Source organism: Nicotiana sylvestris, chromosome 6 (genome assembly GCF_000393655.2).
Source record: "Nicotiana sylvestris chromosome 6, ASM39365v2, whole genome shotgun sequence".
NCBI lineage: Eukaryota > Viridiplantae > Streptophyta > Magnoliopsida > Solanales > Solanaceae > Nicotiana > Nicotiana sylvestris.
In genome coordinates, this window is record NC_091062.1 from 115,621,715 (window position 1) to 115,693,803 (window position 72,089).

At 39.7% G+C, this 72,089-nt stretch overlaps 2 protein-coding genes across 2 annotated transcripts; both read left to right on the forward strand.

The window, feature by feature from the left end:
- The first annotated feature begins 4,434 nt into the window (after positions 1–4,434).
- Positions 4,435–8,052, forward strand: LOC104216296 (protein NRT1/ PTR FAMILY 2.7-like). Its single transcript, XM_009766322.2, has 4 exons — positions 4,435–4,534; positions 5,209–5,426; positions 6,065–6,591; positions 7,045–8,052. Exons 1-4 carry the CDS (start codon positions 4,465–4,467, stop codon positions 7,880–7,882), a joined length of 1,653 nt encoding a protein of 550 aa, XP_009764624.1. The 5' UTR covers positions 4,435–4,464; the 3' UTR covers positions 7,883–8,052.
- Positions 8,053–30,969: 22,917 nt separating this feature from the next.
- On the forward strand, positions 30,970–31,416 carry LOC138871146 (uncharacterized). The gene has a single exon (XM_070149006.1). The coding sequence runs from the start codon at positions 30,970–30,972 to the stop codon at positions 31,414–31,416; it is 447 nt and encodes a 148-aa protein (XP_070005107.1).
- The last annotated feature ends 40,673 nt before the right edge of the window (positions 31,417–72,089 follow it).

A 72,089-nucleotide genomic window follows, 5' to 3' on the forward strand; every position in this document is an offset into this window, starting at 1 on the left:
TTATTGGTTATTGTTAAGCGCATAAAATAACTAGAATGCGCCTATTATTTATAGGCAAAATTTCACACAAAACGCAGTATTATACTGCGCTATACATATTAAATTTTTCTGAGACGAAACAGCTTTTGCACAGACGGTTCAGCTTTTTTTAGATCGACAAGACAACACGCAAAATGTAGTATTGTATCGCGCTATACATATTAAATTTTTCTGAGACGAAATAGCTTTTGCGCAGTCGGTTCAGCTTTTTTCAGATCAACAAGACAACACGCAAAACGTAGTATTATACCGTGCTATATATATTAAATTTTTTTGAGGCGAAATAGCTTTTGCGCAGTCGGTTCAGCTTTTTTAAGATCGACAAGACAACACACAAAACGCAGTATTGTACCCCGCTATACATATTAAATTTTTCCTATTGGTTATTATCCTTTATTTTCTTGTACGTTGCTTTAGTTATTTTCTTCGATTCCCTTTTTAAGATAGCGGCCATTTTATGAAGGAAATTTTTAAGAAGGACAATAAAAGATGTCTTGATTTTAAAGATTTTTTTTAATTTTAAGATTGGTCTTCTTTACTAACACCAATAAGTTGAATGTTTGAACTACCGTATTATCATCCCAATTCAAAAGGTCATATTAAAAAATAAGATATAACAAGATTGTGGAACATAATTTTATTTGATAGATATTGCAACATACACAAGTACATGCACTTATTACAAAAAATAATACGAAAACAAAAGACTAGGTGTATCCTTGATAGTTGGGTACATTTGACGAACTTGCACCAGGAGCTGGATTACCACAGCCACCGACACCAGCTAATGGACATTTACGATGGTCGTGTCCTGTTTGCGAGCATATGCCACATTTACGCACATAAACGGTGTCACCAATATCCATTTGGTTCCGTATACGCGTTCTCTTTTGCACTTGCAGCTTGCGAAAATAGTCCTCGTTACATAACATTTTAAAAGGTTCCGGCGGCCAATAATGCTCAGCACCTAGTGGCTGCAACTGCCCATTATACGTGTCTACGTATGCAGCAACACTATATTGCCTATTGATATAGTTGGTTGCCCCAAAACCAACTTGTTGAAAGCACTTCAAGGCATGTGCGCACGACATGTGGTAGATGGTCCATTTCCCACATGAAAAAAACCTTCTGGCTTCATTCACCGTCTGTATATTATTCCCACGGTGTCCGCGGATAATGGTCTTAACTTCAAAAACACCCCGGTCATGATCGTATTGTAAAAATGAATGCCAATGTGCTCGCCTCTTGTACTTCTCAAATCTTCTCATCGGTATTGGCATAAATTGAACACCCATGTCCATCAATACAGATGTAGCTCTATGCATTTCAACAAACCTCTCCGCAATCTGTTTGAATGTCATCCGGACTATGGTAGTGACCGGAAATCCACGTGCAGACTTCAACAAGCCGTTGAATGACTCCGACACAATTGTAGTAAGGTCTCCCCATTGTCTGCCACCATCAGCATGTAATGTCCACATGTGAAACTCATGCCCCATCAGTCAAGAATAGGCTCGTGGATCTAACTGCCAGATTGCTTCCATGCGCCTCGTGAACTTGCACTGCTGGTGCCCAGCTGCAGCCATCCACATTAAATCATGCAAGGCCTTATCGTGATATTTCTTCTAGAAATTGGCCTTTAGGTGCCTCACACAGTAACGGTGGTATGGATAGCATTCCTGCCATTCAGGCAAATGCCGTACAGAACTTAAAATACTACCATGTCGATAAGATATTAGACAAATACCTAAACGTTGTTTGATAACATACTTCTTCAAGTGGTTCAAAAAAAGTGTCCCCGTCTCTTCACTTTCATTGGCACAAATGGTAAAAGCTAGTGGAAATATTTGTCCGTTGACATCTACTGCAACTGCAATCAAAAGATTAATATCATACTTTCCATAGACATGAGTACCGTCGATGGAAATTACAGGATGACAATGCACAAAACCATCAATTGCTGGTTTAAATGACCAGAACACATAGTTGAAAATATATTCGGATCTGTCCGGACTCCGCTCACGCCTCTATTCAACAACAGTCCTGGGGTTAAAGTGTTGCAGTGCGGCCATGTACCTGGGCATAGATGAAAATGACTTATCCCAGTCACCATAAATAATTTCAAAGGCATGTTTGCGCCCGAGATATGCCTTTCTTTGGGTTATAGTACACCCATACTCCAGGTGGACGACTGTAATACACTCTTTAATCTTGAACCTAATAGACACTTCTAAGTATGGAATCAAGACAAGAGAAAAAAGTCTACATACAGGTTGAAGTGATTTTCATTGAATGTGTCCATTTCACATCTGTGGGTGCTAATATATTTACCCACTTTCTACAACCTTGATTTGTTCTTGCTGGCATGCAACATCCAGTGACAACCCATAAAGTCTCAACGACATATAGCCTTGTATACCTCCGTAGTTGACTCCCTTACCCTCATCTCACGACACTCTCTTACGTTGTAGATTTTTACAGCCCTGAATAGGCGAGCTTTATCGGGGAAATACATGCCCTTTGCCAGCACCGCTGGTCTAGACTCATCCCACATTGCTGACCGAAATTTGTCAGCATCCCTTGTGAGGACATCCACGTCCGGCATACTTGGCAAATTATCAAGGTAGGGAATATTCCGCTCATGAAATGGCACGTGGGACTCGTACACTCTTGGTCTAACGGGAGGTGGAGGAGCATGCTCCCTCGTCAGCTCAGGTTCGACATTCATTTCCTCTTCATCATCACCCTCATCAGGGAAGGGTGTGTCATCTCCAGACTCATCGACATTATTGTCATAATCACTATCATCTTCCTGACTCTGCGCATCTGCCAAATCACGAGTCAATACGTCGTCTATAAGCAACTGTGTGAGGTTAGTAACATCAAGTTGCTCATTTTTACTGCACAAAAAGAATAAAATGATAAGCTACTCAACTAGATAAATACTTTATTTATAGCTATATCACTTTACTTACAAGTCGTACTGTGTTGATGTTCCATGATAGACATTTTCTTGTTGGTAATGACTCCCTGATGGACCACCGTGGTCCAACACGCCAGAACTATGCATATTCCAACTAGGAGCGGGGTCATAACTTGTAAAATTCATATCCGGACGGTACCCCCTATGAAAAATATGAGTTTTAATACAATTCCAATTCAAACATAAAATAAACATTGCTAAAGCAAAGAAATTGAAGTTTACCAGTCGTCTTGTGGATTATATAAAGTCAAAAAATTATTTTCTCGCTGCTCATTCGCCGGTGGTGACAAGTTTAAATCAAGGCAAGCTCTTTCATCAGAAATCTGTCCGGCAAAAACTGCTCTAGGATAACCACCCGATGACTGGGGGTTATCCATATTATGCACACCCTCATTATTGGGAACGTCTTCAACCTTGACGTACATTTCCAACAATTTTATTACAATAAATTCCCTGTATTCATCCGGAATCCGCAAAAAATCACTAAGAGTTTCATCATCTTCGATGTTAAACTCAGAATAATAAGCAAACCCCTGCGGAGTCATAGAATACGGAAATCTACTGTTTACTTTAATGTTCACCGAACGTTTCCTCACACTCATTTTTTTATATAACGACGATACCAATTTATCGTACTCCATTATAAGTGGCAATTTAACATGACACTGTGGAGGTGAACTATACCTCACAGAGTTATTCTCCATTACAACCTCACTCCCCCCCCCCAATATAATGAACCCTTATTTTTTGCTCTTCAAACATTGTAAAAAAATTCTTGATAACAAGAAGAGAAGTATGAATGGAAGTTTGAAGGATGTTTTGAATGGATTTTCATAAAATCCTAACGCCTTTAAATAAGGCAAGTCCTAGCTTGGGGTGCAGAATTTTTTTATATATAAAACACAGTATAATACCACGCTTTATGTATTTGAATTATTGTTATGTCAGTTATCCGCAGAACACTTATTGGTGGGCCCAAAAAAGAAGTAAAACGCAGTATAACACTGTGTTTTACATTAAAAATTGAATTATTTATGTCAGTTACCTCAGAACAATTGGTGGGCCCAATAATGAAGTAAAATGCAGTATAATATTACGTTTTACATTAAAACGTAGTATTATACTGTGTTTTAGGTTAACGGCTAAAATTCTGTTAACATAAAACGCAGTATAATATTGCCTTTTAGGTATAAATGTAACTTTTTTTTTATAGCTGTAAAAACGTAATTAGAGTTCAAAAACTTAGCGATTTTGGTTTCTCACTCGAGCCTCTTTGTACCGGAACATCAAACATCATCATTACATTTTCTTTTTATGAAACTTCTCTATCCAAGTCCTCCCCCCCCCCCCTCCCCCCCAAACAAAAGGTCCATGTTTACAGATTTTTGAGGTGACATATATTGGTGCTCTCCCAAAAGTTTGAACTTATCATTTGTTCAGCTATGGAAGCTCCAGCAGAGGCACATTACTTGTCAAGAACTGGAGGCTGGATCACCTTCCCCTTCATCATAGGTCTCTCTCTCTCTTCACGAACAACTATACCAGCATTTCATGTTTATATCAATTCTCATGTCCAGGTAGAGGTGATATAATTTAATAAATGAGTGTAATATGTATATGACCCCCAAGGGATATAGCGGGATGAATGAGATCTCTTCATCTCAACAATAGGTCTTGGGTTCGACCTCTGTCAAATGGTTCTGCATACCAGATGGTTGAATGAAAAAAGAGCATAAATAAATTGATATGTGAATTGCTTTTGCCGGAGTTTTGCTAGATAATGCACAAATATAGCTGATTCCTCACATACTCAAGATTACTGGAAAATACTGAAGGAACATGATAATGACTGGTCAACTTGGTTTGTTAGTCTTCCAATAGCAAATCCAGACAGATCATACATCTTTAGCCTTTTAATTGAGTCATTTCTTTTTTCTTCCCCACTTATTCTGTTTTGTTCATCAGAGAGGGAGCCATTAATCAAATAGCTGAATTACAAATAAATCGTATTTTTATTTCGTTTGAGGGAGTGATCCATCCATTTGAATGGTGTAATATAAGGATTTAACATGTTATAGTAAGTTATCTGCCTAAAATTCTTTTTATAATATCAGTGTATTAGCTTAATTAAATGATCGTACTAATATGATATTCAACTTGACTTTTGAATTCCATGATAAAAACAGCGACCTCAGTAGGCTTGACCCTAACATTTGCGGGTTGGCAAAGCAACCTTATAGTATATCTGATAGAGGAATTTGAAGTGGAGAGCATCGATGCTGCTCAAATATCAAATCTGGTTAATGGTGCTGGAAGTTTGATTCCCGTCCTTGCTGCTATTATTGCCGACTCATTTCTTGGTTGCTTCTCTACCATTTGGATTTCATCCATCATCTCATTACTGGTACGTACCACTATTTTGTCGGTAGCTACTACCATGTTGTTGTTTGACCTGGTTAAGTTGGTTGATGCATTAGAATCTATATTATAACGGGTGTAATAACTGCATCTTTTTCAACTATCACCCCTTACAGCTCCAATTACAATTAGATATTTAAATGAAGAAAAAAACGAGAATTCAGAAAAAGATGTTACTGTAATTTGGGTAAGCTTATTGCTGGTCAAATAATATTATACACACTTTTTTGGTTGATTTTTACATTTGGTAAATTAACACACTTATTAGTCAAATGATTATTATAAGGCAAATCATCCAAAATATATAAGTTGGTAACTTCTAACTTCTAAATTTTTAACTTATAAGTACTTTTGGTTGAACTAGAATTTTTACTATTTTATCCTAATACTCTTTTGAATTCTCAAAACACTCTTCCCACAACAAAACTTCAAACTTCCTCTCCATCTCATTTTTGCTAGGTTTTTTCTTTTATGTATTTAAATTATTTTATTGCACTTGATGCTTATCATCTAATTTTAATCAGTTAAGTCAAACATACTCTTGAAGGGTGTATAAATAAATGAAAAGACATATATTAATGAACGTTTTACCATTTTACGCATTCTTAAGATTTCTATTTGCAGGGCACAATATTTTTAGCTTTAACAGCGACACTTGATTCTTTGAGGCCTAAACCCTGTGATGTTGACTCAACCTCATGTAGACCTAAACCAAGAGTTCAATATGTAGTACTATATGCAGCCATAATTCTAGCAACTTTAGGGAGTGGTGGTACCCGATCAACCCTTTCAACGATGGGAGCCGACCAACTAGATAAGCCAAAGGATCAGGGGATTTTCTTCAACTGGTTCTTCTTCTTTTGGTATGCTGCTTCTGTAGTAGCATCAACAGCTATAGTCTACGTTGAAGATAATATGAGTTGGAAAGTGGGATTTTTCATTTGTGTAGCTACCAACGTTCTTGCTTCAGTCATTTTCCTAATAGGAAGCAGATTTTACACAAACTCTAAGCCAGGAGGTAGCCCGTTCACCAGTTTGGCTCGCGTTGTGGTTGCAAGTATTAGGAAAAGAAAAGTGCCACTCCCATCGACTGGTGAGTATTTCTACCATGGATGGGAGTGTCACCCTGTTGCGCCCTCGAAAATCTGCAGGTAATTTTGTAACATTTCGCTCTATCTCACTTACTTTCTTTGGTGTTTACTGTGTCTTCACTTAGAGCTTGGGACATCCACCGGATCTAGACTAGACGCAGCAGATTCGGCAGAACTTAATGCATGTAGCTAAGACTATTTGTGTTCGTGGAAAAAATTGACACATAAAAAAGAAGAAGAGAATTACTCGTACTCCTATGCTCTTCAACGCTTATGCTTTATTTGCAACAATAGTATTTTCTATATTATCTCAGTGGCAAGTAAATTGTACTTATTAGAGAATACAATTGTTCCTCATAGGTGATAAGAGTTTCTAAAGGGGTTTAAATGGTCCTGAGCTACTCCATTCATTAATTGCATTAAGGGGGGTTCAACATATAGTCTATGGATGCATATGCCAGGCACATGTGCACTTACTTTCATATAGAATTGAACTTGCTCATGATGCTGCAGGTTCTTAAACCGTGCAGCCATAAAAAGTGAAGGTGACATTAAATCAGATGGCTGTACAGCTAAGCCATGGAGACTTTGTTCAGTACAAGAAGTCGAAGATTTTAAATCCTTAATTAGAATTGTACCACTATGGTCAAGTAGTTTCTTTCTTGGAACATCAATTGGCGTACAAGCAAGTTTGACAGTACTTCAAGCCTTGGCAATGGACCGTCACGTAGGGCCCCATTTCCAAATCCCAGCTGGTTCCATACTCGTCTTTGTCCTGATCTCTACTGCTATATTCCTCGCTCTGTTAGACAAGTTTCTCTTTCCTGCATGGAAGAAGTTGACCGGCAAATCCCTGACTCCTCTCCAGAGAATTGGGCTTGGGCACGTGCTCAATGCTCTGGGGATGGGTATCTCGGCCTTAGTGGAGTCAAAGAGGCTAAAGGTAGCAAAATCCAACAACGGTGATCAAGGTTCTAATATTGTGCCTATGTCAGTGTTATGGCTAGTACCCCAGTTAGCCATTGTTGGCATTGCAGAGGCATTCCATTATCCTGGTCAAGTAGCACTATACTACCAAGAGTTTCCAACAACATTAAAGAACATGTCAACCGCTATGATTTCGGTGCTCGTTGGTATAGCATTTTACTTGGCTACTGCTCTAATTGATGTTGTTAGAAAGACAACTACATGGTTACCAGGTAACATAAATAAGGGAAGGCTGGACAATGTGTATTGGGTATTGGTTGTAGGGGGAGTATTGAACTTTGGTTACTATGTAGCATGTGCTTGGTTTTACAAGTATCAACATCTGAAGGAAGTGGATCATAGTTGTACTCCTGATGATGAGTGATCCCAGGGTGAAAAAAGATAAAACAAAGGATCATGATGTTTGACATTGAAGTACCATCACGACAGTTGCTATATAGTTTGTTATTCTGGATAATCTGTTGCCCGACTAGACAATTCATATAAAATGAGACAAAGGAATTACCTAAACTATAGCAGCATGACTCAACAAAATGTAAGTGAAGGTGACAGAAAAATGACATACCTCCGGGAGCTAAGGTCAGAGCTACTACGAGGACAATGTTTCTGCCATCAAAACCTGAAATTTTAACGGTCAACAATCGTACAAAACACTATCTTCCAGAATAAATAAACTTCCAGTGTCCATATTTACTAAATAATTCTTTCTGATGAAACACTCTCGTCAACTTATCATCATTAACTACTTTGGATAAACATTCTCAGAGTAAATCAACTACCAGTACTTTAGAACTCAGCAGAAACCACTTTTGAGTTACTTTCCTAACTCAAGCCATCTCCACACAGATGGAACTGAAGCCCTTTTTTATCTTCCAGAAACACATTCTTTGGGTTATCTAATTAACTTGTCGCTATATTTGCCTCCTCTGCAATGCATTTCTATAATATAGGAAGCTCCCCCTTTTGTAAAACCTGGAAATAGAACCAAAAGACATAAAATATGTCCAACCTGCTTCAGTAGGAATAAATATAATGTTGTTAAGTTCCTACTAATTTACTTTACTCATCATAATAATGTGCATCTGTTATAGGTAATTAAGATAAGAGCAAAAAGTAAATCACATACATGGGAGCATGTAAGTAATCACTATAGCCGAGCTGAAATAAGAAAAAAAGATGATTCAGATTTAGTAGAACACAACCAACAGATCAATAACATCTGCAACCACAGATTTCACTACCAAAATATATTGTTAGCTCCGGCTTTTTATCAAGGAACTGGGATGCGATCCTAACAACCCATTTAACACCAACTATCTATAGTTGAATCAAATTTAATGCGTCTTCCGTTTTGCAGAGACAATATCTAAAACCAAACTGAAATAAGAAAAGACAGGAAATCATTCAGATTTTTTTCCGAAACGGTAAGAAGTGTATGGGTCAAAATCTGACCAGACAATAATCTGTGTGGGAAGGGACGGTGAAAGAATACCTGAAATTGTCGTATCCATACCACACTGTAACGACACGTACCTGGGCGTGTATTTAGGATATCTGAGGCGAATTGGATATCGTGGCATTTCAAGGGGTCGGCCCATAACATAGTCAAATGACTTAAATACTATGGGTAAAGACCGTTGAGTAAGGGAGACGATCTAGTATATGAAATAAGGGAAAAGAAGAAGAAAGGGGAGTGGAACAAATGAAAAGACAGAGATTACCCAAAAAGAGGAAGGATCATCTTCTCTCTCCATCAAAGAGAAAGAAGCAAGGAAGCTCAGATCTTCAACATAGATCGTTAGTCTCATCACCCCCAATGCATGGGGTTCTGCCTTATTAAAGATCGGTGACCTTTTTCATCCATGTATTCCTCATTGATTGTTAAACATTATGGAAACTGTCATTTTCTTCTTATATAAGGTGATTCTATAAATATTACAGTTAAATCTTTTGTGTGATATGCTTGCTTACTCTCATCTTCTATCTTAGATCTAGGCTAAAGTCTTCTTATTTAATTAGTTTAGCAAAAAGCTCAATACTTTTTGGTCAAACAATTTGGCGCCGTCTGTGGGAATTTCTTAGCCAAATTTTTAGTTTCCTCTAGATATAAAGCCAGCCAAAGTGTCATCTCCCGGGTGTCATAACCTCACCGTCTCAGTATAAACACCAACTTGAAAAAAGTGGTGGACAAGCTTTTGAAATAACCAAACCAATCAGGATCAGATCTTTGCATGAAATCGAAATTATGTCTAATATCTATCCAAAATTTGCGTCTCGCCATAGCGATAGGTTTGGAACGTCGTACGAGTACCCAAGGCGGGATTACGGCCACTGCGCACTTATCACGTCTGCAATCCTATTCGCCATACTAACGTTACATATCGATCTATACCTCCACCTCTTAGAAAAAAACGATAGCCTACTGTGTGATTCTTTGAAACAACCGGCTCATCCTACCTTATTTTTGTATCCGTGTGCACAGTGGGTAATTTATGTACGGAGTATAACTAATGTTTCCCTATTTTTATGTGCATCGGACGGGATCGGACCGGGGCCCGAGCTCGAGATTCCAACGGGCAAAGTATGTTTAGCCTATAAGAGGCCTAGATGCGGTTAGGCGAAACCAAACGCGAGGCTACAGAATCTGAAACCGCCATTAGAGTACGAGATAAAGCAATTCGTCCTACAACGCTTTGCCTCCTTCACCGACTCATCATGTAAAGGTAACAGGCAATTTCATTTGAGCTTAACTTATCATTTTCCTTTTTTGGATCAGGATAGGAACACGGGCACTCGCACAGGCGCGCGAACGAGGAACAAACACCGTCGGACACATCAGGATAACACTCTGTACCATACCACCACGCAGGCGACGGTCGAGCGAGACCCTCCACGCCATGCCATAGTACAAATAACGGACAAATGGCCCAGAACGAGCCGGTATTTAAGAAAGTTTCCATGACCTGGGACTGGGCGGTTGTTGATACACAATTTTTCCCCAAAATATTTAAAAATTGCATATATACCTTCAAAATCATGCATTAATAGCAATTGGTATTTTTCTATAATTTCCCTCTATTTTTATTAATTTATCCAGCATTTTATTCCCAATAAATAATTACAAAATAGCATTACAAACTATTTCAAAAGCATCTCTTGATCTAACTTATTATTTATGGTCCTATTTAAACCAAATCATTCTATAATTAGCCAAATTGGCACCTTTTGGCTATAATTTCAATAACTTTGCAATTATAGCCCAATCATATTTTTGACCGGAAATTAATCATTTGTATTGTATAATACTAAGCAATCATTTTAAACTATTTTCTATGCATGAAATTCATTTTGTACAATTATCAGCTATTTTTATAAATTATTTTATTCAATTTAATTGGGTATTTAACAAATAGCCCCATTTTATTTCAATTATAATCTGATTAAACCAACCCCAAAACCCCAATCGAATCAGCCCAAAACCCAAGCCCAAACCTAAATCCTACCCGACAAAATTCCACCCAAATCGTGGCCGTTGATCGTTTTTGATCAACGGTCCAGGTTAATTCCTTCCTTAGTTAACCTAAAAGACTATCCCCCAACCCTCATTTCTCTCATTCTATTATGACTCTCCGCCATCTCACCCTCTTATTCTCTCTCGAGCCCTCTGCTAAATCTAAGCTTTTACTCGCCGATTGTTGAGTCGCCGGCACCACTGGTGGTTCCACCACCACCCTTAGCCTCCATGGCTCCCCCCATGCCAGATTATTGCTACCCTAAGGCCTTCAAGGGACCAGCAGTCAACTCACATCTAGGGTATGTGCTCACCGTTCTCAGGCCACCTTGGCCTGACCAAGTAAGATCTTTCTATTTTCCGGCTAGATCTATGGTTTCTAAGCCGGAATCTCTCCATTGTTGGGTTATCTCTCTCTGAAACCCTAACTCATCTCTTGACTCTTCAGATCTACTATAGATATGAGTACATTTTGAGTTATTTTCGTTGTTTTCCATGATAAACTCTCTGATTTTTCAAATCGCCTCTTCGTCTTCAAAACTAGGGTTTCTTCACCCCCTTTTCAAAATGACTTTTCCTCTGATTTTCAGTATTATTCTATAATTTTTACTATGTTTAAATGGTTTATTTAAGTTTTCTTTTATCTGATTCATTATGTTGAAAGCCCCTAATTTTTTGGCTTTAGTCTTGGATTCTGAGTTTGTCTTTACTGTTAGTTCATTTGATTTATCTGTATGTTTGATTCTCATAAATATGCTGTGATTAATTAGAGTATTTCTATGATTTTCATCCCAGTAATATCTTATTAAGGTTTCTGATTTGGTTCTTCCTATTTGTACTCCGTTTATTAGTTTATTCATGGAAGTCTATACTATTTCTTTTAATATTAGTACTATTTTCCAATTCTTGAATCCTTGATTTACTGTGTTGATACTCTTATACCGATTTCCGACTATTTTTCCTATTTTTCATAACCCTTAAATTATTTTTTACCTTATTATGTGATTGACTGTATTATTAATTGATTTCTACTGTTATTTCCTTAATTAGACCCTTATGTATCTATCCCTAATTACATATTCTGTACCTATGTTGTTTGAATTCTTTCCTTATCTGTTACTTGCTTTCTATCATTGGTAAATTACTCCCTTAATTAAAGGGTACTTGGCTGATTCTCGTTCTTAATTGATTCTGTAGTTCTATAATTGCTGAACAATTGATTCTTTCCTTATTTTACCTAGCTTTCAAACTATTATATATAGACTTTCTTCTCTTTTCATTACAGACACGAACACATTGGTTAAAAACTCTCTCTCACACACTCAAAACTTCTTGCTCTTTTTCTGTGATTACTTACAACTATTCTAAGTTAGCCGGCAGCAAGCCAAGGCTAACTATTGTGCTCTCCTATTCTTCACTTTGTGTTTATTGTCTCTTTACTGGTATGTCCTGATTTCAATTCAAGTTCCAAAACCAATATGTTTCATTTACTACTTCAGCTTATCATGTTTCTGTTTTGTTTCTATCTATGGTTCTGTTGTTGAATGTGTAATTGACATGTTTACATTAGGGCATCATCGAGCATGCTAGTTCTACTTCTCTAGTAGTCTGTTTCAATATGACTCTATCCTACTTTGAATACTTGTCTGCTTATTGTCCAGTTTTTATATGCACTTACTTTGCAAACTGATCTGTCCCTTTAGATGTATTATTCTATGATTGTTTCTGAAATCCATACTGTGTTGGTATCACTAGCTATTCCCTAACCCCATAAACCCTCACAAGGACTGCTATGCTGCTATAACTATGTGTTTACCTACATGACCTATGTGTCCCCAAATCCTTCAACCCCTGTTTGTGGTTGCTGAACCTGCCTTGGTTCTATGTTCTCTGGTTGTGTATGAACCTATTTGGGGTGCTTTGTTTGGACTGTTGCTTATTACTCTACTCTCTTTCAAAACTGTCTCTGTTGTCTTTTTACAAAACTATTTAAAACAAGCCCATTTTCAAACTGTGTCCTTGTTTAAATCTTTTCAAGCACCTTCACATCTACTCTTAGGTTCTAAGTTCTGCCCCTCTAATGTGTGACTGCTTAAGGATCCCTATGAGATCCCTCTAAACTCTGATACATTAGAGTTGGCCCTTCCACACTGCACTTACTAAACTATGACTATGAAATCTGGGTGTGAGCACTGCCAGGGATCCCTTGAGGTCCTTAGGGAACTCTGACACACCCGGATTATATGAAAGGCTGTGAGGCAATCTGGAATTGAAAATTTTGGAAATCTGGCCTATTTGTAGGCTCCCGATAAAGTAATTTCTTATTTTTCTTAACTACTTATGTAATCCATTCGATATTGGCCTGTAATAATTTGTAAACGAATATGGGGGTTGGATAGTGAAAATGGGAGGGTAGCTATACATGTTATCAATATCAATGGGTAGAAAATATGTTTTAGGTTTATATTCTCCTGTATATGCATTAGAACTCATGTTTAGGACCAATACATACAAAGCATATCATTTATTAGAAACCATGCTCCTAGGTTTCATGTATACTGTTTTCAGCATCTCATTTTGACGTCCTTATTATCACTTAAAAATCCTGTTTCTAGGATAAACGACAACTTTTAAATAAGCTGTTACTTATGCAATCATGTTATGACCTGTTGTGCATTTAGAAATCCTGCTTTAGGAACCCTGCATATAAATCATTCTATATTTATACGTGCATCTTAGATATCAGGCTTTAGGATCTCATTCGTACTTGCTCAGTCACACCTAGTGTAAACTACTGATTATGGAAGATGTAAAAACAACTTCACATTTGATTAAAATAAACTGGTAATAATCCCTGCATTTTATAACACTAAGAACAATATGCTTTTACGTAAAATAACTCCTTCATTATCTTATTGGTTCTAGTAACAATTGTGCATTATTCTACGCCTAGGCAAGCCTTAGGTAATCCAATTTCTTGTAAAGCTAGAAACTGCCCCATTGTGTGTACTGCTTAATTATTAACAGGCTTAAAAATTAGTAGGCAAACTGATTAGGGCCCCTACTTCTGAGTTATAAAATAAATCTGCATGCTTCCTGTGTTCTGATACTCACCGAGACATCATGTCTTAGGGCCCTATTTAATAATATTTCCCTTATTTGTGTTTGAGTCGTGCTGTTTCATGCCTTATCTGTGGAGGTAAAACTGAGCCTCTTAGTTGATCCTTCCTGTTCTTATTTGCTAAGAGTCCTATGTGTTCTTGCTTGCCGCCTTAGTATTTTCTCCTTTAAACCTTAGGGGTCTGTCTAGAACTGCCTGTAGGTAGAGGTCCTAAATTCTTCCAGGACCATTAAGAAAGGACGGGTAATAGAATGCATGGGGTCGTTAAACAACACTCGCTTTAGTAACCACTAAGGGGTGGGGAATGGGTAGATATTGATATGATGACTACACGCTAATATCATGTGTAGCACCTCGTTGAGGAGTGTTTACCAGAAATTGTGTGGGGTGATCCTGTAAGCTAACCAACCTAGGACCCCTCCTTTCTCAAATTCCTTATGTTTAAAACTTTCTTTTATGTATACAACTTGTTCTAATCCCTTGTCTTATTATCTGAGTCATACAAGGTCCAACATGCTTTATTTGCAATTATTTGTTTCAACTACTTATTTGTTAAAGGACTAATTCACAAGCATAAGTTCGGCCGGGACCCACAGTTGTGAACCGAGAGGGGTACCTAACATCTTTCCCTCAAGGTTATTTCGAGCCCTTACCCTAAATCTCTGGTAATGCAAACCAATCCAAGAGTTAACCGCTCTGGGTGCCCTAACGTACCATAATCCGTTAGGTGGCAACTCTTCAAATACCCAATTCCCAAAAGGAAATGAGTTATTACCCCCATAAAAGTTGAAACCCGTAACTTTCTTCCCCGTAAAAAGGGAGGAAAAAAGGGGACGCGACAACATGGCGACTCTACTGGGGACATCTTTAGGCTCTTACCATAACGAACTTAACTTTTGTGAATTAGTCCAAGCATGTTTTATCACATACCTTTTCCCCTTATTTGAATTTAACTACCTATTTTAAGCATTTATGTTCTTTTATTCATGAAACTGACTTGTCTCTTTGTTTTTTTTCTTGTAACTGTCTTTCAAGTATTCAAATACTGTATTTATTTTTCCTGCGTGCAAATACTTGACTACATATTATTAATTGCTGCATAACTCATGCTCAACATCATATTCCACTCGTGCGTATCAAATCCTATAGCAACGCTTTAATGAGTGGTTGCACTCTTCCAATTTACTACCCTTAGATTCGGAAAAGCTTATTTGTGGTAAAACCAGTCGATCAGAGGTGCAATCGATGGTTCTGTGCCTTTACTCTCAAGTTGTCCGCTTGAGGGTAGCAGTCGAAAACCCTATAGTAGCCTTACTCTAGTTAAAATTGTGCATGCATCATGGTCAAACCTAGTCGGATCAATATGCTATCCATATAATGATCCTTTAAGATAAGCCTTATCCAAAAGTCCATCGGATTTTCTATAATCCCAACGGACACAACCACATTCTGTGCATTAATTTGGAGAACTAAATGCGATATGCTGATCGTAAATGTATAAATAATCGAGTCTGGTGGGGATAAGGCCTAACCCTTTTGTTTTGCAGAAAATGAGGCACGGGTTCCCCAAATTCGGTATGGTTAGCAACATTCCACCATTGCTACTAGATTGGTGGGAGGACCTTTCCTCAAGTGACAAGAAACATGTGAGAAAGTACCTTGGTAACTTGCCTTCCTTGCTAGATATTGAGCCAAACAACAAGTTGATCGAGGCTGCCATTTTATTCTGGGATAGTGAAAGGGTTATATTTCGTTTCAATGACATAGAAATGACACCGTTTCTAGAAGAAATTGGAGGGCTTACGGGATTGACTTGAGATAGTCCCGGGTTATTGGTACCACAAAACTGTACTGGCAAGGGATTTTTAAAAATGATGGGGCTGAAGAAGAATGTCGACCTAGTGTGCTTGAAGGAGTCTTACATACCTGTCGAATACCTATATGAGAGGTATGGCCATAGCAAGTCTTTCCGTACCTACTATGATGAGATCTCTCTAACTTCTCTGGGTCGCATCCACTGTAGAGTGTTCGTATTCATTGTATGCTTCCTGGGTCTGATAGTGTTCCCAATGAAAATGGAAGAATCAACACTAGGTTGGTGATGGTCGCCAAGACTTTGATGGAAGAGATTAATGGACATACATATACTATAGTTCCCATGATCTTAGCTGACATCTATAGGGCTCTGGAGCGCTGTCAAAGAGGGGTCAAGCATTTCGAGGGTTGTAACTTGATGCTGCAGTTGTGGTTGTTGGAATATTTCCAAAAGGGTCACTGTCGCCAAGAATTTCCGTGAAGGGCTTGGAACGACCATATTGCCTTCCATCACCCCAATCGGATGACTTACATTCAAGACAGGTTTGCTCAGCTAGAAACTGCTAAAGAATGGGTAGGGTTGATCGAGGAATAGGTGCAATAGATGATTGAATGGTTCCCAACAAACGAATTCATTATCAGATACAGGGATGCTCCGCATTTGTTGTTGATCGGATTGAGAGGGATATACCCATATGTCCCTATCTGAGTTATGAGGCAAACAGGCAGGAAATAGGCTATACCAAGGGTTTTCAAGATGAGTCATTTCAGGGCAGACTTTTAGGACGACGACGTCCCTTACAAGTGCCAAGCTCAGCATATGTGGCACTATAAAATCATTGTAGAGAAGAACACCATTGAGACAGACAAGTATCATATAGGGTGCAAGCCTCTCTACCCGGCATGGTTAGAGGACAATCTGAAAGGAATGGTTACACCAGAGGCTGGTCGAGGGAATAGAATCATAGATGAGGAAGCTGAAGCTTATGTCAAATACAACAGGCTGCGCAAGAGGGTCCACGACTCTGTGAATGAGCACCGGGAAATACATAAGAGGAATGTGAGGTTGATCGAGGAATGGAAAGAAATGGCAGTCACTTCCAACGGGAAACTGGAATATCTGGAGCGAGGAATAGTGGAGCTGGAAGGTAAAGTCATAAAAAGGATTGAAAATTGCTAGAACGATGAAGGAGCTGAAGGAGGACATCTGGGAAGAGCCTACTTGCTGTTGGGGATGCGCGAGTTAGGGGATCTATATGATGGAGTCTAGAAGATCGAATGTGGGAAAGGTCCTTCTGGGAGCAAATAGGCTAGATTTATTTGCTTTTCCTAAAAATATAATAAGGCCGAGTGCCAGTAGTGACTTATTTTCTTATCTTAGTGTCGTTTTGGGATTCGTCTATTTTTATATTATGAAATGAAGCATTTATTGGCATTAAAAGTTTTCCAAATTTATTTGTCGCTAGGCCTACCTCGGGCACAACGAAGTTCCCAAAGTAGGACACGAATTTACACTTCCACAATATGTGTTTAAATACTACAAACATTTCAGGATCCTCACTGACTTGTTATCTTTTTTGTTTTTCCTTATTTTTATAATTTCCATCCCCTTCGGTTGGTTCACTCATACTGGCCTCGTCAGCATACCACACCAAATCTAGAGGCCCTCCACCTCCTCCTCCTCCAAGCAACACAAAAGGCAGAGGAAAAGCAAAAATGGACAACCTAAGTGGAATCCGAAAGGAGAATGTTGAGAACGCAAAAACCTCAGATGGTCGTAGTACTCCGGCCCTAAATGACCTAGTTTTGAGATTGGAACAAAAGATACTGGAACTACAAGGAGAATTTGAGTAGGTTCGCAACTTGGCAAACCTGTCACTCACCCTCAATGTCCCCGACATCCACTAACAAAACACAAAGAACCCAGTACCTCCTTAGAACACACAAAACCAAAATCCTCCCGCACCAAATCAATATACAACTCCACCCCAAAATATCAATCCACTACCAATACCAACTCCGCCACAACATCACCATCAACCAATTAAGTACCCACCAACCACCACTTACCACACTCCCCAAAACATACCATAACCCATCCCCGACCCCCAAAACTCCACCAATGACCATCATTACACCCAAGTCCCTGACACCCATCAAATCAACCCTATATATGTGGAAACTGTACCTCACTCTACCCAACCAATCTCCTATACACTGGAATCCTCTAAGAAGGACCTGCTCATTAAAACGATGGCTGAAGAACTCAAGAAGTTAACAAGTTGAGTTCAAGGTGTTGAAGGCGACAGAGGAATAGAAGGTTTAAACTATGAAGACCTGTGGATACAACCAGATGTGGAACTGCCTGAGGGGTACAAACCTCCCATGTTCGTGATGTTCGGCGGCACAGGTGATCCTAGGGATCATCTAAGGACATATTGTGACAATCTTGTCGGGGTCGGGAAAGATGAAGAAATCCGAATGAAGCTCTTTATGATGAGTCTTACTGGGGATGCTTTGTCCTGGTATATCAGCCAAGATCCCAAGAAATGGTCCAATTGGGTAAGTATGGCGTTCATGGACCGCTTCAGGTTCAACACAGAGAATGCACCAGATGTTTTCTACATTCAGAATCTTAAGAAGAAACCTAATGAGACTTTTCGTGAGTATGCCACTCGTTGGAGGTCGGAAGCGGCCAAGGTCAGGCCATCTTTGGACGAAGAACAGATGAACAAATTATTCATTAGAGAACAAGATCCACAATATTATGAAAGGTTGATGGTTATCGAGAATCACAAAATCTCTAACATCATCAAACTTGGGAAAGAATCGAATAAGGAATCAAAAGCGGGATGGTAACGAACTTCGAGGCACTGCAAGACACAAATAAGGCACTACAATCAGGTGGCATATCGAAGAAGAGAGATGTTGGGGAAATAATGGTGGCCTAGGGTCCAAAATCTCCAATTGTCTATCAAACCCCTCCACCCACATATCAAACACTTCCACCCACATATCAAACACCTCCGCCCACATACCAAGTATCACCGCCTACATATCAACCCTTGTCTCCCAGATACTCTTAAATAGCCATTGTCCATCACACCTATAACTCCCAAATATCGCATTTCCAATCACCTCCTGTGAGCACGTGATTTTTGTTTTACACGACAATCGCTCCAAAAGAATTAAAAAATAATAACAAATGGTCCTGCTGTACGAATTGGATTTTTACATGGCACTTTGTTAATTATTTATGATTTTTGCCCATTTTTATTAAAACAAAATACAAAAAATGTGTGTGTCATGTGCTGTTTGAACCGAAATCCGGTTGTTAAATAAAAAAATCATAAATATGCATCTTTGTTCCGTGATTGTTGTTTTGTTCGATCTTGCCTGCTTTAAATATTTTGATATATGTGTGCAAATAATTGTATTAAGTGTTTATGAAATTTTATTTTTATTTACTTAGGTTTTGTTTTAAAAAAAATAAAATAAAAAAAATATATATAAAAATAATAAAAAGAGATGCAGAATTGGGTTTAAAAATCGGTTGGGCCTACTCTTATTTTTAATTCAAAGCCCAAAACAACCCAACCCAAAACCCCATGTAAACCTGGTCCAGACCAGCTGGCCTCAGGGGGCGTTCCAAACGACACCGTTCTGATCTGGTCTGATCTGCGCCGTTGATCCCAGATTGATCAACGGCCAAGATCTCTCACCCCGAACCCACTAACAGACCCGACCCATCTCACCCGGACCGACCCCAACCCTTTACACTTGAAACGACACCGTTTCCCGTTAGCTGAAGGATCCTGGCCCTTCATCGTGTCTCATCCAACGGCCAGGATCCATCTATCCACTAACTATATAAGCCTATAACCATTACCCTACGCCCCATCCAAAGACCCCCCCTTTACCTTTCATCGTCTTCACAGAAGCCCGGAACCCTAGAGCCGCCCCTGTATCCTTCACCATGAAACCCGGCGGCATGAACGCCGGTGACCCTACCCTTAACACCATAGAACCCCCTTGCCATCCGGAACACGGATCTGTTAACCACTTAACTCGAATCCCTTCCCACCTTCTCGAATCTTCGTTTGAAGATTCGAGTCGGAACATGACTTACACCGTTTAACCCCAGTTTCACACCAGACACTCCCCAGACCCCCTCGTGACCAAACCATGCTTGGTTTGGTCCGAATCTGATCAGGGAAGCATGAATCCCAGATCTGATTTTTGGAACCTTAGGGTTCCTTGTCACTGGTCCATATCCGTTTAAGTCAAAGAGATTAAGGTCTAATGGACCTTAATCGAAGTGTTTCTCATCTGAGAAACACTCTGATTAAAGTCCGTTCAGCCTTAAGAAAGGTCTGTTCGAGTCCAAGCTAGGGTCTTTTGATTTTTCGGTGTTTAAGGTGAGTTTTGCTTTCTTTTCTTTATTTGTTTTAGTCCATGTGATTGATTAAAGGTTTGTTCATGTTTTGTTTTAATTTGTGTCTTTGAATTTTTTTTATCTACTATTGCCTGTCCACCTTGCCTGAACCTCTGTGTTTGATTGAGTCTTTCTTCTACTTGTTACTGATAATGTGTATATGTGTATGTGCTGTGCGAATAATTGAGCTTCAAACTTTGACTGATCAACTGATTCCTCGAGTACAACTTTGTTTAGTCAGTACAATTCAAATCATGTGTCGATACTGTTAAATGTCTGATTTCTGGCTACGATTGTGCATGTTATGATTAATATAGTCGAGTCAACATGTGTCGTCAATTAGTTTCAACTGCCTGAACAATAACAAATCGATTTGCTTCTGGACACATTTGTTTGAATCAATTAGGAACTGAGTTTGTTTACTTATAGTTGTTAATTTGGATCAGAAATGTAAAAAGAATGTTTGTTTAAGTTCTGAATTGGAGGGCATGTGCACTTGTGCACAACATGTGCATTTGTGCACCACAGGTGCATTTGGGCACAGCCTGTGTCCTGCATAAGGGCTTTTGAATAAAATAATTGACAGCACATGCTGTCAGATATATTTTGTTGTCCATTACCCTGCTTTAGTTTAAGAAGTATTAAACCTCTTTCAAAAAGAGTAAATCTGCCAGGGAATGTGATGGGGTTCTAATACTTAAATAGCTAAGTGGAACTGAAAAGAAGATAGCACATGAGAGGGGTATCTGATTAGTCTATCAGGCTGTAAAAGGGGTGATGTTAAGGCTTATAAAAGGGAGGCACATTGAGAGATATAAGAGGACAGACAGACACACATAGGAGGGAGATCTGATAAGAGGGGTGGGAAGATATACACACACACACAGATAGATAGAGGGAGAAATAAGAAGGAGGAGAACAGTTTTCTTGAGAGTTGAGTTCTGAAAAACAGAAAACTGGAAAAGAATTCTTTTGATATCCCAAATAGATTTCAAGACTGAAAAATGGACATTGAATTTTGAAAAAAAAAGAGATAGTGAGAGGGACAAAATACAGAAAATCAGAAACTGGTTTTCTTCCTGCTTTTGTTCAATTCTCAGTCTGCTCAACCTGTTCAGTCAGTTCTCTTTTCTTTCAAGTATTAGCTAAAGTGTGTTAGTCTGGTTTGCATTGGTTGATTCTCTTGGAATTGGATTGTCTGGATATCTGTTTCTATACTACTGGTCATTGTTGTCATTCTGCCATTTTTTTTTCATCGGCTCTGGTTGCCTTTTGCACTGGGATTTTGTTCGATTTGTCCTGCTGCTATTTATCTGTTACTGCTGCTGTTTTGTTTACACTGCTGCTCAACTGACTCCCCTGCTTTCTTCATTGTAAGCATCTCCTCAGGTACACATTTCGAATCTGTCTGATGTTGCAATGAAAGTTGAATCGAAAGATCTGAAGGAGTTATAATCATCTGTTGCATTGCTTACGAATTTTTTATATAATTGTTGTTAAGATGTGTAAGTTTCTAGTCTGTTAGCCTAATAGAGATACATTAGTAAGGTTGTACTTAATTAAAGTTTATGCCAATCTGAAACTGCGACATTTGACTCATTTAGTAGTATACAAGATGTAAATACAATTCATGAAATGTGCAGCTATTTAATACGATTGTTAACTTAAACTCGCTCTTTCAGCATGCTTTGAATATGTAATGGAAAATGGCCGTTTAAATCTAGCTAAAGATAATACAGTTTCAGATTCTCGAGTTTCAGCTTCATTAGGCAGTTTATAGGATGAGTTTCAAATATCATTAGTCGCATCTTCTAATAAGTGGTTTTAATTAATCTTGTCTAAATAAGTTAAAGTTAAGGAGCTCTTGTAGTAGTCGTAGCATTTCATCAATCTTGTATATAATTCTTCTATCAAATTAAAAGCATGTTTCATGAGGTACAACGTTTCTTCACTCTGTAAATAATTAATCAGACGATTAACCAAAATCTGGATTTGGCCAAAGCATATAATTGAATTAGCATGCATCTTTTCTTCTATTTTTAGAGACAAACACATTAGAAATGTAGTCTCTTTAGGATGTTCCTTCTAAAATAATGAGACGAGCCTCGCCAAATAAAAATGTAAATTGCGGGGCCCTCAATAATTAACCATAATAAATATTTAGAATTCAGGACATGCCGTTTAGTGAATTTCATGGCCTTCCTCAAAATAATAACGCGTTTAGACTTTTTAGGCACGGTTTAAGTAAATTATATTCTTAAATTCGGGTGCACATTGATGTGACCCAAATCCAAATCTCAACGGAGTCAAAATGTGTCGACGACCACGGGTGCATTGATTGTGACGTGGTTCGAGATGCATTTTTACGACGTTGCAATTCTATAAAAAATAAAAGATAATAATAAAAGCGGTTTTAAACTTAATAAAAGCACATAAGTCACAACATGTATTTAAATCCGATATTTAGCCATTATAACAATTTAAGCGACCATGCTAGAACCACGGGATTCGAGGGTGCCTAACACCTTCCCTCGGGTCAACAGAATTCCTTACTTAGAATTTCTGGTTCGCAGACTTCATTTGGAAAAGTCGAAAATTTCCTCGATTTGGGATTCAAGATAAACCGGTGACTTGGGACACCAAAAGCCAAACCTTTCCCAAGTGGCGACTCTGAATTAAATAAATAATCCCATTTCGAATATTGTCACTTAAATTGGAAAAACTCCCTCGCGCATTTAACCCTTCGGGGCGGGCGCGCAAAAAGGAGGTGTGACAGCTCTAGCGACTCTGCTGGGGATTGTGAAACCCAGAACCACTTGTTCAGGGTTCAAGAATTCGAGCTTAGAATAATTGTTATATTTGGCTTTATTATCTGATCTTTATTACATGTTTTTGCATAACGTGCTAAATGTTGTCTTTTACCGCTTTGATATTATCTGAACTGTATATAAACTGTGCCGAAACCCTTCTCTTCTTACCTCCGGGGAGAAGCTCGCTGGTCGAGACTCCCTATTCTGTTAGTGTCAATACCTGAAATAAGAAAGAGGTCGGACAAGTTACAAAGCCGGACGATCTCGCGGGTCCCCGGTACGTAGCCCCCTCCTCGACTCGAGTTGTCCGCTCGGGTACACAGTCTAGAACAAATACCCAGGTTACGAACCTAGAATAACTTGACTTCATGCCGGATCCCTAGTAGGAACGCTTATTTGCATCATGTTGCATTTGACTTAGGGGACTCAACACAGGGGTTGGGTCCGTCTAGGACTAACAACCTGAAATGAAAAGACCATCTTGTTGCATCCTATTTGTTTCCGTGCATTTATTTTGTCTCGGACATGCATGCTGCCTGACTTTGGAGTATTTGAAAAATATAAACAAAAAAAAATAATAAAAAATAACAGTGTATAAGGCTAATTTTCTACTTTGAAAAATAGCAATGCCCAATTACTGTCAAAACTCTACCGAAATTTTGCGATAATAAAAGGGGAAAATGTTTTATTTACTAAGAAAAAGAAAAACAAAAAGATAGAAAAATAGTCTTTTATTTTTGGGAAGTTGTTTGTTGAAAAATAAAAGGAAAGAATTTTGTTCTAAATTAATTCGGTTAATTTAACCGAACTACGCGGGTCTGATTCTCACCGGATGTGAGATACGTAGGCAAACCTCATCGGTTCCGGCCCCAATTTTCAAAAATCCAAAAAAAAATATATTTCCCTTTAGTTCTTTCTTTATAAATTTTTCCTTAGAAAATACGAAAAAAAGGAAATAAAAAATAATATAGAAGTTTTCTTTAAACTCAAATAAAAAATAGTCTCCTTCTTTCTGAAGTCTTTCATGTGAAATAATGTAATAAGAATTAAAAATCAGCAATAAAAAATCCAAAAAAATACTCTTTGCTTTTTAGTCTCTCTTTTGTAAAATGTTTTAAAAAAAATATTTGAAAAATTGAATTTCAAAATAATAGGATTTTTCTTTAGAAGTGCTTTTGTAAATAAATAAAACTCAGAATTTCACATCATTTTCTTAAAAGTCCCTCTTTCAAAATTTAAGGGGCAACATCATATACATTCTTTCTTCCGTAGAAAAGGTAAAACAAACGAAAAAAAATCAACCAAACATATTTTCTTTTTTAATAAATTTCCAGAATTCAAGTCAAAAGCAAATAATTTTTTTTAGAAGTCTTTCTTTAAAAAATAAAACAAAAATCAAAATAAACAAAATTTTCTTCCTTCTTTTAAAGCATTTCTTTACAAAAATTCCAAAAAAAAAAATTGAATAAGTAAATAAACAAAGAATAGTCAAATCTTTTGAGCCCTATTGCTAAATGAGCACTTGTTTCTTTATTTTTATACTTGAACTACGTAATGATCTGATTCACGTAGGCATCGTGATACGTAGGCAATCCTCATCGGATCCGGTCGCATTTCTTTTACTGCAAAATAAAAAAAACATAATAAAAAAAAAAGAAAAAAAAGGGGAAAAACTAATAAAAGGAAAAATGACGGAAGGACGCATGCTCTCGTAGCAAACATGTAGTAATCCACTTAACTGTATAGGTGTATCATGCCCAACGTGAGATTGACTATCTGTTATTTGCTGCAAATTAACCGTGCGTTTGTCGTTGAGTACTCCAGGGTTTTTGAAAAGACGGTTGGTTTGGTGAAAGTCTGGCCTCGCACTCATACTTCACAAGGTCAAGGAGAAGTGTTCAACTACCTGTTGTTAGGACCAGAAGCAGTACTCACACTTACTTCACCAGGTCAAAAGGAAGTGTGGAAATGTCTTCAGAAATTCCATTGCAAACAATCCCTGTTTCCGAGGAGAGCTCGATCTCAGCCGTCCTCACACCTGAATCCGCAACTGCGGAGGAAAATAGAATCCTACGGCTCCGCATGTTGGAAATGCTGGACGACTGGAATAATGGGAAAGAGCCGCCAAGTGTCGTCCCCGGATTCCCTGAATTATTCTCCAGGTCAAGTGGGACTTCTAATGTCCCCATAAATTATCCTGCTACCCCATTCGGGTACCCAGCCACCTCAGCCTTCTCTGCTGGATCGCCTTCTGACCCTCATCCCCGAATGTCAGCCACCGATGCAAGCATGAACATCTTTACTGCATCGCCTTGCCCGATTACGGCACAGCCTGCCACGTACAAGCCAAGCTTTGACTCATCCTCTTTTACATTCCAAGCACCATCGTTCTCAATGGAACCAACTAGATTCGCTACCAGCACTAATCCTCTACCGCCTCAGTGCGAGCTTGCACCCGGGCAGGATCAGAACCCCAGAATTGCAGAACAAAATGAGATTGCCAAGAGAATGAGAAGCCTTGAACAAAGTTTGAAAAATATGCAAGGATTGAGCGGACAGAAGAGCGTCTCTTACGCCGACCTATGCATGTTCCCTCACGTGCACCTGCCAGCAGGTTTCAAGACCCCAAAGTTCGAGAAATACGATGGGCACGGTGACCCCATTGCACATCTTAAGAAATACTGCAATCAATTACGGGGAGCCGGCGGAAAAGAAGAACTGCTAATGGCATATTTTGGAGAAAGTTTGGTAGGAGTCGCTTCGGAATGGTATATGGACCAGGACATATCTCGCTGGCATATATGGGATGATCTTGCCAGAGACTTCGTAGGGCAGTTTCAATATAATATTGACATCGCACCAGACAGAAATGCCTTGTCAAACTTAAAGAAGAAACCCTCGGAAAGTTTCAGAGAATACGCCATCAAATGGCGCGAGCAAGCGTCAAGGGTAAAACCTTCCATGGACGAGATAGAGATGGTCACTACTTTTCTCCAGGCTCAAGAGTCCGACTATTTCCAAAACATGATGTCGGCCATGGGAAAGCCTTTCGCAGAAGCGATTAAGATTGGAGAGATGGTGGAGAACGGTTTGAAAACGGGAAGAATTTTGAGTCAGGCAGCCATAAGGGCAACCTCCCAAGCCGTCCAAAGCGGGTCTGGAGGAATGGCAAGAGGGAAGAAAAAAGAGGAAACATCCATGGCGGTATCAGAGGCGGGAGAATATCATAATCCCGGGCTTTGTTCTTCGGAAAGAACCTCGCAACATTATTTCCCCCACCAAAATGCGACCTACGCTCCTCAGTCCTACCTGGTCATGAGCACCCAGCCTTATATCCAGCGGTCACAACCAGTCAATCGGGGGCAGGCCCCACATCCTAGGAATCAGCCTCCTCACCGAAACCACTACAATCCTCGACCTCCTCAGAATAATTTCCGTCCTCGGGAACCACCCAGGAGACCCAACTACACACCAATCGGTGAACCCTATTCCGCCCTATTCCCTAAGCTTGTCCAAATGAATTTGTTGCAGCCCATACCTCGAAACGGGAAGAACCCGGGATCACCATCATATCAGCGGGGTGTCAGATGTGCATACCATTCAGGGGTAGAAGGGCACGACACCAACGACTGTTGGACATTGAAACAAGCTGTAGAGAATCTGTTAGACCAAGGGAAGATTGTGTTGAGAGACGAGGATATCCCAAATGTGACCAATAATCCGCTGCCCGCCCACAACAACGGGCCGATAGTTGGGATGATTTGTGAAGACGAGGAAGTTGATCCGGCACTTAAAGCCATAATTGCTATTGCTGATACAGAAAAGGGACCCAGGGTAACTCCAGAGCAAGAAAAAGGAATGAGCGATGTATTCAAGCAGGCCTCCATGGTATGGGGGACGATCAAACCACCTTGGCCGAACGAGCCAGTGTTTGTCGGACGCATACCACAGGAGCCAAAATACAACAAAGAGGGAGATGATAAGGTGTCCCCGCTCGACGAGAGTGAGGAAATATGTGAGGCGACAAAGGAAAAGCTATGCGAAATACACATGGTCCAACCAGGAGAGGGCACTAGCACCGTTGAAGTATCGTACATGGGACCAAGCACCAAGCTTCAAAACTAGAAGGCTACGCCATTCTTGATCAAACGGAAGTCCTAATGAACCTGTCTTGCCACTTTCTCTGCATCACGAGTTACCCCAGAGGGTGACTCAGATGTTTTTCTTCAGTTTTATGTTTTTAATTTCCTGAATGTCAACCTTTTCCTTATCTTCCCCAAAATGCCAAGAAATGAAATCATGCTTGATTACTCACTTTCTTCTTCTATGTTTTCTTTTGTGTTCTCTTCAATTCTGATAAATGCAGCTTTAAATAACATGACATGTTTGCGGACTTCATGCCCGGATCACGAGAACTCCGATCAGACTTCAAATAATGAGTCAAAATTTGAGATATAAAGAATTTGAAAAGTAGGAACAACTAAAGAAAATTGGTTCATGGTTTGGAAAATGTCCGTCACTAAAGCAGAGTTTGAGAGCAGTAAATGGGCTTAGACCCGTACAGAATGATAACCTTAATAACTGCGGTTTGTCACGAGCAATTGTACCAAGAAAGAAGGGTCCATACGTCATTGAAAAACGTTACCAAATGGAGCATTTGTATCTGGGCGACGTCGAAAGAAACGACGTCAGCCTTGCTTGGAAGACAGGTGCAGTGATATGTCTAAATCACTCTGGCGAAATCTTTGCACAGTTTGAGATGACGAAGGCTTTCATTCTCGCTACCCAAACACTATTAACCCTTTGCAAACCCATTTGAGCTGGTTACTCTTCTTGGATTACCCTCTTTGGAACCTGAAAATATTATTGAAAAAAAAATGAAAAAAAGGAAGAAGAAAGAATTGGAAAAATAAGAAAATATATAAACAAAAAAAAATCCAAAAACAAAGTTATGAACTACGTCTGACTTGATTCCGAAAGGATACGTAGGCAACCTCTCCTTAGGGGTTCAGTCACACCAAAACAAAAATCCAAAGTCCCCCAAAAGTGAAACTGGGGCAGAAATTATAACGATTCAGCAATAATCCCACCCAAAAGGTTCCAAAGTTGTAGTTCAATCCAAATTCTTTTCACCCCAAACCTTTTTCAAGTCCTTCTGATCAATAAGCAAAGCATTTCAAAATAGGAAGATGGAATTATTTGGGTCCGATACAACAAAATGAGGAGAATAAAGATGAGAGAGTCTTGTCGGTGAAAACCTTTGGGCACCGTGAGGCGACGCGAGAAGAGAAATTGAAAATGAGAGAGCTTGTTTAGTAAAAACTCGCAAAGAGTACTAGCAGGCGAAAGTATGAAGAGAAATGAGAGAGGTCGACTAGCGAAAACCCGCAAAGGGCGTTGTCGGCCAAAAAGATGATTCCCCCTCAGAAAGTCCTGGCAAGGTTCCCGGGTTTTGAAAAAAAAAAATCTGTTTTGATTCATGAGGAAATGCAAGTTCTCGGAGGTCGGGCATCCAGTCCAAAAGGCATGTCATGTCAGTTTGAAACTGGCATACACTCCAGATAAGTCCTTCTTTTCTCCCCGAAAGGGGCGTTTCTCTTTAAACTCATATGTTCTCCTTTACATAGTTTTCTTTGAGTTCTTTTTGATCTAACTCTTAATTCCGTAATAATCGCAAAGAAAGGTGGCAGGACCGTTTTTTTTACAGGGCTCCGTTTGGCAAGAGTCAAATAAAATGTACGACCTCAGTGGCGCGTCAGTCCCATCCCGACTGGCCATGGTAGTTGATTTTCTTCCAAAACCGACAAATCTCCACAGGGTATCCCTTGTTACAAGTCCCCACGGAGTCTCCCCTTGTACAATTCCCCAAAGAGGTCCACCCCAGCACATCCCCGGCAAGTCTGCTACAATAAAAAAAAAAAAAATTCCCACAGAGTTCGCATTGGACAAATGCCCACGGAGATTCCCTTGTACAAATCCCCACAGAGTCTCCATAATAAAATCCCCACCGGAAATCCCCAAGCAAAACGGGACGGAAAAAAAAAAACCAAAGCCTTACGAGGCAAATCATCACAAAATCTGCAAACGCAAGTCTGAGTAGTCCAAAGGGTTTCGCATGTAGATCCAATCAATGGCAGATTTTCTCCACAAGAATTAGGCCAAGACAAAGCAATTGGAACAGTCAAGGCCCCCAAACCAACCGCCGTTTTCAAACTAACAATTTTTCTTTGTTTAGGAAAATTGAGACAGGTGCGACACAAAACAGCTGTGCAAGAAGCAGGTGTAGCCCAAAAGAGATAAAGCGCGCAAGCATTGAAACAACCTTGCAGCGGAAAACGACCAAAGGTAAGTTTCCCATAATATTTTCGTGCATTTTGATAAAAAAAAATGATTCGATGGTGGCGTAGGACCTCATTCCTCGACTATCCCGGTATAAACCACGGATCTCCCTGGCATAACCCAAGGAGCTTTACCTACCCAAATCCCCGGTATAATCCGATAAATCTTCCTGGCATAACCCGATGAATCATCCCGGCATAACCCGATGAATCTCCCGGCATAACCCGATGAATCTTTTCGGCATAATCCGATAAATCTTCCCGGCATAACCCGATGAATCTTCCCGGCATAACCCGATGAATCCTCCCGGCATAACCCGATGAATCTTTTCGGCATAACCCGATAAACCTTCCCGGCATGATCCAATGAATCTTTTCGGCATAATCCGATAAATCTTCCCGGCATAACCCGATGAATCTTCCCGGCATAACCCGATGAATCCTCCCGGCATAACCCGTTGAATCTTTTCGGCATAACCCGATGAATTTTTCGGCATAACCCGATAAACCTTCCCAGCATGATCCGATGAATCTTTTCGGCATAACCCGATAAACCTTCCCGGCATGATCCGATGAATCTTTTCGGCATAACCCGATAAACCTTCCCGGCATGATCCGATAAATCTTCCCGGCATAACCCGATGAATCTTCCCGGCATAACCCGATGAATCTCCCGGCATAACCCGATGGATCTTTTTGGCGTAATCCGATAAATCTTCCCGGCATAACCCGATGAATCTTCCCGGCATAACCCGATGAATCCTCCCGGCATAATCCGATAAATTTTCCCGGCATAACCCGATGAATCTTCCCGGCATGACCCGTTGAATCCTCCCGGCATAACCCGACGAATCTTTTTGGCATAACCCGATGAATTTTTCGGCATAACCCGGAGTTTGTCAAATCACTTCTTCCAGAGTAGAGGGAACTTGTATAGAAGACTCCTAATTTGGGTTTACTAAGGTGTGTCAACGCAAAGGAAGCTTCTAAGCTACGTAAGGATGTGCATGCCGGGACCTGCGACCCACACATGAATAGTTTCGTCTTGGCTAAGAAGATACTCAGGGCAGGTTACTTTTGGATGACCATGGATACATATTGCATTCAGTATGTCCGCAAATGCTTCCAATGTCAAGTGCATGCCGATATGATAAAAGTGCCGCCAAATGAGCTCAATGCAACAAGCTCACCTTGGACATTCGCCGCCTGGGGAATGGATGTTGTTGGTTCGATTAAACACACTGCTTCAAATGGACACATGTTTATTCTGGTAGCCATTGATTACTTCACGAAATGGGTAGAAGCTGCATCTTACAAAGCTGTAACCAAGAAAGTCGTCGCAGATTTTGTCAAGGATCGTATATCCCGAGTCCATTATTACTGATAACGCCACCACACTAAATAGTGATTTGATGAAAGCTATGTGTGAAACTTTCAAAATCAAGCACAAGAATTCCACAGCTTATAGACCTCAGATAAATGGAGCCGTAGAAGCCGCCAACAAAAACATCAAGAAGATAGTAAGGAAAATGGTAGAGAACCACAAACAATGGTATGAGAAGTTACCTTTTGCTTTATTGGGATACCACACCACAATTCGCACATCAATCGGGGCAACTTCCTACATGCTGGTTAATGGTACCGAGACTGTCATCCCAGCCGAGGTGGAGATTCCTTCTTTAAGAATCATACAGGAAGCTGAACTCAGTGACGCAGAGTGGATAAGAAGTCACTATGAACAATTAGCCCTTTTCGATGGAAAGAGGATGAAGCAATATGTCACAACCAACTTTACCAAAATAGAATGTCTAGAGCTTTCAACAAAAGGGTCAAACCAAGATAGTTCGCACCAGGACAACCGGTATTGAAGAAAATCTTCCCATATCAAGATGAAGTCAAAGGGAAATTCTCTCCCAACTGGCAAGGTCCATACATGGTTCACATGGTACTAATAGGAGGAGCACTCATACTTGCAGAAATGGACGGAGAAGTCTGGCCAAAACCAATCAATGCAGATGTAGTCAAGAGATATTATACCTAAATTACTTTACATTTCTCTTCTGATGTAATTGAATTACGCTTGACCTGATTCCCATTTAAGAGGGGATACGTAGGCATCCTTATGGGTTCGATCATATCATAATAAAATTTCAATTTCCCCCAAGGTCAGAAACAATGGCAGTATTTTGAGGAGGACCCTAAAAATTCTGGAGCAAGTCCGGTCGACGCCATCGCATGCCAGGAAGTCAGTAGTCAGTTAAGAAACTGGGGCAAAATTTTGAGAAGTATTCTCAAAATTCTGGAGAAGGTTCAGCAAGATCCATCATTCGCAAACGGTCAAACTATCATCTATCAAACTAGGGCAGAATTTTGAGGAGGGCCCTCAAAATTCCAATATGAGAGAGCTGCAATGCCTCTGAGATGAGTTACAGTCACTAGTTCATTAAAATTACTTGATATATCAATACGTTTCAAAAATAACTCTATTTTTATCAATAATTGCATATTTTCAAAAACTCTATTTTCATAACAGTCAAGTGTCGCCCAGGGGAACTCGAAAGGCCTTCAGAACGGAGCAAAGCAAAGCCAACGGACAGAAGCACGAACCAACCTCCCCTCTCCCCCCCACAAAACTTATAATTTTTCTTTGAACACAGGCATATTTGACGTAACGATAGCACTCGCAAACATATATACACAAAGCAAATTCATTATCCATCTCGCCATCAGATACTGAAGATATCCCCAACTAAGACATACACTACTCTTATTTTCTACTCCATATTTGCATGAGGTTAATCCCTGCCTCCCTATTTGCGTGAGGCTAATCGCTGCCTCCACATTTGCATGAGGCTAATCCCTGCCTCTATACTTGCATGAGGCTAATCCTTGCCTCCATATTTGCATGAGGCTAATCCTTGCCTCTCTATTTGCATGAGGCTAATCCTTGACTCCCTATTTGCATGAGGCTAATCCTTGTCTCCCTATTGGCATGAGGTTAATCCTTGCCTCTTTACTTGCATGAGGCTAATCCTTGCCTCCATATTTGCATGAGGCTAATCCCTGCCTCCATACCTGCATGAGGCTAATTCCTTCCTTCTTACCTGCACGAGGCTAATCCCTGCCTCCATATCTACATGAGGCTAATCATTGCCTCCACATTTGTATGAGGCTAATCCTTGCCTCCCTATTTGCATGAGGCTAATTCTAGCTTTCCTACTTGCATGAGGCTAATCCTTGCCTTCCTATTTGCATAAGGCTAATACCTGCCTCCCCATTTACATGAAGCTAATCCTTGCCTCCATATTTGCATGAGGTTTATCCCTGCCTCCCCATACTTTCATGAGGCAAATCCTTGCCTCCCTATTTGCATGAGGCTAATCCTTGCCTCCCTATTGGCATGAGGCTAATCCTTACCTCCGTACTTGCATGAGGCTAATTGTGACGACCCGATCAGTCGTCTCATGAGTTACCGCTCTATTTCCCCCATTTCTGCTTCTTTATGCTTCGTTATCCGTGTTTTGTGGTATCGGGTTGGTCGGATTGATTTCGAAATGATTTTTGCTAAGGTTTGAGACACTTAGTCTCTTTTAAGGAAGTTTAAGTTGGAAAAGTCAACTAGATATTGACTTATGTGTTAGAGGGCTCGGATATAAGTTCCAATGGTTCGGTTAGCTTCGGGAGGTGATTTATGACTTAGGAGCGTGACCGAAATGGGTTTTGGAGGTTCGGAGTAGATTTAGGCTTGAATTGGCGAAGTTGAGATTTTGGCGATTTCTAGTTGATAGACGAGATTTTGATATAGGGGTCAGAATGGAATTTCGAAAGTTGCAATAGCTTCGTTGTGTCGTTTGGGATGTGTGTGTAAATTTTTAGGTCATTCGGACGTGGTTTGGTTGGGTTTTTTATCAAAAGCATATTTCGGAAGATTTTAGAAACTTAGGCTTGAATCTGATGTGTTTTGGGTGATTTGATGTTATTTGAAGTGTTTTGATGATTGGAACAAGTTTGAATAAGGTTTTAGGATGTGTTGGTTCCTTTGGTTGAGGTCCCGGGAGCCTCGGGTGAGTTTTGGGTGGTCAATCTGATCATTTTGGAGTTTAGAAAATTGCAGAAAAATATGTTCAACTGTTGTAGGGATTTTACCCTTCACGTTCGCGAGTGGAGCCTCGTGTTCGCGAAGAGGCAGTTGAGGAAGGCAAGGATTAAGCCTTTGCATTTGCGAGAAGGGCTTCGCATTCGCGGAGGGCTGGGAAGTGGTGCATCGCATTCACGAGAAGGTCTTCGCGATCGCGTAGAGGAATTTGGGTCAGATGAGTTCGAGGTCAAGTGTTCATCGTGTTTGCGGAAGAGTGAGCGCGTTCGTGATGGGTAAGGTAGAGGAAGAATTGCATTCACGATGTTCGTGTCGCGTTCTCATAGAGGAAATGTTGGTCAAAGTGAGTTTGTGCTTCGCGAACGCGAGGGTTTGACCGCGTTCACGAAGAAGGAAATTAAGGCTTGGGCAGAATGTTTTTAACTCGTCTTGTCCGCGATTTTGGGGGTCATTTCCTCCATAGTTGGCCATTTTGGGAGATTTTTGAAGGAGATTGAAGAGGGATTCAAGGGAAATCGTTGGGAGGTAAGATTTTCGGACTTAAGACTCGATTATTATGTGAATTCTACCTAGAAAATCATGGAAACTTAAGCTAAAAAAATTGGAAGAACTAGGGCTTGGAATTTTGGACTTATGATTGGGGATTTGGAGGACCATTTGGGGTCGGATTTGAGAAATTTTGATATGTATGAACTCGTGGGGAGATAAGGAATCCATTGATGTGAAAATTTCTGAATTCTGAGATGTGGGCTCGGGGGTCGGGTTTTGGTAATTTCGGGATTTATGCCCTTTATTGATTGTTTTCACTTGGGCTTTGTTCCCTTAGCATATGTTGACGTCCTCGTTCTGATTTTGGATAGATTCGACGTGTGTGGAGGCCGATTCGAGGGGCAAAGCCGTCGCGAGCTAGAGATTTAACCGGTTCGAAGTGAGTAATGATTGTAAATGATGTCCTGAGGGTTTGAAACCCCGAATTGCACATCGTAGTGCTATATTGAGGTGAGGCACACGCTCGATGATGAGCGTGGGGTCGTGCACTATTGGGGATTGTCACTTGGTCCATCCCGATTGATGATTTTACCGTGTATTTGATTTAAAACTATTTGCTATCATCATTATTTGGGCTGAATGCCATATTTGGGCTGAATGCCAACTATTTGAACCCTTCGGGGATTTTCATTGTTATTTCCTCACTATTTTGACTTTATACTTGAACTCAGTCATGTTATTTTCCACTGTTTTCATACTCAGCCATGTTTACTCAGTTTTAAGACTAAAATGATATTTTAAATGATGTTTGGGCTGAGAAACACTGTTTTACTATTGCCCGAGGGGCTTGTTAGCATTTTTGACTGAGTAAGACCAAGGGCCTATGTTGTGAGGAAACATTGATACTGATTTGTGGCCGAGGGCCTGAGATATGTATGCCACGAGGTGGATTGATTGATATGAGGCCGAGGGCCTAGTTTTGATGCGACGAGATGGCTTGTTATTGCGCTTGGGCCGTAAGGGGCCCCTCCAGGAGTCTGCACACCCCCAGTGAGTGCGGGTACCCATTGTGATGCAAGATTGAGCTCGAAGAGCTGGTATTGTTCTGACATGTTGCCCGAGGGGCAGAATTGTTGATACTGTGCCCGAGGGGCGAACTTTTATTTGTTTACTTTACATTAATTACCTGTCAATTACTTGTTTACTTGTTGAAAGGAGGATTTTTCTTGATTTTTCACTGGTTTACTGTTTTAAATGATCTTACTGCTTCATTATAGAATGTCTTGTGCCTACGTGTTTTCTTACTTTCAGTCGTTAGTTACATTTGTTACTCACTGAGTTGGAGTACTCACTTTACTCCCTGCACCCCATGTGCAGATTCAGGCATAGCTAGTTCTACTCCTGAGTGTTGATTCCTCCAGGTTCAGGCGAGCATTCGGAGACTACGAGGTAGTTGTTGATGTCCGCATCCCCGTGTCTCTACTCTTTTATTATTTCTATTTCCCTTCAAACATTTGTACTAGTTTATGGATTTAGCAGACTTGTATTATGGCCTATCGACGCTCATGACTTGTGATACCCCGGTTAGGGCTGTGTCGAGTGTATTTCCGCATTTTATCGACATTTTCCTCTATTTAGTACATTTAAATAATGGTTAGACTATTTTTATGTTGATTAATTGTTTTAAAAGGTGAATTGGATTTAACTAGCTGGCCTGGTCTTCACGAGAAGCACCATCACGACTGGGTTTGGGATTAGGGTCGTGACACTAATCCTTACCTGCATATTTGCATGAGGCTAATCCCTGCCTCCATACCTGCATGAGGCTAATCCCTGCCTCCATACCTGCACGAGGCTAATCCCTGCCTCCATATTTACATGAGGCTAATCCTTGCCTCCAAATTTGTATGAGGCTAATCCTTGCCTCCCTATTTTCATGAGGCTAATCCTAGCTTCCCTACTTGCATAAGGCTAATCCTTGCCTCCCTATTTGCATAAGGCTAATCCCTACCTCCCCATACTTTCATGAAGCAAATCCTTGCCTCCGTACTTTCATGAGGCTAATCCTTGCCTCCATAACTACATGAGGCTAATCCCTGCCTCCACATTCGCATGAGACTAAGCATCGTCCCTCTCGGCACAAATATTGCTCTATTTCTAGCACTATCTATTTGCTTTTCAATCGGTCTAAGCTCTGCCCTTCTTTTTGCAAGACTAAGCTTTGTCTTGTTAACATCATATTATTGCATATCATGGGAATGCATCATCCTCATAGTCGGAAGACACCATGCCATTTATTAAGGATCCCTCAAATTCGCATATCATTCAAAGGTGTCATGGTTCGGAGGCACCATCTTCATGGCCCGAGAACATAATTTCATGGTCTGCGAATCTCTCATCAAACAATTCATGGCCCAGGACATCATGGTCTAAGGACATCATCCCTAACCGTCTGAAGACAACTTTCATAGTCCAACGAGAATCTGCACCATGTTTAATTTATGCACAATATACGTTTGTATTACTTCTATTTTCAAGTAACCCGACGAGCAACGACTATCCCAACAGGAGCGATCTCACTCCAGTTCTCTCAGCCATGTCAAACTTAACCATTCCCGTAAATCGTTCACTCACCCAGCCCTAGATGTTGCGTTCGTTCTTAAAATGACTTTATCGGTATACTTCGCCAACGAATCTGGAACTACACATGGCCTAGTTACTGTAAGACCGGGGATATGTAGGCAGTTCAGAAGCTAGGATGCGGCCTAATCTCTCGAACTATTTCGCTCGATCAAAATTGGCCATCATTTCTTTATGCAAAAACTCTTTCATCCTTCCCGGGTAAATAGGGGCAGCTGTTGATACCCAATTTTTTCCCAAAATATTTTAAAATTGCATATATACCTTCAAGATCATGCATTAATAGCAATTGGTATTTTTCTATAATTTTCCTATATTTTTATTAATTTATCCAACATTTTATTCCCAATAAATAATTACAAAATGGCATTACAAATGATTTCAGAAGCGTCTCTTGATTTAACTTATTATTTATGGTCATATTTAAACCAAATCAATCCATAATTAGCCAAATTGGCACCTTTTGGCTATAATTGCAATAACTTTGCAATTATAGCCCAATCATAGGATTTTATACTATTTTTGATCGGAAATTAATTATTTGTATTTTTTAATATTAAGTAATCATTTTTAACTATTTTCTATACAAAAAATTCATTTTGTACAATTATCAGCTATTTTTATAAATTATTTTATTCAATTTAATTGGGTATTTAACAAATAGCCCCATTTTATTTCAATTATAACCTAATTAAACCATCCCCAAAACCCCAATCAAATCAGCCCAAGACCCAAGCACAAACCTAAATCCCACTCGACCCAATTCCGCCTAAATCCTGGTTATTGATCATTTTTGATCAACGGTCCAGGTTAATTCCTTCCTTAATTAACCTAAAAGACTACCCCCCAACCCTCATTTCTCTCATTCTCTCATCATTCTCCGCCGTCTCACCCTCTCATTCTCTCTCGATCCCTCTGCTAAATCTAAGCTTCTACTCGCCGGTCGTTGACTCGCCGGCACCACTGGTGGTTCCACCACCACCCTTAGCCTACATGGCTCCCCCCTATGCAAGATTATTGCTACCCTAATGCCATCAAGGGACCAATGACTGTTCAACTCATACCTAGGGTCTGTGCTCACCGTTCTCAGGCCACCTTGGCCTGACCAAGTAAGATCTTTCTATTTACCGGCTAGATCTATGGTTTCTAAGCCGAAATCTCTCCATTGCTGGGTTATCTCTCTCTGAAACCCTAACTCATCTCTTAACTCTTCAGAGCTACCATGGATCTGAGTACATTTTGAGTTATTTTTGCTGTTTCCATGATAAACTCTCCGATTTTTCAAAACGCTTCTTCGTCTTCAAAACTAGGGTTTCTTGACCCCCTTTTCAAAATGACTTTTCCTCTGATTTTCAGTATTATTCTATAATTTTTACTATGTTTAAATGGTTTATTTAAGTTTTCTTTTATATGATTCATTATGTTGAAAACCCCTAATTTTTTGGCTTTAGTCTTGGATTTTGAGTTCGTCTTTACTGTTTGTTCATTCGATTTGTCTGTACGTTTGATTCTCATGAATATGCTGCCATTAATTAGAGTATTTCTATGATTTTCATCCCAGTAATATCTTATTAAGGTTTCTGATTTGGTTCTTCCTGTTTGTACTCCGTTTATTAGTTTATTCATGGAAGTCTATACTATTTCCCTTAATATTAGTACTATTTTTCGATTCTTGAATCCTTGATTTACTATGTTGATACTCTTATACTGATTTTCGGCTATTTTTCATAACCCTTAAATAATTTTTACCTTATTATGTGATTGGTTGTATTATTAATTGATTTCTACTGTTATTTCCTTAATTAGACCCTTATGTATCTATCCCTAATTACATATTATGTACCTATGTTGTTTGAATTTTTTCCTTATCTGTTACCTGCTTTCTACTGTTGGTAAATTACTCCCTTAATTAAGGGATACTTAGCTAATTCTCGTTCTTAATTGATTCTGTAGTTCTATAATTGCTGAATAATTGATTCTTGCCTTATTTTACCTAGCTTTCAAACTATTATATGTACACTCTCTTCTCTTTTCATTACAGACACGAACACATTGGTTCAAAGCTCTCTCTCTCACACTCAAAACTTTCTGCTCTCTTTCTGTGATTACTTACTACTGTTCTAAGTTAGCCGGTAGCAAGCCAAGGCTAACTATTGTGCTCTCATATTCTTCACTTTGTGTTTATTGTCTCTTTACTGGTATGTCCTGATTTCAATTCAAGTTCCAAAACCAATATGTTTCATTTAGTACTTCAACTTATCATGTTGCTGATTTGTTTCTATCAATGGTTCTGTTGTTCAATGTGTAATTGACATGTTTACATTAGGGCTTCATCTAACATGCTAGTTCAACTTCTCTGGTAGTTTGTTTCAATATGACTCTATCTTGCTTTGAATACTTGTCTGCTTATTGTCCAGTTTTTATATGCACTTACTTTGCAAACTGATATGTCCCTTTAGATGTCTGATTCTATGATTGTTTCTGAAATCCATACTGTGTTGGTATCACTAGCTATTCCCTAACCCCATAAACCCTCACAAAGACTACTATGCTCTTGTAACTATATGTTTACCCACATGACCTATGTGTCCCCAAATCCCTCGACCCCTGTTTGTAGTTGCTGAACCTGCCTTGGTTTTATGTTCTCTGGCTGTGTATGAACCTATCTTGGGGTACTGTGTTTGGACTGTTGCTTATTACTCTACTCTCTTTCAAAACTTTCTCTGTTTTCTTTTCACAAAACTATTTCAAACAAGTCCCTTTTCAAACTAATTCCCTACTTAAATATTTTCAAGCACCTTCACATCTACTCTTAGGTTCTAAGTTCTACCCCTCTAACGTGTGACTCCTTAGGGATCCCTATGAGATCCCTCTAAACTGTGATACATTAGAGCTGGCCCTTCCACACTAGACTTATGCAACTATGACTATGAAATCCGGGTATGAGCACTGCCGGGGATCCCTTGAGGTCCTTAGGGAACTCTAACACACACTAATTATATGAAAGGCTGTGAGGTTTATTTGTAGGCTCCCTATAGAGTAACTTCTTATTTTTGTTTTTATCCACTTATGTAATTCATTCGATATTGGCCTGTAATAATTTATAAATGAATATGGGGGTTGGATAGTGAAAATGGGAGGGTAGCTATACATGTTATCAATATCAATGGGTAGAAAATATGCTTTAGGTTTATATTCTCATGTATATGCATTAGAACTCATGTTTAGGACCAATACATGCAAAGCATATCATGTATTAGAAACCATGCTTCTAGGTTTCATGTATACTATTTTCAGCATCTCATTTTGACATCCTTATTATCAGTTAGAATCTTGTTTCTAGGATAAATGGCAACATTTAAATAAGTTGTTACTTATGCAATCATGCTGTGACCTGCTGTGCATTAAGAAATCCTGCTTTAGGAACTCTACACATAAATCATTCTTCATTTATACATGCATCTTAGATACCAGGCTTTAGGATCTCATTCGTACTTGCTCAGTCACACCTAGTGTAAAATACTGATTATGGAAGATGTAAAAATAGCTTCACATTTGATTAAAACAAACTAGCAATAATCCCTGCATTTTATAACACTTAGAACAGTATGCTTTTAGGTAAAATAACTCCTTCATTATCCTATTGGTTCTGGTAACAATTGTGCATTATCCTACGCCTAGGCAAGCCTTAGGTAATCCAATTTCTTGTAAAACTAGAAACTGCCCCTTTATATGTACTGCTTAATGATTAACAAGATTAAAAATCAGTAGACAAACTGATTAGGGCCCCTACTTCTGAGTTATTAAATAAATCTGCATGCCTCTTGTGTTCTGATACTCACCTAGACATCATGTCTTAGGGTCTTGTTTAACAATACTGTCCTTATTTGTGTTTTAGTCGTACTGTTTACATGCCTTATCTGTGAAGGTAAAACTAAGCCTCTTAGTTTCTCCTTCCTATTCTTATTTTCTAAGAGTCCTATGTATTCTTGCTTGTCGCCTTAGTATTTTCTCCTTTAAACCTTCGGGGTCTGTCTAGAAATGCCTATAGGTAGAGGTCCTAAATTCCTCCAGGACCATTAAGAAGGGATGGGTAACAGCACGCATAGGGTTGTTAAACATCACTCGCTTTAGTAACCACTAAGGGGTGGGGAATGGGTAGATATGGCTATGATGACTATGCGCTATTGTCACGTGTAGCCCCTCGTTGAGGAGTATTTACCGGACATTGTGGGGGGGGGGGATCCTGTAGGCTAACCAACCTAGGACCCCTCCTTTATCAAATTCCTTATGTTTAAAACTTTGTTTTATGTATACAACTTATTCAAATCCCTTGTCTTATTATCTGAGTCATACAAGGTCCAACATGTTTTATTTGCAATTATTTGTTTCGGCTACTTATTTGTTAAAGGACTAATTCACAAGTATAAGTTCGGTCAGGACCCACAGTTGTAGACCGAGAGGGGTGCCTAACACCTTCCCCTCAAGGTTATTTCGAGCCCTTATCCTAAATCTCTGGTAATGAAAACCAATCCAAGAGTTAACCGCTCTAAGTGCCCTAACGCACCATAATCTGTTAGGTGGTGACTTTTCAAATACCCAATTCCCAAAAGGAAATGAGTTATTACCCCCATAAATATCGAAACTCGAACCTTTCTTCCCCGTAAAAAGGGAGGGAAAAAAGAGGGCGAGACCCAATTCAGTCTGAAAGACAAAGGCCTGTCCGAAGAGGCAACAACAGCATGTTGATATCACAACAGTCGAAGCCTCTATTGTCGGGTTGGCCTCGTCCACTTGGTTTGCCTTTGCGGCCGGGTTAGCATCATCACCAATTTCAGACACTGTCAAGGGAAGGTCGCCCCCGAAGGCACTAGGATGAAGGAGCCACTTCAGACTCCACTCGCCACCTCTTTGATGGACCCTCTCCGTCATTAACACGGGAAGATTCACCCGTTGAGCAAGCAGTAGGAGCCGGAGTCTCAGCGTGAGGAATAATTTCCATGCACATGGCCCCGACCGTAGGAGTAGATTGAGCAGCTCTTGATATAGGCCGGGCAGTGGATCTCGGTGCGGGCTGGGAAGAAGGAACCAGTTGACGAAACACGAGTGGAGAAGCCCTCGTCCTTCACACCCTCCCTGTTAAAGGAGAAAAATGATCATATAAACAACGAGATCAAATGGCAAGACAAAGAACAAGGAAATTGCAATGGGCCGACTACCGGTGAGAGGCCTACGCCCGTATCTATCATAGAAAGATGCCCACTCATAGACCCTCGCCGTATAGGGAAGAATAGCAGTAACCCATTCGCGGATATCATCAACGGGCGGGGGAGTCAATCTCTAAGCTGCAAACACGAAAAACGAATTAGCAATGCCACCTAAAGAGGAACGATCAACCACCGCCTCAAGGGAAATCTCAAATCAAACAAAAGAGAACTTACGGGCGAAGTTCCACGTCTCGGGAAGCCCTGCTATATCCTCTACAAGGTGCTCGGTCTGCACGAATAAATAACTCTCCCAGAAACGACAATTAGCCTTGTCGTCCATCTTCACCACCAAACTCTTTGTTCCTCGGTGACGCATGTGGATCATCGAGCCTCGAATAAGTTGGGGAACAAAAATGTTAATCATATGCCCCAAAATGACCTCTCGACCGGCGAGCTCTACGAACTTAAGCAGCATGAGAAAGAGTTTATACACGTACGGTGAAAGCTGAGCCGGGCACACCTCGTAGTAGCCGCAAAAGTCTACCACAAGGGAGGGGAGCGGAAGTGTATACCCGACAACAAAAGGGTACGCGTAGAATTTGCAGTACCACGGGCGGTGCAGATGCACAATGTCCGTTCCCGTCGCCGCTATAATCTCAAACTTTGTCTTTAGCGCCGCAATCGCCTTTTCATCCATGGTAGATGGCGTAGGCTCTAGCTCTTTTCGGCGGGGCTGTTAAAATCATTCCATAATTTCCCCGGGCGGGGCAGTACTTCAACCACTGTTGGAATCCCATCATCTTCCGCCGCCTATGCTCCTTCTCCGAGAACCGGTGCATCATTTTCCGGCACCGAAGTTTTGGTGGATCTGTTAGTGTGGGAAGAAGTACCAGCCATTTGTCTTGATTAATCAAGGTAAATGAGTAAGGAAAAGGGAGAGAAAGACGATGGTGGTGTCAATTTCTAACTGGCAGGAGAATGAACTCAGAAATTTAAAGTATTGAAGAAGGTAAAGACTTGCAAAACTCCTTTGATAAGACGAAAAGTGTGGCAATAGAATCGTGTTTACTATTTATAGGAACATAAATGTCCTGAGCAGGAAACCCAAGAGCCGTCAATCAAAACTGATAGGGAACAAGAAATGATACGATTCTTGGGAAACGTGCGCCTTAATAATAGTGGCTATTCATGACGCATCGAATCAACACAACGGTTCAACTCTGAACAGATGTAACGGTTCAATGGTATCATTGAAGTGTCACGCCACCACCTTGACCTAAAGGCCTCGCTCAAGGTGTAAACATTCAGATTTTTCCTAACTTTCGAATCGGTAAAGTTCGCCCGTTGAGCCCGCTAAGAGGCAACCTCGACGGACGGAAGGACTAACTGTATGGGTCAAAATCTGACCAGACAAGAATCGGCGTGGGAAGGGACGGTGAAAGGTTGTCTGGAACTGTCGTATCCATACCACACTACGACACGTACCTCGGCCATGGCCGAGGTCGTGTATTTAGGATATCTTAGGCAAATTGGATATCGTGGCATTTCAAGGGGGCAGCCCAGAATATAGTCGAATGACTTAAATACTATGGGTAAAGACCATTGAGTAATGGAGAAGATCTAGTATATAAACTAAGGGAGAAGAAGAAGAAAGTGGGGTGGAACAAATGAAAAGACAAAGATTCTCCAAAAAGAGGAGGGATCATCTTCTCTTTCTCCATCAAAGAGAAAGAAGCAAGGAAGCTCAGATCTTCAACATAGATCGTTAGTCTCATCACCTCCAATGCATGGGGTTCTACCTTATTAAAGATCGGTGACCTTTTCCATCCATGTATTCCTCATTGATTATTAAACATTATGGAAACTGTCATTTCTTCTTATATAAGGTGATTCTATAAATATTACAGTTAAATCTTTTGTGTTCTGTGCTTGCTTACTCTCATCTGCTATCTTAGATCTAGAATAGATTATCGTTGGCTAAGATTTACCTAAAGTCTTCTTATTTTATTACTTTAGCAAAAAGCTCAATACTTTTTGGTCAAATAAGAAGTATAGTAGAAGTTTTGTATAACAGAAGCAAGTATCAATGCAACCAACAGTCAGATTTCAGTTCAACCAAATATATTAGTTTGTGTAGTGTTTTATCAAATAACTGGGATGCAATTCAAACCACGCATTTAACACAACTATCTCTAAGTTTTATCAAATTAAATGATTCCTCTTTGGCAGGCACGTTCTCTATAAACCTAGCTGAGAGTAGGGGTGCTTATCGGACAAATTGGGCGATTATTTATTCTTAACAGTTTGGCTTATCGGTTATCGGCTTATAAATATATTAATCTGCTAGCCACTCGATAAGATATCGGGCATATTGGTATCGGTTTAGCTCTTATCGGGCGATTTATAGGCCTAATTCAATCTATATTTCACATGACGCTCTTTGAGTTTAGAGCAGACTTACTTCCTTAGGACTTCGAAGCTCGAAAAGGAAAGACAGTAACTTATTATATCAGTAAGAACAAACTTTTGAAGCATAGCAGCGGGAGATAGTAATCTGGAGACTAACCCATATCGGTTGAGTCACATTTTGTAAGCTCCCAGTCCCTATATTTCTCCACAATTTTTTTGGTCTTCTTCTTTTTCTGTTGCAGAGAGTTGGAAATTTCATCAGAAATGGAAAAAGACAATAGCAAAATCAACAAAGCTACCCCTAGAATATGTACTACCCCTAACTACCTCAGTTTTCGTATCTTCTCCTTCCTTCTTGGCTTCTGCCGGATCGTCATCAACTTCAACCTGTGAAGAGACAATATCAAGGAACCACAAGGCGATAAGGAGTTATATCCAGCTTCCATAACGTGGAATGTCAAAAATGTAAGACCCCAAGCATGTTTTGTGGCCGTAGATAGAAACAATTGAATTTAGGCATTAGGGTTTCTAAATGACTAATAGTAAATTAATAATAGAGAATAGAGATAGAGTAATGGAAGTGGAAGAAGGGTTTTTGATTATTTAATATATATATATATATATATATATATATATATATATATATACACACACACACACACACACTTAAGGAGTTAACAGATTATTCATTAAGAAAATTGAATAATCCGCCCCCAAACCGATAAGCCGTTAATAAAAAAATTTCAATCCGTTCCACATCTGTTAAACCGTTAACCCGATATCAATAAGCCATTAAGCTTCGATTTCGATTCAATTTTCAGTTTCAGTTCGGTTTTGAACCCCTAGCTGAGAGTATTATTCAGAACCAACATATCAATAACACCAGCAACCCAAGTAAGATTTCACCCAAATATATTGTTCGCTGCGGCGTTTTATCGAATAACTATGCTGCAATTCTAACAACCCATTTAGCACTCACTATCTCTCGTTTGAATCAAATAGTATGGTAGGTAAAATCGAGTTTAACATTGAATTACGAAGTTGTAATTAATAATTTCATTTCTGTGTACCTTCTTAATTCAATGACATTTAACACGTGAAATTTTCTCTTCCTCTTTTTTCATTATACTCCTTCCATTTTATATTAATAGATGTGGTTACTAAAAATAATTATCTCAAATTATTTATCATTTTAGAAATTCAAGACAAAATTAATTATTTTTTTGTATAAAGGTAAACCGTTTCCAAATAAGGAAAAGAATCATTCTTTCCAAATAAATCATTGTATAAAAGTAAACTGTTTCCAAATAAGGAAATGGATCATGCTTTTTGACATAGGCCAAAAAAGAAATATGTTCGCGTAAATTGAAACGGAGGGAGTATTAATTAGGAAAGGGATTTGACTATTTTACCCTTATTTATGTCTTAAGATATAATCTCTCTTCCTTGAATATTTATTCTATTTATGTCTTATCTCCATCTTCAAAACAATTATTACTAAGGGTAAAAAAAGAAAAAAATAATTAATAAATCATTTATAAAGATAAACTGTTTCCAAATAAGGAAATGGATCATTCTTTTTGGCATAGGCTAAAAAAGAAATATGTTTGCATAAATTGAAGCGGAGGGAGCATTAATTAAGAAAGGGATTGGACTATTTTACCCTTATTTATGTCTTAAGATATACTCTCTCTTCATTGAATATTTATTCTATTTATATCTTATCTCCATCTTCAAGAACAATTATTACTAAGGGTAAAAAAAGGAAAAAATTATTAATTTTGTCTTGAACTTCTAAAATGATAAATAATTTGAAACAACTATTTTTAGTAACCACGACTATTAATATGAGACGGAAAGAGTATAATGAAAAAAGAGGAAGAGAAAATTTCACGTATTAAATGTCATTCAATTAAGAAGGTACACAGAAATGAAATTATTAATTACAATTTCGTAATTCAGTGTTAAACTCGATTTTACCTACCATACTATTTGATTCAAGATTCCCGCTGCTTGCCCTTTGAAATTATTAATTACAATTTGCAATTCCAAAAAGAAAATAATGATGTTGTACTGGTTTTTGTGGGGTTTTAGCTAAATCATGCTCCTTTCATGGATCCTAAATTATTAACTATACCTATATATTGAGTATTAAATCCAAATTGAATGATACACAAACACAAGTGATAATTAAAGGATGTGCGTACTGTTACGCTGCGTCTTCCTGAGATTCCTTGAAAGGACGACGTAAGGCTAAGCAATCAATGTTCGTGTAGTTGTTGTCACGCTTCTTTTTTTATGGGGGAAAGGAGTTTTTTCAACTAAAATGACATTTTTTGAAATGAGATTATTTTATTTAATTTTTTAAAGAGTCGCCACTCGAAATTATTTAATTACGATATTCCGAATCACCGGTGTATTTTAGAATCTCAAATCAAGGAAAATGACTATGTTTAAAGTCTGCGAAACGCAAAAGACCGGGTAAGCCAGTTTTCGGACTAGTAATTCAAAAATAGCCAGCGTTTACCAAGTCAATGAAAAATAGCCACTATTTTGCTGCAACAGAGACTGGTCCAGCATAATATACTGGAGTTCGGTGAACCTGTGTATGAATTCCAGCATATTATGCTGGATCGGTATACTTTGCTGGCTCCAGTATAATATACTGGAGACTGGAGCACCGGTGCTCCAAACTCCAGTATATTATATTTGACCGGTATACTTGCTGGAACTCTAGTATATTATGCTGGAGTTCTAGTATACTTATGCTGGAACTCCATCATATTATGCTGGAGTTCCAGCATACTTATCTTGGAACTCCAGTATAATATGCTTGGAACTCCAGTATAATATGTTTGGAACTCCAGCATAATATACTGGCGTATTTTCCGGATTTTAAACAGTCTTTTCGCTCAGATTTATCTTTACATAAAAAGTGACTAAATTTCGATTACTTTTGAAATTGGGCTATTTTTGAACGACCAGTTGTAAATCTGACTATTTTTGAATTTCACCCCTCCCATACATGTAACTTCAAGTTGGCAGAACCAAACACCTAGCATACGTGATCACAATTAACATCAAAAAATTATTTATTTATTTCTTGTACTCTTGTTTTGAACAGAACCATTTGTCAAGAGAGGAAGGTCTGTGACTAAAGAAAAGGAAAATTATTATATAAACGTTTGCTTCGAAATTAAATCAGTTAATTCTACACATAGCCTATAAATTCTAAGACTATGCCATCCACCGTTGTTTCTTTCAATTTGGGACAACAGACATATCATCACCACGTTTCATGATTTTTGGTACTGAACTGATTGACCTGGCCTACTTAGATGTGGGTCTGACTTACTGGTGGTCACATTCACAACTTGCTTTGCTCCTGTATTGCCTCAAACATGAACTACCACTTTCAGCTAACTAATGATCAACTATTAATATTTGTCACGACGCCGGTTCGTCCTCCGTAAACCATCGTGATGACGCCTAGTCCTCTACGACTAGGTAAGCCTAAATTGCAAAAGATAACCAAAGTGCAGAATAAAACAAATTAAAATAGAATGAAGAGTGATAAAATAGTGTTTAAAAGTGCCGCTCGGCATACACAATATTTAACTCTCAGAAACCAACACATATCTTCAAGACCCGAAAACCCATGAATCACAAGCTAAGGATCACTACACAGTACTCTAACTCCAGAATATATAACAAGGAAATGAAATACAGAAGGGAAAATGTTTAAAAGCTAGAATAGAAAGGGACTCCTCAGTCTGCGGACGCGACAGATATACCTTGAAGTCGCTGGAGCAGTCACTCGCCTCAAGGGTGATAGGACTAAGTCGCAGTACCTGGATCTGCACATGAAAAACATGCGCAGAAGGGGCATGAGTACACCACATCGGTACTCAGTAAGTGCCAAGCCTAACCTCGGTCCCAATGGCCCAAATCTATTCAATTCAATTGCATAATGTAAATAACGCTTCAAGTAACTGATTCTGCAATTAAATTCTAAGCTAATACGCGAAATTAGGTAAAATGACCAAAACGCCCCTCAGGCCCACGTCTCGGAATCGGGTAAAATTTATATTTTCAGAATCCTCACAATCTCCCGAGTTCATGCATACCAAAATTATCCAAATCTAAGGTCAAATTCCCAATCAAAAGTCGAATTCTAGGTCTAAGAACTTTCTTACAACTTTTTCCCAATTTTCATCTCCAATTCAAAATTAAATGATGAATTCATGTTTGGATTAATGGGTTACAAGTAAAAAGGAGTTAAGAATCGTTACCCAATCGATATCTCTGAAAATTCCTCAAAATCTCGCTCAAATCCGAGCCCCCAAGCTTAAGTTTTGATAAAAATGGCTAAACTCTCGATTTTGAAATTTTATATTCTGCCCAGGTATTTCCTTCTTCGCAAACGCGGAAAGACCCTCGCGTTCGTGAAGCACAACTTCGCTTAGTCCAGCTTTCCTTCATCGCGAACGTGATGCCCTAGTCACGAACGCGGTGCACAATCCCCTCCTCCTACGCGACCGCAGGAACACCATCGCGAACGCGTAGGTATAAGACCTCTCAGCTTTGCGAATGCGAAGCATTAAACCTCCCCCAGCCCCAGCTCCTCTTCGCGAACGCGAGACACCACTCGCGAATGCAAAGAAGGAAACCAGAACTGGGCTGCTGCAATTTTCTGCAATTTCTCTAAGTTCCAAAATGACCAGTTGAGCATCCGAAACACACCCGAGGCCCCCGGGACCTCAACCAACCTTGCCGACCAATCCTCAAACATCATTCAAACTTGTTCCAACCTTCGGAACACTCAAAACAACATCAAAACACCTATTTTTCATTGGATTCAAGTCTAAGAATTCCAAAAACTCTAAAAATACTCTTTCGATCAAAAAGTCTTTCAAACCTTGTCTGAATGACCTGAAATTTTGCACACACGTCACAATTAACACAAAGGATCTACTCCAACTTCCGGAATTCCATTCTGAACCTCAGATCAAAATCTCACTATCGAACCGGAAACTTCAACAATTCAACTTTCGGCATTTCAAGTCCAAATTAGCTACGGACCTCCAAAACACAATCCAAACGCGCCCTTAAGCCCGAAATCACCCGACGAGGCTAACAGAACCATCAGATTTCCATTCCGAGACCGTCTTCACACTATTCTAACTACGGTCAACTCTCCAATACTTAAGCTCTCATTTAGGGACTAAGTGTCCCAAAACTCTCTGAAACTCAAAACCGAACATCCCGACAAATCAAAATAACAGAAATAAACTTGGGAAAAGTAGTTAATAGGGGATTGGGGCATTAATTCTTAATACGACCGGCTGGGTCATCACAATATCAAACAAACTAATACTAACTGATGTACTCAAATTAAGCTGAACTAACACCATGTATTAACAGAGAAAGAGCTTTAAACAAATTCAGAGACTCAACATCAAGCACAAGCGCAGCCTAAACAATTAGCTAAAATAACTAATATAGTTGTAGATCAACAGAGATAGAACTTTAAACAATTTAATGGCTCGAAAATATAGATCCATAAAGTCATGAACAAATATATCACAAACAATTATAATTTTTATTCATAAGCTGTCACGACCCAAAACCCGGACCCGATCGTGATGGCGCCTCTCGTGAAGACAAGGCCAGCCGACACGTCCTATTTTCCATTAATTAGCAGTTAAGCATTTAAGAACAGTCTAAACATGATAAAATAACTCTAAAATGACAATAACAACATAAGTACACAGAAGAACATCCATACACATCCCTAACCAGGGTGTCACTAGTCATGAGCATTTATAAGTCATAATACAATCCCGCTAGAACCATGAATTTGTATAAAAGTCTGAAAATGAACAGAAGCAATAAAGGAGTAGAGACATAGGGCTGCGGATGTCAATAACTACCTCGTAATCTCCGAAAGCCCACCTGAAGCTGGAGGAATAAACACTCGGGAGCGGAACCAACTACGCCTGAATCTGCACACAGGGTGCAGGAAGTAAAGTGAGTACTCCAACTCAGTGAGTAACAAATGTAAATAACGACTGAAAGTAAGAAAACACGTAAGGCATATTGCATTCTATAATGAAGCAGTACAACTATTTAAAGCAGTAAACAATGGAAAGTCAAGTAAAATCCTCTTTCAACAAGTAAACAAGTAATTGACAGGTAATTAAGATAAAGCAACCAAATAGAAGTTCGCCCCTCGGGCGCAGTATCACCACATCCGCCCTTCGGGCAACATCTCAGAGCAATAATAGCCCCTCGGGCTCAATCTCACATCACAATAGGTACCCCCGCTCACTGGGGTGTGCAGACTCCTGGAGGGGCCCCTTAGAGCCCAAGTGTAATAACAAGTCATCTCGTGGCATCAAATCTAGGCCCTCGGCCTCATATAAATCAAGCTACCTCATGGCGTACATATCTCAGTCCCTCGGCCTCAAATCAGTATCAGTGTTTCCTCACAATGTAGGCCCCCGGCCTTACTCAGTCCAAAATCATCACAAGCCTCTCGGGCAATAGTAAAACAGTGTTTCTCAGCCCAAATATCATATAAGTCTTAAAACTGAGTAAGCATGGCTTAGTAGTAAAACAGTGGAAATTAACATGGCTGAGTTCAAGTATAAGGTCAAAACAGTGAGGAAAATATCAATAAAAATCCCCGAAGGGTTCAAATAGTTGGCACTAGGCCCAAATATGACATTCAGCCAAAATAATGATGATAACAAATAGTTTTCAATCAAATACGCGGTAAAATCATCAATAGGGACAGACCAAGTCACAATCCCCAATAGTGCATGACCTCACGCTCGTTATCGAGCGTGTGCCTCACCTCAATATAGCACTATAGTGTGCAAATCCGGGGTTTCAAACCCTCAGAACATCATTTACAATCATTACTCACCTCGAACCGGCTAAATCTCTAGCTCGCTATGCCTTTGCCCCTCGAATCGGCCTCCACGCACGTCGAATCTATCCAAAATCAAAACGAGGACATCAAAATATGTTAAGGGAAGGAAGCCCAAGCGAAAACAATCAATAAAGGGCACAATTCCGAAATTACCAAAACTCGACCCCCGGTCCCACGTCTCGGAATTCGAATTTTTTTACATTAATAGGTTCCTCATCTCCCCACGAGTTCATACATATCAAAAGTTCTCAAATCCGACCCCAAATGGTCCTTCAAATCCACAATTAAAGGCCTAGGTTTCCAAGCCCTAGTTTCCCCAATTTTAACCTTTGATTTCCATAATTTCTAGTTCCAATCCATGAAATAATAGCATAGGAACAAGTTTCAGGTCCAAATTCCTTACCTCAATGAAGTTCTCTAGAAATCCCCCTCTCAAATCGACCAAGAAGCTCCAAGCCGAAGTCCAAATGTGAAATAACTCAAATTCGCGAAATGAAATAACTTATATGTTCTGCCTAGACCTTTCCGCATCTGCGGCACTTCAACCGCATTTGTGGTACCGCATTTGCGGTTAAATCCTCGCTTCTGCGAAATTCACTTAAGATCCCAAAATCACATTTGCGATAAGCCATCCGCACCTGCGACTATGCAGGTGCGGTCCCACACAACATCTGTGGTTCCTGGAAAGTCCTCAACAATCCTCTTCTGCGGCTCCTCTTCCGCACGTGGGGTGCCGCACCTTGCGGTCCCTAAACCGCAGGTGCGAAAACACCAGAAGCAACAAAACTTCAAAAGCTGCAATAACATCTCAACTCCTCCGTTAACCATCCGAAATCCCTCCGAGGCCCCTGGGGCCTCAACCCAAAGCACAAACATAACCCAATACCTTATTCAAAACTGTTTCAATCATCAAAACACCTCCAACAACATCAAATCTACCAAAACACATCGGATTCAAGCCTAAGTTTATAAAATCTTCCTAATTCCGCTTTTGATAAAAAAACCCAACCAAACCACGTCTGAATGACCTGACATTTTGCACATACATCACAAATGACACAACGGAGCTACTACAACCCTCAGAATTCCATTCCGACTCCTATATCAAAATCTCGCCTACCAACCGGAAATCGCCAAAATATCGACTTCGCCAATTCAAGCCTAAATCTACTCCAAACCTCCAAAACTCATTCCGATCACTCTCCTAAGTCATAAATAACCTCCAGAAGCTAACTGAACCATCAGAACTCACATCCGAGCCCTCTAACACGTAAGTCAACATCCGGTTGACTTGTTCACTTAAGCTTCCTCAAAAGAGACTAAGTGTCTCAAACCTTACCAAAATCATTCCGGATTCGATCTGACCAACCCGATACCATAAAACACAGATAACGAAGCATAAAAAAGCAGAAATGGGGGAAACAGAGCGGTAACTCATGAGATGACTGGCCGGGTCATCACATCCTCCCCAACTTAAACAAACGTTCATCCTCGAACGAGTCAAGAAACATACCTGAAGCCTCAAATAGGTGAGGATATGCGCTCGGTCTCCCAGGTAGCCTCCTCCACGGGCCGACCTCTCCATACTTTCACTGAAGCTATATCATTTGACCTTAACTTCCGAACCTGACGACCCAAAGTAGCTACTGGCTCCACATCATAAGTCAAATCATCATCCAACTGAATCGTGCTGAAATCCAGAACATGGTACAGATCCCCAATATACTTTCGGAGCATAGAAACATGAAATACCGGATGCACACTCGACAAGTTGGGTGGCAAAGCAAGTTCATAAGACACCTCCCCAATCCTTCGAAGCACCTCAAAAGGCCCAATAAACCGAGGACTCAACTTCCCTTTCTTCCCAAATCTCATAACACCCTTCATGGGTGAAACCTTCAGCAGAACCTTCTCGCCAACCATGTAGGACACATCTCGAACCTTCCAGTTAGCATAACTCTTTTGTCTCGACTGCGCTGTACGAAGCCTCTCCTGAATCACCTTCACCTTTTCTAAAGCATCCTGCACCAAGTCTGTCCCCAATAGCCTAGCCTCACCGGGCTCGAACCAATCAACTGGAGATCTACACCGTCTCCCATGCAAAGCCTCATATGGAGCCATCTGAATACTCGACTGGTAGTTATTGTTATAAGCAAACTCTGCAAGTGGTAGAAACTGATCCCATGACCCTCCAAAATCAATGACACAAGCACGCAACATGTCCTCCAATATTTGAATAGTGCGCTCGGACTGCCCGTCTGTCTGAGCGTGAAAAGCTGTGCTTAACTCAACCTGAGTACCCAACTCTCGCTGCACAGACCTCCAAAACTGCAATGTAAACTGAGTGCCCCTATCTGAGATGATAGAAACTGGGACACCATGCAAACGAACAATCTCCCAGATATAGATCTCTTCCAACCGCTCTGAGGAATAGGTAGTACACACAGGAATGAAGTGCGCGGATTTGGTCAACCGATCCACAATCATCCAAATAGCATCGAACTTCTTCAAAGTCCGTGGAAGTCCAACAACAAAGTCCATAGTGATCCTCTCCCACTTCCACTCAGGAATATCCATCTGCTGATGCAAACCACCCGGTCTCTAATGCTCATATTTCACCTGATGACAATTGAGACACCGAGCTACGAATCCCACAATATCTTTCTTAATTCTTCTCCACCAATAGTGTTACCTCAAATCCTGGTACATCTTCGCAGCACCCGGATGAATAGAATATGCGAGCTATAGGCCTCCTCCAGAATCAACTCCCAAAGCCATCCACATTGGGCACACAAATCTGGCCCTGTATCCTCAATACCCCATCATCACCAATGGTCACATCTCTAGCATCATCATGCCGAACTCTGTCCTTAAGGACAAGCAAATGCGGATCATCATACTGGCGCTCTCTGATGCGATCATATAAGGAAGACCAAGAAACCACACAAGGCAATACCCGACTGGGCTCCGAAATAGCCAGCCTCACAAACCGATTGGCCAAGGCCAAAACATCAACTGCAAGAGATCTCTCCCCAACTGGAATATATGCCAAACTCCCCAAACTCACTGCCTTTCGGCTCAAAGCATCGGCCACCACATTGGCCTTTCCCAGATGGTACAATATAGTGATATCATAATCCTTAAGCAACTCCAACCACCTCCGCTGCCTCAAATTGAGATCCTTCTATTTGAACAAGTGTTGGAGGCTATGATGATCAGTAAACACCTCACAAGACACACCATACAAGTAGTGTTTCCAAATCTTCAACGCGTAAACTATGGCAGCCAACTCCAAATCATGAACGGGGTAGTTCTTCTCATGGGGCTTCAACTGACGAGAAGCATAAGCAATAACTCTACCCTTCTGCATCAACACACAACCAATCCCAACTCTCGAAGCATCATAATACACGGTATATGAACCTGAAGTTGATGGTAAAACCAACACTGGAGCTGTGGTCAAAGTTGTCTTGAGCTTCTGAAAGCTCTCCTCACACTCATCCGACTATACAAATGAAGCACCCTTATGATTCAACTTGGTCAAAGGCGATGCGACGGATGAGAATCCCTGAACAAACCAGCGATAATAGCCTGCCAAACCAAGAAAGCTACGAATCTCTATGGTTGAGGACGGTCTGGGCCAACTCTGAACCGCCTCTATCTTCTTCAAATCAACCTGAATACCCTCATTGGACACCACGTGCCCCAAGAAAGCCACTGAACTAAGCCAAAACTCACACTTGGAGAATTTTGCATAGAGCTTCTCCTCTCTCAATCTCTGAAACACAACTCTCAAATGTTCTACGTGCTCCTCCTGACTACACGAATATACCAGAATATCATCAATGAAGACTATGACAAACGAGTCAAGATAAGCCCGAAACACACTGTTCATCAAATTCATGAATGTTGTTGGGGCATTGGTCAGCCCAAAAGACATCACCAAGAACTTATAATGGCTATATCTGGTCCTGAAAGCGGTCTTTAGCTGTATCCGAGTCCCTGATCTTTAGCTGGTAATAACCTGAACGGAGATCAATCTTGGAGAACACCCTCGCTCCTTGAAGCTGGTCGAATAAATCATCAATGTGAGGCAAAGGATACTTGTTCTTAATTGTTACCTTGTTCAATTACCTATAATCAATGCACATTCTCATTGTGCCATCCTTTTTCTTCACAAACAGAACCGGCGCACCCCAATGTGACACACTAGGCCGAATGAACCCCTTATCAAGGAGTTCCTAAAGCTGCTCTTTTAACTCCTTCAATTTCACTAGTGCCATACAATACGGCGGAATAGAAATGGGCTGAGTGCCGGCACCAGGTCAATACAAAAATTGATATCCCTGTCCGGTGGCATGCCCGACAGGCCTACAGGAAACACATCGGGAAAATCCCTCATAACTGGGACAGAATCAATACTGGGAGTCTCAGCTCTGACATCCCTCACAAATGCTAGATATGAAAGACAACCCTTCAATAAAGAGATCACTCTACTAGGGACATAATCAGTCACACCTCGCCACTCAATCCATGGCACACCCAGCATAGCCAATGTGACTGTCTTAGCATGACAGTCCAGAATAGCACGACACAGAGATAGCCAATCCATGCCCAAAATGACATCAAAATCCACCATGCTCAATAATAATAGACCCACTCGGGTCTTCAGACCTCCAATAGTCACCACACACGACCGGTACACACGGTCTACAACAACAGTATCGCCCATCGGGGTAGATACATGAACAGGTAAAGCAAGTAACTCACAGGGCGTACCTAAATAACGAGCAACGTATGATGACACATAAGAAAAGGTGGAACCGGGATCAAATAATACAGAGGCATCTTTGTGGCAAACTAAAACAATACCTGTAATGACAACATCTAAAGCAATAACATCGGGTCTGCCCGAGAGTGCATAGAAATGGGCCTGACCGCCCCCTGATCGACCTCTCCCTCTAGGGAGACCCCTGACTGACTGACCTCCACCCCTAGTTGGCTTAGCGGGTGGTGGTTAAGAAACTGGCATGGAAGCTGATGACTGACCCCTCTACTGGGATGAACTAGCAAAACGACGAAGACACTGCCTCCATATGTGGCCCATCTCGCCACACTCATAATAACTCCCAGGTTCTAGAGAAGGGAACTGAAGGGAACCCCTCGCACTGGAGTGACTAGCAGATGCACTCGGCATAGAAAAACCCTGAACTGATGGAGCATGGGTCGAACTCTGAGCTGGAAGGGCACTAAGTGATGACTGGACCTGATGAGAACCGTGATAACCATGACCCAACGATGCCCCATGATAACCCGGGCGAGCTGGCTGAGCAAACCTGAATGAACGGCCTCTTCCGTGCTAAAATTGACCCCTCGAATGAGCACCATTGTAACTACCAGATCATCGAGGCCTCTTAGCCTCCCTCTCCTCTCACTCTTGGCGACGAACAGACTCAATCTCATGGATGATATCCACAACCTCCTTGAAAGTAGCACCAGATACTCTCTCCCTAGTCATAAGAATACGGAGCTGATAAGTAAGACCATCAACAAATCTCCTGATCCTCTCTCGATCTGTCGGAACCAACCAGATGGCATAACGAGCCAACTTAGAGAACCTCAACTCATACTACGACACGGTCATATCCCCCTGTCGCAACCACTCAAACTGCCTACGCAGCTCCTCTCTGCGAGACTGCGGCACATACTTCTCCAGAAAGAGAACAGAAAACTGCTGCCAGGTAAGGGGTGCTGCACCAACAGGCCTACGCCTCTCAAAATCCTCCCACCAAGTAAAAGCAGCTCCTGAAAACTGATAGGTGGTAAAAACGACCCCGCTGGTCTCTAGAATACCTGCAGTACGAAGCATCCTCTAACACTTATCCAAAAAGCCCTGGGCATCCTCGCACTCTACGCCACTGAAGGTCAGAGGTTGCAATCTACCAAACCTCTCCAACCTACATTGCTCATCCTCCGACATGACAGGAACTACATAGTTCTGAGCAGCTGCGACCGACTGGGCTGGATGTGCCCCCGGTGTCTGAAGTCCCTGCACGACCTGCTCAGGTGTGCGAGCGGCGGGAGTCTGATTGCCTCTCCCGGCCTGAGAAGTAGCTGCGACTGTAGTGGCTGAAACCGCCTGAGCCAGGCTAGTGCAAATTGATAAGATCTGAGCCAAGGCCTCCTGAAGACCCGGAATCACGATGGGTACAGCTGGTGCCTGAACTGGTGTTGTTGGAGAATCCGTAGCTGGGACCTAGTCCTGAACTGGGGCAGCTGGTGGATCCACAGGTGCTGCCCTCACTGCTCTGCCTCTACCACGACCACGGCCGCGTTCTAGGCCTCTAGTGGCCACAGTTGGTGGCACTGGTGGTCATCCACCCTGTCCGGTAGCGCGTGTCCTCACCATCTATGAAAGAATAGAATAACAGAAGTTTAGTGCTCGGATCAACAAGTTCGCACGACAAGAATTTAAAGAATATGAAGTTTTTCCTAAAGGTTCTACAGCCTCTCGAGGATAAATAAAGACGTCTCTGTGCTGATCCGCGAGACTCTACTAAACCTGCTCATGACTTGTGAGACCTATGTAACCTAGGCTCTGATACCAACTTGTCACGGCCCAAAACCCAGACCCAATCGCGATGGTGCCTCTCGTGAAGACAAGGCCAGCCGACACTTCCTATTTTCCATTTATTAGCAGTTAAGCATTTAAGAACAGTCTAAACATGATAAAATAACTCCGAAATAACAATTATAACATAAGTACGCGGAAGAATACCCATACACAGCCCTAACCGGGGTGTCACTAGTCATGAGTATCTATAAGTCATACTACAATCCCGCTAGAACCATGAATTAGTACAAAAGTCTGAAAAGGAACAGAAGCAATAAAGGAGTAGAGACACGGGGCTGCGGACGTCAACAACTACCTCGTAATCTCCAAAAGCCCGCCTGAAGCTGGAGGAATCAACACTCGGGAGCGGAACCAGCTATGTTGAATCTGCACACAGGGTGCAGGGAGTAAAGTGAGTACTCTAACTCGGTGAGTAACAAATATAAATAACGACTGAATGTAAGAAAACACGTAAGACACAAAGCATTCTATAATGAAGCAGTAAAACCATTTAAAGCAGTAAAACAATGGAAAGTCAAGTAAAATCCTCTTTCAACAAGTAAACAAGTAATTGACAGGTAAATAAGATAAAGCAACCAAATAGAAGTTTGCCCCTAGGGCGCAGTATCACCAAATCCACCCCTCGGGCAACATCTCAGAACAATAACAGCCCCTCGGGCTCAATCTCACATCACAATGGGTACCTGCGCTCACTGGGGGTGTGCAGACTCCTGGAGGGGCCCCTTACGACCCAAGCGCAATAACAAGCCATCTCGTGTCATCAAATCTAGGCCCTCGGCCTCAAATCAGTATCAGTGTTTCCTCGCAATGTAGGCCCCGACCTTACTCAGTCCAAAATCATCAAAAGACTCTCGGGAAATAGAAAATAGTGTTTCTCAGCCCAAACATCATTTAAAATATCATTTAAGTCATAAAAATTGAGTAAATATGGTTGAGTAGTAAAACAGTGGAAATTCATGACTGAGTTCAAGTATAAGGTCAAAACAGTAAGGAAGATATCAATAAAAATCCCCGAAGGATCGAATAGTTGGCACTAGGCCTAAATATGGCAATCAACCCAAATAATGATGATAGCAAATAGTTTTCAATCAAATACGCGGTAAAATCATCAATTGGGACGGACCAAGTCACAATCCTCAATAGTGCATGACCCCATGCTCGTCATCAAGCGTGTGCCTCACCTCAATATAACACTACGGTGTGCAAATCCAGGGTTTCAAACCCTCAGAACATCATTTACAATCATTACTCACCTCAAACCGGCTAAATCTCTAGCTCGCGATGCCTTTTCCCCTCGATTCGGCCTCCACACGTGTCGAATCTATCCAAAATCGGAACGAGGACATCAAAATATGCTAAGGGAACGAAGCTCAAGCGAAAATAATCAATAAAGGGCATAATTCCGAAATTACCAAAACCCGACCCCAGGGCCCACGTCTCGGAATTCAAAATTTTTTACATTAATAGGTTCCTAATCTCCCCACGAGTTCATACATATCAAAAGTTCTCAAATCCGACCCCATATGGTCCTTCAAATCCACAATTAAAGGCCTAAGTTTTCAAGCCCTAGTTTCCCCAATTTTAACCTTTGATTTCCATAATTTCTAGCTTTAATTCATGAAATAATAGCATAGGAACGAGTTTTAGGTCCAAATTCCTTACCTCAATGAAGTTCTCTAGAAATCCCCCCCTCAAATCGCCCAAGAAGCTCCAAGTCGGAGCTCAAAAATGGTGAAATAACTCAAATTCGCGATATGAAATAACTTATATGTTTTGCCCAGACCTTTCCGCAGCTACGACACTTACCAAATTCCCAAAATCGTATCCGCAATAAGCCATCCGCACCTGCGACTCCGCAGGTGCGATCCCACACCGCATCTGCAGTTCTTGGAAAGTCCTCAACAATCCGCTTCCGCGGCTCCTCTTCCGCACGTGCGGCGCCGCACCTACGATCCCTAAACTGCAGGTGCAAAAACACCAGAAGCAGCAAAACTTCAGCAGCTGCAATAACATCTCAACTCCTCTGTTAACCATCCGAAATTACCCCGAAGCCCCCGAGGCCTCGACCCAAAGCACAAACATAACCCAATACCTTATTCAAACTTGTTCCAATCATCAAAACACCTCCAACAACATCAAATCTACCAAAACACATCGGATTCAAGCCTAACTTTCTATAATCTTCCAAATTCCGCTTTTGATAAAAAAACCCAACCAAACCACGTCCGAATGACCTGACATTTTGCACACAATCCAAATAACACAATGGAGCTACTACAACCCTCAAAATTCCATTCCGACCCCTATATCAAAATCTTGCCTACCAACCGGAAATCGCCAAAATATCAACTTCGCCAATTCAAGCCTAAATCTACTCCAAACCTCCAAAACCCATTTCGATCATGCTCCTAAGTCATAAATCACCTCTCGAAGATAACCGAACCATCAAAACTCACATTCGAGCCCTCTAACATATAAGTCAACCTCCGGTTGACTTTTCCACTTAAGCTTTCTCAAAAGAGACTAAGTGTCTCAAACCTTACCAAAATCATTCCGGATTCGATCCGACCAACCCGATACCATAAAACATGGATAACGAAGCATAAAGAAGTAGAAATGGGAAAAACGCAGCGGTAACTCATGAGATGACTGACCGAGTCATCACATAAGCTCAAATAGAGAAAAATGTGTGAATATTTACATACCTAATAGCATAAACAACAGAGAACCAACCAAATAATGTTCTGAAAACAAAGGATGTTGTTCAAGCCAACAGGAAAGAGAAACAACAACAAACTCTTCAACCATCCAGAAAAAATGTTAACACCAAAAACTAGAGGAACTGCAAACTTGCTTTTCAAATTCTAATTTTACTCTTCCTAATTTGAAACCTTTTATTTTTTAGATATGAAATCCAATACTTAAATTCCAGAATTTTGTTTGTAGCTAAGTTGGGAGTGCCTTTTTCGTGTGTGAGTGAGAAGAGGTGTGTGAAGGTGAGAAATTGAGAGCGAATGAGAGAATAAAATGTGTATCTGTCAAAATGCAGAAAGTTAATGCCAAGTGAATGAGTATTGTGAGAAATTTTATTTTGAGTGAGATATGACATGTAATACTTAAGTGAGAGCATTGATTGCTTGCCAAATGGCACCTGTGGGACCCGCAATTAATGAAAAACTAAAAAAAATACTCCCTCTCTCTCTCCACCAAACCGTTCCCCAGTCCCTCCACCACCCTTTCACCCCTCCCCGCTTCTCTCTCTTCCACTTTCTTCTTCTCCCAATACACCCCCCTCTGTCAAATCTCCTCATATTCTTTTCACAATTTCACAATCTACTAATGAAACTTTTATGTTCAAAATTTGAAACACAATATCCATGTATCTTTGTCCCCTGTATTAAGAACGAAAGAGTCTTTTATTCATTGGGTTCAACAATTATTAGTAAAATTAATATAGTCCCTCCCAAAATTATCGATCTACTAATGTGAAAAGTTACCTTTTTTTTGCACGTGTATATTTCTCTCTAATCTTGTGTATATATACAAAATATTTCACTTTTTTATTGATTTTTAATTTGTATATCAATGGCAGGTCAATTAAACAAAATTGATGGGTTAGGTCTAGAAAACTTAAAATATCGAAAAAGTTTCGAATCATGAGCATTGTTTAATTTTCTACAGTGTTCAAACTATTTATAAAGACTGAAATACATAGAAACTTGAAATATTTTTTGAAACTGAAAAAGATAATAGTAGATGGGTTGTTTTTCTATACGGTGATGGGAGGAGGAAGAAGAAGAAGAAGAAGAAAGAGAGAGGAGCGGGTTTTGGGGGGGAGGGGGTTGGGGGCACTGGGACCGGTTTGGTGAATGAAGAGAGAGATGGAATATTTCTTTTAGTTTTTCATTAATTGCGGGTCCCACAGGTGCCATTTGGCAAGCAATCAATGCCCTCACTCAAGTATTATATGGCATATCTTACTCAAAATAAAATTTATCGAGTATTGTGTGCAGAAATCAGAGAATCTATTTAAGTTATTTTGTTTTCTTTTTACTCTATCCTCCTTTAGTTATTTACCTGACCTTCCCCGTTATTTATTGCTAAATGGTTTTTCTCTCTCTTCTAGAAGTCACTTTAAGCTGTAACAAAAAAGATCCTACTATGTTTTAATTTCCTTAAAGCCCCTTTAAGTCTACTCTGCTTTTACATTTACCCCAGCACAAACTTGGGCCTACGACCAACATGCCTAACACCAATACAATTCAAAACCCCAAACCAACTAGCAGGCCTGTCTGTTCACTAAGACAGACCCAATCTTTCGGAAAATTAACCGACTGGAAACCTAAAGCTACCTATGACAAAATTGATAATTCAACTAAACACCAATTAACAATAAGACAAATCACTATGCAAATGATCTAATTAAATATGCGATTAGCAGTCAATCATAACTTCATAACTAAACGACGCAATTCAAACCTAACATGGCAACTGCTAATTTTAGTTCACCTTTAAACAACAAGAGATAAAGAAGGTAAAGAAGAGAAAGATAAAAAAGAAAAGATTACCTAATGTGATCAATTGAAGCGACAAAAGGATCTCTAGATGGCTCCGATCGGTCAAACGCCGATAGACCGAAATTCGGCCACTAATAAATGGACCAAATCTTATATTAATTGGTGTCTCTTGTTAAGAGATTTCCATTAATGTAAATTTCAACCGTAATCATGGCCGAATTGATTGAAAATCAGGAAAAGGGAAAATTTAAGCTTTTCTAGGGGTTTTAGATCTACAAATCGTTAATTTCATGAAAGATTTGAAGGAAATGGTTAGTGGATTCGGAGAGAGGAGAGGATAGAGGTTATGAGGTAAAAATTTGTGTGATGACCCGATAGGTCATTTTTAGTTTTAGCCTTCATTTCTATAATAAAAACCTCGATTAGCTTCGTTCAGCCTTCTTTCATTTACGTGCGCAGTCCGTGTATTTTTCCAGAAGGTATTTATGTAAAAAATATTGTTGAAAATGTGAAATCGTGCTTTAAAACTCAATTGAGATGACTTCGGTTAACGTTTTAAGAAATCGGACCGGGATCAGTATTTTGACGGTCCCGATGAGTCCGTATCGTGATTTGGGACTTGGACGTATACCCGAAATCGAATTCAGAAGTACCTTGCTTGATTTGACGTATTTGTTTGAAAAATTAGAAGTTTAAAGGTTTAAATAAATTCCAAGTTTGACTGTAGTTTGACTTTGTTACTTCCGGGTTCAGATTTTAGTTCTCGAACTTGGTATAAGTTCATTACAGTTTTATGGCTTGTTTGCAAAATGTGGTACAAAAAAGAGTTGATTTGACGTGATTCGGACGTCCAGTTAAAAAATTACATGTTCTTAAGTTTCATTAAAAATTTCATTCGCTTTGATGTCTGATTTGTAGTTTTAGGTGTTATTTTGGTGTTTTGATCACACGAGCGAGTTCGTATGATATTTTTAGACTTATGTGCATGTTTGGTTTAGAGCCCCGAGGGCTCGGGTGAGTTTCTGATAGGCTACAAAGTGGTTTTTGACTTAGAGTAATAGCTAATGCAATTTATATTTCTGGTGCTGGGTTGCAGATCTCTCATTTGCGAGGTCTGGCTCGTAAATGCGAGCCTCGCATTTGTGATCACTTCATCGCATTTGCGAACATAGGCTGGGGATGGGGGTTCTCGCATTTGCAAGTTTTTTGTCGCATTTGGGAAAGTGTCAGGTTCGCATTTGTGAACAAATAGTTCACATGTGCGATGGGGTGTTGGGGAAGCCGGTTCGCATTTGGGATCACTTTGGTTGCATTTGCGGTAAATACTAGTTCGCATTTGCAAAAAATACCATTGCATTTACGATGGCAACAGAGATGTGAATTCTTCGCATTTGCGAGGACATTTTTGCATTTGCGGGTTCGCAATTGCGAACCCCAAGTCGTATTTGCGTTATATGCGGCTGGACTAAAACTGAGAAAAATGAGAATTTGCTCATTTCTTTCAAACTCTCAACCCAAAATACCCTAAAGGTGATTTTTTCAAGAGACTTTCTTCCTAAATACATCGGTAAGTAACTTAATCTACTTCTTTTCAATTACCCATTTCATTTCATAAGATTTCAACTTCAAATCTAGGATTTTTATGGTAGAAATTAGGGATTTGGACCCCGAATTAAGGTCAGATTTTGAAACTAATTACATAACCAGGCTTGTGGGGTGATGGGTAATCGGATTTTAGTCCGAATCTCGGGTTTTTGCAAGGCGGGACCGAGATTGACTTTTATTTACTTTTTCAATAATGACCTAAATTGAAACTCTTTCATTCGTGAGTAGTTTCTAAAGCTTATTTTGAATTGTTTGGTCAATAATTTCTAGATTTGGTTGGTTTGGAGGCTCGTTCGAAAGACAAGGCCGTGGTTGAACTTTGAGTTGATTGCGGAGTGAGGTAAGTGTTGGGTCTAACCTTGATGTGCGGAAATATGAACCCTTGAGCTATGTGCTATGTGAATTTTATGTGTAGCGGCGTATATGCGAGGTGACGAGTGTATATAAGCCTTCAATTAATTATTTTCATGTCTACCCGTATTTCATTAATTATATTATGCCATGTCACGATTGTTACATGCCTTAATTGCTTCCTATGCCTTAACTTGCTACTTGTCATTTATTATTCTCTTATTAAAAATATTTATTTCTTCCACGCTTTCATGATTAATTGTTACTTGCCTTAATTGTCTTACTTGTACCCTTTAATTGTCATATATTTGATTTGTCTTGTTGCTCAGTATTAATTATAGCCTTTCTTAATTTGTTATGAGGTTCTTTCTTCATTTGTAGCCTTCATATTCGTTAATCGTAGAGGTTCTTGTGATTCAAGTTGTTAAATTGATTGCACTTATTGATTTATTTATGGATCGTTTGCGCTCCACAATGGTTTGTGTGTTTTGTATTTCTTATTGTATTTTGCTAGTTTCGGTGTTTTCGTAAGAGGTGCTGAAGATTGGTATTTTCTGATTATACTGGTTTTCGAAGAATGAGTTATTTTCATGAGTTAATTGCCTTATTTTCTGTACTTTTCTTTCCTGTCATTATTATTATATTGGGTATAGATTATTGTAAGTGACCCGCCTTAGCCTCTTAATTCCTTGTCAAGGTTAGGCTCGACACTTATAGAGTACATGGGGTCAATTGTAATCATACTACACTCTATATTTCTTGTGCAGATTTCAGAGTCGGTCCTAGCACGCGGTCAGTAGATTACTCAAGTTGATTATCAGATGGAGACTTGAGGTACAGTTGCTCGGCGTTTGTAGCCCTGAAGTGATATCATCCTAGGAAGCTCAACTCTATTCAAGGACAAGGATGAAGCTTTCAAATATCAAAGATGGCCTTTAACAAGATGTCAAGCTAAAGAATTACAAAACAAGGTCATTAGACTTCAAGTGCAAATAAAGAAGTTATTAATTGGGAGGAAGAGCTCAAGCATAAAGGATGTGAATTGGCTAGGTGATAACATCAAGGACAAGGATAGAGTTTTGGAAGCTCCAAGGCCATATACAAGATCTCAATCTAAAGAGTTGCAAACTAAGGTTGCTAGACTTCAATGTCAAATAAAGAAGCTTTTAATTGTAGAGGAAGAGCTCAAGACCAAAAGAGATGAATTGTCCAAGTTTTACAATTATATGGTGGTCCAAATTGGAGTCTAAGAGGAGAAGATTGGGTCATCAAATCATCCCTTGAAGACCACCAAAAAGGATTCAAAATAAGTTTAAAAGAGGTCCAAAAGGGGGTGTTTCAAAAGGAGCGCAATTGGAGGCCAAACAAAATGGCCCAAACTAGTTGTTTTAAGGTCCAAATCTGCCCCAAAGGATCTTGGCCGCCCCTCACCTAATTTTGATGGCTTTTGTTACCCCTTAGAAGCCCCCTACCTAACTTTGATGGGTATTGTGACCCCTTAGCAGCCCCTACCTAATTTAGATGACTTTTTAGCAACCCCCTACATTATTTTAAGGGGTTTTTTACTCCTATAAATAAGGAGTTCTTCTCATTCATAAGACATTACATTATTGATTAAGTATATCATACTTTGAGAGTTCTTTTGAACCTTTGTTACTTGTGCTTTGAGATTTATCTTTCAACCTTTACTAGTTCAATAGTTCAAGGTAGTAAGATTACTTCTCTTTTGTGATATCTTTGATTCCTTTGTGGTATTCTTAGAAGGCGATTAATACTAGTTATTAATTATTGTCTCAAGTTACTCGTAAAGCAGTCAAGATCTGAATCTATTGTTTTGATTTGCTTTTAAGTAAAGGCGTTTGATTTCTTCCATAAATCAAGACGTTGTTACTTTGATCTTGTCAAGGCTATAGAACTTGTGTTCTTGGAAGTTCTTGGAAATTCTTTCCTTGAATTTTCCCATATCCTTTATTTTCATCTCTTTAATTCTAGTTGTTCAATTCCTTGTTGTTATTGCTTCCGCATTTACTTCTCAAATTCTTACTCTAGTTTGGATTCCCGACCTAGTTGCTATCAAATGGTATCAGAGCGGTTCTATCAAGATTTCGTTCTTGATAATTCTTGGGATTTGTTGAGTACTAACGGTAAAGAAAAAAACGAATTTAAAAAAAACGAAAATCAGTTTTAAGAACAAAAAAATAGAATTGCGTGCTCTCCTGGATATTTCTTTTGTATCTAATTTGTTTTCAAAAATTAACAAAGGAAACAAGAAGAGGGGATCCTAGATTTTCTTACTCTTTCTAATCTAAATATATAATCCTTTCCTTTTTGTTCGTGTCTTGTTTCAACCGAGCCTAATAGTTCTAGGATTTGATTTTTCTTTCATTAGTTCCACAAAAATCTAAATTTTACTACTAAGAACTTCATACGAGTTGGGTTTAACTATAAATCTACAAATTATTTTGTTCAAAGGTTATTTCGAGAGAAAAAAGGGTAAAGTGTATGAGAGAATAATTGAGAAAAAAAAACAAAGAAGCTAAATTTGAGAGATACATATTTCCTTTAATCTATGTCAAGATTTCTCAAATAGGTGGAAGGAGTAGATCTATGAGTCAACAACTTGAAAGTTCGATATTACAATATATCGAATGGAAAGAAGACAATGGTAAAGTGATTTTTCAAACAAGAGCTAAAGTGATGTCTACAATTTATACCCTTAGAATTGACAAAGCATTTGACTATAACTTAATTAGCACTTATATGGTTGAGAAATTGAACTTGCCCTGTGTTGAACATATTGATCCCTACATGTTGAAAGGAGTAAAGGTAGATAAAGAGTGTTATTATTATTCTCTATTGGAAGGTATGAGGATGTGATTTGGTGTGATATCATACCCATAAATCGTTTTCATATCTTGTTGGGAAGGCCATGGTATATCTATAGAAGTGCTTCATATAGTATCAGAAAAAATAGATACTCTTTTGAGGTTAATGGGAAGAAACTCAGTCTTGGGCCTTTGACTCCCTCACAAATTTGTGAAGATGAAAAGATTGTTAAAGAGAATATGGAAAAATACGAGAGAGAAAAGAATGAGAGGAGTAAGGGAGTGCATGTTGACATTCCAAGAGAGGAAAAATGAGAGGTTGTCTTGAGTAAAAAGAATGGGGTGTCAAGTGAGGTAAACAATGATCTTGAGAAAAAGAGAAAAGAGAGAAAGCAATAAGAGAAACAAAGTCTGTGAGGTAGAGAGAGAAAAACAAGAGAGATTGAGTGAAGGAAAAGAACTCTTTAGTGAGAAAAAAAGGCTAAGGGTGAAGACAACATTAGTCTTGCGATAAAAGCCAAAGAGAGTGTAAGCAAGAAAAAAGTTTCTTTACTTCCTAACCCATTAACTCTTTCTTGTTTTAGTTCTTGTGATTTGTGCAGCCACGTGATGAAATATCTTTTGAAAGGGGTGGTGAGGCGCAAGAGATGGTGGCAAAAGATCCAATTGGATTCCAACATAAATTCGGCAATATCAATTCTTGTTGGATGGTGGAAGACAAAAGCTTGATTAAATTCTTTGTTATTAAACCTTTTGACTATTTCGATTCTTATTTACAGGGTTATGACATGGAGTTGCCTAAAAGCATTGCTAAGGTGGAGCCATTGCATAAAAGAATACAAGGTGATGATGTTCCATTGGTAAATAAGTCCAAGTATGGTATGTATAATTGGTTTATTTGCATTCTTGGTCTTTCTAGAACACCTAAGGTATTTTTGGAGGTAATGAATTACACTCTTATTTCTTATATTGGTGACTTTATAATTTTTGTAGATGATGATATTTTGATGCACATCAAGTCATTAACTATAATATCTAAGTTAATGTGTAAGAGTAATTCGCTTCCTTTTGAAATTGTGTATGACATAGATGATTACTTATTCCAACTTGGTGGAAAGAGGCATGGAATTTCTGTGAAGAGGCTTGCAAATGAGTTAAATATTTCTTCTTATCTTATTCAAGTGGCTAATGAGTTTTCATGTGCTAAAGAATGTGATCTTTGTTATGTGATGGGGAGTCATTCTTCAAGTCATGTTCATTGTAAGATTGTAAAAGTATTTGTTTCTAGTAAAGAGGATATGCATGATTGTTGTAATACTGGTGATCAAATACTCTTTCATGTAGAGGAATCCATGAGATTTGTAATTGTAGTTAGTAGTCTATATCATGAATGTATCTTGTTTGTTAAATGTGGTAAAGGTACTTATATTAAATGGATGTGTAGTTACTCTCTTATAATTTCTTTATCATGTATACTCATGGACTGCCGTACCGACAAGATCGAATTGCAAGTTCCATTGCATGGTGCATCTAAGAGAGGTTTTTATTGTATTAATCTAGGTAGACATAAATTTTATTGGGATGATGATGTCCATATTCTTTATAAGGGAGTATTTATACCTATTAGGATTGATTGGGTTAAATGGACACATTGTCACTATCTTATTTTATTCCTACTATTTTTTCAGATTAGTGGATACCATTTACTAGTGCGTGTTTTCTTTTTCTTGCAAGGTCAAAATTCGAGGACGAATTTTCTTCAAGAAGAGGGGAATGATAGCATCCTAGGAAGCTCAACTCTATTCAAGGACATGGATGAAGCTTTTGAATCTCAAAGATGGCCTTTAATAAGAGTTCAAGCTAAAGAATTACAAAACAAGATCATTAGACTTCAAGTGCAAATGAAGAAGTTATTAATTGGGAGGAAGAGCTCAAGGATAAAGGATGTGAATTGGCTAGGTGATAGCATCAAGGACAAGGATAGAGTTTTGGAAGCTCCAAGGCCATATACAAGATCTCAAGCTAAAGAGTTGCAAACTAAGGTTGCTAGACTTCAATGCCAAATAAAGAAGCTTTTAATTGTAGAGAAAGAGCTCAAGACCAAAAGAGATAAATTGTACAAGTTTTACAATTATATGGTGGTCCAAATTGAAGTCTAAGAGGAGGAAGATTGGGTCACCAAATCAGCCCTTGAAGTCCACCAAAAAGGGCTCAAAATAAGTTTAAAAGATGTCCAAAAGGGGGTGTTTCAAAAGGAGCCCAATTAGAGTCCAAACCAATGGTTCAAACTAGTTATTTTAAGGCCCAAATCTGCCCCAAAGGGTCTTGGCCGCCCCTCACCTAATTTTGATGGCTTTTGTTACCCTTACACTACAACAATTATGGTCTAACTCCACACTAGTTTTACACAACTCCTGAAAAGTATTCCCAAAAATATATTTGGGCACACTTTTAAGGGGTGGCCTTTGTATGGAGCTTTTGGATACGGAAAATTTGGCTACGCTTGTAAAATGTGCTCTTTAATTTATTAGGCCACACTTATTAAACGTTGTTAAATCATAAAATTATTGGCAATATTTACTTGAGTATGTGGCACTCTTTTTAAGCGTGCTCTTATTATAATTGGAAAAACAACACTTTATAAATGTGCTCTAAAAGTCCAACAAAATATTTGGCTAAAATATAATATTCCCTCCAAAAAAATATAATGTTCCCTCCGATATTACTCCTGGTGAAATATTATTTTTTCAATTTCAAAAGGGCAAAAGATCTCTCTCCTCGCTAAAATCTCTGTGGATACATTAGTTTAGGGTTTTTGGCTTCAATACTACGTCCTGACGAATCTCGGATCCGGATTAGGTCTTATTTTTGTACCTTCTCACCCTACTTTGGGTAGTGTTTTTGTTTTCAAACTATCATCTCAAAAGAAGAATTCCCATTTCCCCTTTCTCTTAGGTACTGTTTTGCACCTTCTCGCCCTCCTCGTTCCAGATTGAAGAAATTTATAAAGCTAGAGAAACGGGAATTTTTCCAATCTCAGGTTGGTGCTCTTCTATTTCAATATTTTACCATTTCATTTTCGAAGTTGAACCATAATAGAAATGATATATTCAGATTTTGGTGCCTACCAGAGGCATGAACTGGTTAATGTATCTGATGCAACTGTTGTTGCTCTAGCTGAAGGTTGCAAGAATCTTGATGCTCTTAATTTAACTGGCTGTGAATTTGTCACTGGTGAAGGTGTTCGTGCTTTGACAAAGCATAGGTCATTGAAAGAGCTCGTTTTGACTAGTTGCGAGAAGCTTAATGGATATGATTTGGAAGAGTTGGTGCTCGGATGCCAGACATTAGAATACATTGTGGTTGATAGAAGATTAAGGATGTGGGTTCCTATGGAAGTGCAGGATAATATAATGAGAGAACACTGTTGGATAGATTGGAAATAACAGATGAAATAAGAGTTGAATATCTCAGTTAATATGTATTGATCTGTTTTCAGTGGTACCCTTATTTCCTGATACCTCTCAGCAGTTATATCTCTGGTCTTTCATTCCCCATGCCTCAGGTGCATATTCTGTCCAGTTTCCATATTAATTGTTGAAATAATCATTGTAATGAATGTTCAAAGTACCTTTTAATGAACTTGGCTACTTCGTTATTGCCATTTGATGCTTAATCTAATCCATAGGCGTTTCAATTTGGAGACAAAATATAGCAGAAATTTGAGATATGGTAACCCAAGAATCTCTTCCAATCTTTGTGGCTTGGTATATTTTCTCTTAGCTAACCTAGTGTGAATACCAGCTTGTAATCCTTAAAGTATAAAAAGGAAACAAACATAACTGTTCTATAGCATCATGAACCATGCTTCAGTTCAGTATAGGTTTCTTGTTAATCCCAGGTTATGCATGACGATGACAGAATCCACAATTCCATCCTCCATATTCTGTAATTGTTGGAAAGCTAGTGAAGCTCAGCTTGTGGAACAATCAGGGGCTAGGACATCATGTACACCTTTGGGAAATTTCACACTTTACTAGACTATTTAGGGCTGCAAATCATCTGACTTTCCAAACACCGCAACAAAAACATATCTTGAAACCTCTTTCCTGAAAAAGATTGTACTTGCAACGATGTTGTTCTGGGCTATTCTTCCATGTTCCATAAGCTTCTTTGTTGTCTGGGTAACTTTTCATGGATTCTCCTTTTTCGTTTTCTCTTATCCTTTTTCGGATATGTGGTCGCTGGTTTCATTTTAGACATAACTGTCCTCTCATATTTGGGAGAACAACTCCAAAGAGATTTGATTGAGTGCCAGTCTTTTAAATAAGTTGTTTCTCCATTTACTGTATAGAGTCTTTTTACCACCTTGGAGGGATGTATTAGGGCATACTGGCCAGACAGCTTTTTATAAATTAGTTGGCCTCTTGAGAAGCAGTTCGGGTTGCCCTTAACCTTTCGAACTTTTAAATTTAGGAAGCATGTGTCGTGTACCTCTAATAAGAATGATGACATGAGAAGTTTCTTTTAGGTGTAACAGGTGAAAGAAATTATGAGAAATTTATATGCATCGAAAACCAAATACATAAAAAGTATCTTCTGGTGGTAAGAATTGAGAATTGTATGGTTATACAAAGACATAGGGAGGAGGCAGGAACTGGTGCTTTTGCTGACATTAGTTCTCAGGGTCTTTTCTAATACTCTGATCAATTATAGCTTTTGATCCTATGTTCAAAAATTTCTTGATCCTCCACAAAGGGTCGATAAAAGAAATGTAGACTAGGGGTTGTTATGTGTCTTATTTCTTAAATATTTACTTTCTGACATACTG

Bases quoted from the DNA above. Each gene is read 5' to 3' on its own strand.
- LOC138871146 (XM_070149006.1), top strand. From the start codon at position 30,970: ATGTGTGAAACTTTCAAAATCAAGCACAAGAATTCCACAGCTTATAGA.
- LOC104216296 (XM_009766322.2), top strand. From the start codon at position 4,465: ATGGAAGCTCCAGCAGAGGCACATTACTTGTCAAGAACTGGAGGCTGG. The intron at 5,427-6,064 runs GTACGTACCACT...TTCTATTTGCAG, and splicing joins CATCCATCATCTCATTACTG to GGCACAATATTTTTAGCTTT. The intron at 6,592-7,044 runs GTAATTTTGTAA...ATGATGCTGCAG, and splicing joins GCGCCCTCGAAAATCTGCAG to GTTCTTAAACCGTGCAGCCA.